Source organism: Stomoxys calcitrans, chromosome 1 (assembly GCF_963082655.1).
Source record: "Stomoxys calcitrans chromosome 1, idStoCalc2.1, whole genome shotgun sequence".
Classification (NCBI taxonomy): Eukaryota; Metazoa; Arthropoda; class Insecta; order Diptera; family Muscidae; genus Stomoxys; species Stomoxys calcitrans.
In genome coordinates this window covers 40,970,659-41,042,747 of record NC_081552.1, presented here as the reverse complement: position 1 = coordinate 41,042,747, position 72,089 = coordinate 40,970,659, and positions in this window count along the sequence as shown.

Sequence of the window (72,089 nt, the reverse complement as noted above, 5' to 3'; positions counted from 1 at the left end):
ATCGGTCCATGTTTTGATATAGCTGCCATATAAACCGATCTTGTGCCAAGTATGGTTCAAATCGGTCCATAACCTTATATAGCTGTCATATAAACCGATCTTGGGCCTTGACTTCTTGAGCCTCTAGAGTGCGCAATTCTTACCCCATTGGGATGAAATTTTGCACGAAGTGTTTTGTTATGATATCCAACAACTGTGCCAAGTATTGTTTACATCGGTCCATAACCTGCTATACCTGCCATATAAACCGATTTTGGGTCTTGACTTCTTGAGCCTCTAGAGCACGCAATTCTTATCCGATTTGAATGAAATTTTCCACTACGTGTTTTGCCACGATATCCAATAACTGTGCCAAGTATGGTTCACATCGGTCCATAGCCTGATATAGCTGTCATATAAACCGATCTCGGGACTTAAATTCTTGAAGCTTTGGAGTGCGCAATTCTTATCCGATTAGAATGAAATTTTGCACGACGTGTTTTGTTATGATATCCAACAACTGTGCCAAGTATGGGTCAAATCGGTCCATAACCTGATGTAGCTGCCATACAAACCGATCTTGGGTCTTGACTTCTTGGGCCTCTAGAGAGCGCAATTCTTATCCAATTTGCCTGAAATTTTGTACGACGGATCCTCTCATGACCATCATACGTGTTTATTATGGTCTGAATCGGTCTATAGCCCGATATAGCTCCCATATAAATCGATCTCTCTATTTTACTTTTTGAGCCCCCAGAGGGCGCAATTCTTATTCGAATTGGCTGACATTTTACACAGGTCTCCAACATATAATTTAATTGTGGTCTAAACCGGATCATATCTTGATGTCGCTCTAATAGCAAATTTTTCTTTCTTTCTTTTCTTATATAATTTTTTGCCTAAGAAGAGATGCCGGGAAAAGAACTGACAAATGCGCTCCATGGTGGAGGGTATATAAGATTCGGCCCGGCCGAACTTAGCACGCTTTTACTTGTTAAATTCTGATATACATTATCCAGGAATTTAATGGCCGCTTGGCTGCCTTAGAAGATATTTATTCCAATCTTCGTTATGACTTTACATCTAAGGCATTTCACCACTTCTTTAATGGCCGCTCGATAAACACTGCAGTGGTTGGCAACTTCTCGATATGGCCAGTTGAAGTTCTTCAGAATACACCCCAAATCCCACCTGATCGTCAAGTTTGAAACCATCCGTATAGAAGTCTATGTAACTTCTATTACCACAGACATTGTAGTTTCAATATCTTCTACCAGGAATAGTGGTGCAGTACTTTTTATCAAAAAGCGGCTCTGGCAGTGTGTAATTAACACTGCCTGGGATATAGGGCATAATATCAAGCATAACACAATGTGAGTTGGCGCTGCATGACCAAAGGGAAATCTTTCTTACCCTCACTGCAGTGGTCGCAGCAATTTGACTGGCAACAATGTCCAGTGGCATTAGATGTAGCATTAAACTCGGTGCATCAGATGGTGTCGTCTTCATGCTGTTATGCACAAATAAGCGACACCCGTTTAAAGCCCCAACTTTTTCCTACGGCCTTCTTGCAGGTTGTCTTTTTTCCCTTCCCAAAATGTTTGATTTAAAGTTCGATTTCCTGTGCAGCAAACTTCTGTCTTGCACAGATTTACGCCTAGGTCGTTGTCGCCACAGAGCTTCCTGAAGTATATCTCTAAGAGTGCTGGGAAACTTCTCCTAACCCAATTGCCGCGTCATCAGCATACGCGACCACTTTTACACCTTTTTCTTACAGACACAATTTTATATATTGTTAATGGCTATATTCCAAAGTAGAGGAGACAGTACACCTCCTTGAGGTGTTCCTCTGCTGACCCATTTTTTTAGATATACAGATCCCTGGCCTGCCGTAATGCATCTGTTAGTAGGTAAGTTATTTATAAACTTTCTAACGGTAGTGTTGATGCCTAGAAACTTCAGCCCCTTTATGATTGACGTCAATTGAAAGCACTTTTAATTTCAAGAAATGCTTCCATTGTGTATTCCTGGACAGAGAGAGAACCCTCTATGTAGGCGACTAGGTCGTGAAGGTCTATTTTAGTGGACTTACCCTTACTATATGCATGGTGTTGCCGAGACAGGCGATCTCCAGGGATCTTTGCCCCTAGATCCCGAGACATGAAGATTCCAAAAAGGAATAGGGGCCAATTTCTCGCATATCAATGAGTGCTGTCTGATTCAAGTTGTAGTTCAATGATAGGGGACTTCTTTTTATAACCGAGCCCGAACGGCTTGCCGCAGAGCGACACCTCTTTGGGGAGAAGTTTTTACATGACAACGAACCTTAAGATGTTCTCGCCAGGATTTCAACCCAGGCGTCCAGCGTCATAGGCGGACATGTTAACCTGTGCGCTACGGTGGCCTCCTAAAATAAATGCGAGGCAAATGGCATAAATGCTAGATAGGTTGCAGATCTACTCGCCATGGATAAGCCCTTCTTGGTATAAACGTTCGTACCTCTATTGGCCGGAATACCATCAAGTCCCAGTAGCCAAGAACGGAGCTTACAATTGTCATGACAATTGTAAAGTTTCCCTAGACGGAAGTCTTAGATTTGGTATCATATACTAGCTTAGAGAGAAGAGCACCAGCTTAAACTTTCTTGGGTTAGAGCTCAACCCATTTTTCATTGCCCATCTCGACAGTCTTCTCAGTGACCTTTCCATGATCTCGCTGTCGCGATCTTTTGGAACACAACGTGGAGTGCCGTCTCCAGCTAGTATCGTAATTTTCAGTATCTGTTGTATAACGATGACAACCTAATGGGCCTGTTATCCTGCGATAATCCTGCATGTAATTCGTCCATCGGGAGACATTCAGGTTAAATCCAGTGGGGTACACACGAAATTCTTCAGTTGGATAGACGTCTTCACCGACCTTCTCTTAAGGCATGCGTATCGTGTATATTTCGGACCTTCAGGTTTATCAGTCTTTCCAGTGTCTTGGTTGGTTGGTGTGGTGGTTTATTTTTCCTGCCTTAGGCATAAAAACCATCCTGACCTCTCTCCATGCGTTAGGTATGCAGGACCATGCCCGACTTGCAATAAACATCCGACTCAGCCATGACAAAGTAAATCGGACTTCTTCATTAGTGGCGGGATGATTCTATTCGATGCGGCCGAATTAAATGGCTGGAAAGTGTCAACAATCTATACGATTAGGTATGCTGGAAAGGTAGTTCCTGCAGTTATTGCGATGTCCTGATCGCCGAGGTCATCCTGTTGGCCTGGGTGCCTGCGTTCCCATCAGTAGTTCACGGGTCCTGGTTTCGCTCGGTGTAAGTTCGTCCTCCCTTATAAGCTTGGAGTTCTGAAAAAATAGGTGCTTCACTTGTTCGTCCCAACTTGTTCCCTAATACGGAGTATTTCCCTTATTTCATATAACAAAGTAACCGTGATACCGCATCGTGGTGTGCATTGGCGACGCCCACTAAGTATAAGTTCGTGACCCATGCTTTCCCACCATCTGGCCCAGTCCATCTATGTCAAGGGGTTGGCCACCAAATACGGCAGGTACACAAAGGTCAGGACCAGTAATGGTTTGCTTAGCCTCTACTGGGCGACTCCCTTTAAACTTTCATTGCCGTCACAAGAAATCAGAGTAAGGTTATATCCCTACTGGGTCAACCAGCTTCCAATGCAACTTCTCAATCGGGGGATAGATTAGTTGAAAATTTCGTAAAATTTTTAATTTGTTAAATTTTTGTTTCGTCCACGAACGTTGTTACGTCCTACCCACAGTTGCTTGACGAGGACCAAGTCAGTGCCATCTCTCCCAATTAATCTTTGAAGCTCATTTGTAGCTGTCTCTGAGTGGTGCAGGTTAATCTGGAATTGATAATGTGGAGCATATACCAGTTTATGAATCAACTTTCGAATTTCCTGATTTGATTCCACATTCGAAATTGTTTTTTTTTTTACACCCAAATAGGTCCTTTTAAGCTCCATATATAACGATACTGTTTTCTTGCATAATTCCCAGTCTTTTTGCTACTGTAACTTTTTATTTTACTCGTCTTCAGTTTCTTTTTCACTCTTGTGCGTTAGGGTGGAATTCCTCAATTATGGTGCCATGTCTATCAACTCTTAGCCAAAATCTTCTTCATAACGGTGCAAGATGTCTCCCTGTCCAAGTAAAAAATGGCTATGACCACAAGAAAAATAACATCAAATGGGATGTACACACCAATGGTTATCGTCAACGCCAGCGTCTTCATTGTCAGCTCAATCATCGGGATAGCCATCACCATCAGCAGTATCATTATCGTCATCATCGCCTTCATATCCAGCATTGAACAATCTTTCAATCTCCCGCCGTGGTATAAATGCCGGATTACTCTAATTGCCGAGACGACATGCGTCCATATCATATGATACTGCCAATATGGGCGACAATAAGTTTCATGCCAAAAAGACTTGCTACCGCTCGAGTTGCGGAACTGCAAAACGCAATGGATGCCCCTGCCCCTGCCCATAGTCTGTCTACCCAATACAAATTCGAACCTTAAAGACAGAGGAAAGCAAAAAAAAACCAAAACACAAGTCTTTTGGACTGAGCACTGGAAAATTGTTATAAGAGAAAACAACCATCTTAACGAAGGAAATTTCTAAAAAAACGAATACCTGCTCCAATGAAATGGAACGAAATCGCTGCAAACAAAAAATGCAACAACTTAACTTGACAATTAGCCGCCAATCAATACAAATCGCACATCAGTGCTCAAAACTCAAATTATACACATGAGCTTCGACGCCAAAGTAAAACGATAGAAGCTCCAGAGAGAATGCGCGCATGCGCAGTCACTACAAGAGGTCGTAAAAATAAGCATAAGAAGCCATGGGGAGTATTGACGATGGTGGCAGAACGAATGGGCCCCTAAAAAGGATCTCTATAGGTAGGCAGCAATCTATTCTGGGTTCACCCAAAAAGCCTTGAACATGGCTGCGAATATCTGGTAATTGTAAACAACAATTAACATTAAGCGCCATTTGAAACACCATAACAACAACAAAAACTTAAAAAAAACATTAATACAATTACAGTAAGTGCTGGACAATAGATAAAACAGTACACTAAAAAAAATTAAAAAAAAAACACAATTAATTATTTTTAAAAACATTCTCAAAACTATATATTCACCCCAGCAAAAAAAAAAAAAAATTGTTATCTTTATCTGGGCAACAAACTTTGTCTGGGCGACAAATTTTCTAAAGAAACTTTGTCTGGGCGACAAATTTTCTAAAGAAACTTTGTCTGGGCGACAAATTTTCTAAAGAAACTTTGTCTGGGCGACAAATTTTCTAAAGAAACTTTGTCTGGGCGACAAATTTTCTAAAGAAACTTTGTCTGGGCGACAAATTTTCTAAAGAAACTTTGTCTGGGCGACAAATTTTCTAAAGAAACTTTGTCTGGGCGACAAATTTTCTAAAGAAACTTTGTCTGGGCGACAAATTTTCTAAAGAAACTTTGTCTGGGCGACAAATTTTCTAAAGAAACTTTGTCTGGGCGACAAATTTTCTAAAGAAACTTTGTCTGGGCGACAAATTTTGTAAAGAAACTTTGTCTGGGCGACAAATTTTGTAAAGAAACTTTGTCTGGGCGACAAATTTTCTAAAGAAACTTTGTCTGGGCGACAAATTTTGTAAAGAAACTTTGTCTGGGCGACAAATTTTCTAAAGAAACTTTGTCTGGGCGACAAATTTTCTAAAGAAACTTTGTCTGGGCGACAAATTTTGTAAAGAAACTTTGTCTGGGCGACAAATTTTCTAAAGAAACTTTGTCTGGGCGACAAATTTTGTAAAGAAACTTTGTCTGGGCGACAAATTTTCTAAAGAAACTTTGTCTGGGCGACAAATTTTCTAAAGAAACTTTGTCTGGGCGACAAATTTTCTAAAGAAACTTTGTCTGGGCGACAAATTTTCTAAAGAAACTTTGTCTGGGCGACAAATTTTCTAAAGAAACTTTGTCTGGGCGACAAATTTTCTAAAGAAACTTTGTCTGGGCGACAAATTTTCTAAAGAAACTTTGTCTGGGCGACAAATTTTCTAAAGAAACTTTGTCTGGGCGACAAATTTTCTAAAGAAACTTTGTCTGGGCGACAAATTTTCTAAAGAAACTTTGTCTGGGCGACAAATTTTCTAAAGAAACTTTGTCTGGGCGACAAATTTTCTAAAGAAACTTTGTCTGGGCGACAAATTTTCTAAAGAAACTTTGTCTGGGCGACAAATTTTCTAAAGAAACTTTGTCTGGGCGACAAATTTTCTAAAGAAACTTTGTCTGGGCGACAAATTTTCTAAAGAAACTTTGTCTGGGCGACAAATTTTCTAAAGAAACTTTGTCTGGGCGACAAATTTTCTAAAGAAACTTTGTCTGGGCGACAAATTTTCTAAAGAAACTTTGTCTGGGCGACAAATTTTCTAAAGAAACTTTGTCTGGGCGACAAATTTTCTAAAGAAACTTTGTCTGGGCGACAAATTTTCTAAAGAAACTTTGTCTGGGCGACAAATTTTCTAAAGAAACTTTGTCTGGGCGACAAATTTTCTAAAGAAACTTTGTCTGGACGACAAATTTTTTAAAGAAACTTTGTCTGGGCGACAAGTTTTCTAAAGAAACTTTGTCTGGGCGACAAGTTTTCTAAAGAAACTTTGTCTGGGCGACAAATTTTCTAAAGAAACTTTGTCTGGGCGACAAATTTTCTAAAGAAACTTTGTCTGGGCGACAAATTTTCTAAAGAAACTTTGTCTGGGCGACAAATTTTCTAAAGAAACTTTGTCTGGGCGACAAGTTTTGTAAAGAAACTTTGTCTGGGCGACAAATTTTCTAAAGAAACTTTGTCTGGGCGACAAATTTTGTAAAGAAACTTTGTCTGGGCGACAAATTTTCTAAAGAAACTTTGTCTGGGCGACAAATTTTCTAAAGAAACTTTGTCTGGGCGACAAATTTTCTAAAGAAACTTTGTCTGAGCGACAAATTTTCTAAAGAAACTTTGTCTGGGCGACAAATTTTCTAAAGAAACTTTGTCTGGGCGACAAATTTTCTAAAGAAACTTTGTCTGGGCGACAAATTTTCTAAAGAAACTTTGTCTGGGCGACAAATTTTCTAAAGAAACTTTGTCTGGGCGACAAATTTTCTAAAGAAACTTTGTCTGGGCGACAAATTTTCTAAAGAAACTTTGTCTGGGCGACAAATTTTCTAAAGAAACTTTGTCTGGGCGACAAATTTTCTAAAGAAACTTTGTCTGGGCGACAAATTTTCTAAAGAAACTTTGTCTGGGCGACAAATTTTCTAAAGAAACTTTGTCTGGGCGACAAATTTTCTAAAGAAACTTTGTCTGGGCGACAAATTTTCTAAAGAAACTTTGTCTGGGCGACAAATTTTCTAAAGAAACTTTGTCTGGGCGACAAATTTTCTAAAGAAACTTTGTCTGGGCGACAAATTTTCTAAAGAAACTTTGTCTGGGCGACAAATTTTCTAAAGAAACTTTGTCTGGGCGACAAATTTTCTAAAGAAACTTTGTCTGGGCGACAAATTTTCTAAAGAAACTTTGTCTGGGCGACAAATTTTCTAAAGAAACTTTGTCTGGGCGACAAATTTTCTAAAGAAACTTTGTCTGGGCGACAAATTTTCTAAAGAAACTTTGTCTGGGCGACAAATTTTCTAAAGAAACTTTGTCTGGGCGACAAATTTTCTAAAGAAACTTTGTCTGGGCGACAAATTTTCTAAAGAAACTTTGTCTGGGCGACAAATTTTCTAAAGAAACTTTGTCTGGACGACAAATTTTTTAAAGAAACTTTGTCTGGGCGACAAGTTTTCTAAAGAAACTTTGTCTGGGCGACAAGTTTTCTAAAGAAACTTTGTCTGGGCGACAAATTTTCTAAAGAAACTTTGTCTGGGCGACAAATTTTCTAAAGAAACTTTGTCTGGGCGACAAATTTTCTAAAGAAACTTTGTCTGGGCGACAAATTTTCTAAAGAAACTTTGTCTGGGCGACAAATTTTCTAAAGAAACTTTGTCTGGGCGACAAATTTTCTAAAGAAACTTTGTCTGGGCGACAAATTTTCTAAAGAAACTTTGTCTGGGCGACAAATTTTCTAAAGAAACTTTGTCTGGGCGACAAATTTTCTAAAGAAACTTTGTCTGGGCGACAAATTTTCTAAAGAAACTTTGTCTGGACGACAAATTTTTTAAAGAAACTTTGTCTGGGCGACAAGTTTTCTAAAGAAACTTTGTCTGGGCGACAAATTTTCTAAAGAAACTTTGTCTGGGCGACAAATTTTCTAAAGAAACTTTGTCTGGGCGACAAATTTTCTAAAGAAACTTTGTCTGGGCGACAAATTTTCTAAAGAAACTTTGTCTGGGCGACAAATTTTCTAAAGAAACTTTGTCTGGGCGACAAATTTTCTAAAGAAACTTTGTCTGGGCGACAAATTTTCTAAAGAAACTTTGTCTGGGCGACAAATTTTCTAAAGAAACTTTGTCTGGGCGACAAATTTTCTAAAGAAACTTTGTCTGGGCGACAAATTTTCTAAAGAAACTTTGTCTGGGCGACAAATTTTCTAAAGAAACTTTGTCTGGGCGACAAATTTTCTAAAGAAACTTTGTCTGGGCGACAAATTTTCTAAAGAAACTTTGTCTGGGCGACAAATTTTCTAAAGAAACTTTGTCTGGGCGACAAATTTTCTAAAGAAACTTTGTCTGGGCGACAAATTTTCTAAAGAAACTTTGTCTGGGCGACAAATTTTCTAAAGAAACTTTGTCTGGGCGACAAATTTTCTAAAGAAACTTTGTCTGGGCGACAAATTTTCTAAAGAAACTTTGTCTGGGCGACAAATTTTCTAAAGAAACTTTGTCTGGGCGACAAATTTTCTAAAGAAACTTTGTCTGGGCGACAAATTTTCTAAAGAAACTTTGTCTGGGCGACAAATTTTCTAAAGAAACTTTGTCTGGGCGACAAATTTTCAAAAGAAACTTTGTCTGGGCGAAAAATTTTCCAAAGAAACTTTGTCTGGGCGAAAAATTTTCTAAAGAAACTTTGTCTGGGCGAAAAATTTTCTAAAGAAACTTTGTCTGGGCGACAAATTTTCTAAAGAAACTTAGTCTGGGCGACAAATTTTCTAAAGAAACTTTGTCTGGGCGACAAATTTTCTAAAGAAACTTTGTCTGGGCGACAAATTTTCTAAAGAAACTTTGTCTGGGCGACAAATTTTCTAAAGAAACTTTGTCTGGGCGACAAATTTTCTAAAGAAACTTTGTTTGGGCGACAAATTTTCTAAAGAAACTTTGTCTGGGCGACAAATTTTCTAAAGGAACTTTGTCTGGGCGACAAATTTTCTAAAGAAACTTTTTCTGGGCGACAAATTTTCTGAAGAAACTTTGTCTGGGCGACAAATTTTCTAAAGAAACTTTGTCTGGGCGACAAATTTTCTAAAGAAACTTTGTCTGGGCGACAAATTTTCTAAAGAAACTTTGTCTGGGCGACAAATTTTCTAAAGAAACTTTGTCTGGGCGACAAATTTTCTAAAGAAACTTTGTCTGGGCGACAAATTTTCTAAAGAAACTTTGTCTGGGCGACAAATTTTATAAAGAAACTTTGTCTGGGCGACAAATTTTATAAAGAAACTTTGTCTGGGCGACAAATTTTCTAAAGAAACTTTGTCTGGGCGACAAATTTTCTAAAGAAACTTTGTCTGGGCGACAAATTTTCTAAAGAAACTTTGTCTGGGCGACAAATTTTCTAAAGAAACTTTGTCTGGGCGACAAATTTTCTAAAGAAACTTTGTATGGGCGACAAATTTTCTAAAGAAACTTTGTCTGGGCGACAAATTTTCTAAAGAAACTTTGTCTGGGCGACAAATTTTCTAAAGAAACTTTGTCTGGGCGACAAATTTTCTAAAGAAACTTTGTCTGGGCGACAAATTTTCTAAAGAAACTTTGTCTGGGCGACAAATTTTCTAAAGAAACTTTTTCTGGGCGACAAATTTTCTAAAGAAACTTTGTCTGGGCGACAAATTTTCTAAAGAAACTTTGTCTGGGCGACAAATTTTCTAAAGAAACTTTGTCTGGGCGACAAATTTTCTAAAGAAACTTTGTCTGGGCGACAAATTTTCTAAAGAAACTTTGTCTGGGCGACAAATTTTCTAAAGAAACTTTGTCTGGGCGACAAATTTTCTAAAGAAACTTTGTCTGGGCGACAAATTTTCTAAAGAAACTTTGTCTGGGCGACAAATTTTCTAAAGAAACTTTGTCTGGGCGACAAATTTTCTAAAGAAACTTTGTCTGGGCGACAAATTTTCAAAAGAAACTTAGTCTGGGCGAAAAATTTTCCAAAGAAACTTTGTCTGGGCGAAAAATTTTCTAAAGAAACTTTGTCTGGGCGAAAAATTTTCTAAAGAAACTTTGTCTGGGCGACAAATTTTCTAAAGAAACTTTGTCTGGGCGACAAATTTTCTAAAGAAACTTTGTCTGGGCGACAAATTTTCTAAAGAAACTTTGTCTGGACGACAAATTTTCTAAAGAAACTTTGTCTGGGCGACATATTTTCTAAAGAAACTTTGTCTGGGCGACAAATTTTCTAAAGAAACTTTGTCTGGGCGACAAATTTTCTAAAGAAACTTTGTCTGGGCGACAAATTTTCAAAAGAAACTTTGTCTGGGCGACAAATTTTCTAAAGAAACTTTGTCTGGGCGACAAATTTTCTAAAGAAACTTTGTCTGGGCGACAAATTTTCTAAAGAAACTTTGTCTGGGCGACAAATTTTCTAAAGAAACTTTGTCTGGGCGACAAATTTTCTAAAGAAACTTTGTCTGGGCGACAAATTTTCTAAAGAAACTTTGTCTGGGCGACAAATTTTCTAAAGAAACTTTGTCTGGGCGACAAATTTTCTAAAGAAACTTTGTCTGGGCGACAAATTTTCTAAAGAAACTTTGTCTGGGCGACAAATTTTCTAAAGAAACTTTGTCTGGGCGACAAATTTTCTAAAGAAACTTTGTCTGGGCGACAAATTTTCTAAAGAAACTTTGTCTGGGCGACAAATTTTCTAAAGAAACTTTGTCTGGGCGACAAATTTTCTAAAGAAACTTTGTCTGGGCGACAAATTTTCTAAAGAAACTTTGTCTGGGCGACAAATTTTCTAAAGAAACTTTGTCTGGGCGACAAATTTTCTAAAGAAACTTTGTCTGGGCGACAAATTTTCTAAAGAAACTTTGTCTGGGCGACAAATTTTCTAAAGAAACTTTGTCTGGGCGACAAATTTTCTAAAGAAACTTTGTCTGGGCGACAAATTTTCTAAAGAAACTTTGTCTGGGCGACAAATTTTCTAAAGAAACTTTGTCTGGGCGACAAATTTTCTAAAGAAACTTTGTCTGGGCGACAAATTTTCTAAAGAAACTTTGTCTGGGCGACAAATTTTCTAAAGAAACTTTGTCTGGGCGACAAATTTTCTAAAGAAACTTTGTCTGAGCGACAAATTTTCTAAAGAATTTTTGTCTGAGCGACAAATTTTCAAAAGAATTTTTGTCTGGGCTACAAATATATTAAACAAGATAAGTACAAAATTTCTTTCTATGCTAAGTATTCAGACCTATTTTCTTAAGGGGAAAATTGCAGCTTTTTTACTCCTGTTGCAGAGATCAACATTTTGTGCGCACAGACCTTTTGTTTCTGCATTTATAAACGTTCAACTGACATTTAATGTCACCATGGACAAACTGAACGGTAACAAGAGTAAAGCTTCCCTCTAGATTAGAGCTTTACATTATAGCCATGTGGCTACTAGCAACTCTCGCTGTGGCCTTAGCTAACTGTGAGGTTGTATCACAATTTACCTTGAAGCTTGAATAGAACAGAATGGATAAAAGTCTTCCCAAATCAACGTAGAAATGTGAATTGTCGCACAACTGCCAGCTGAGTCGCCAGCATGACCGCTGCGGCAAAACTAAAGTGCCAAAGAAGACAAAAGATGACAGCATTAGGTTGCCAATATCAACGACGTTACTGAGACGACTAGCGACAAAATGAAAACAACAACAAAAATACAAATTGTAAATGGTACCAATGGCATTAGGAGGGGTGGTATAAAAATAGAGGTGAAGATGAAAAATATTAAAATTTAATTAACGGTAGCATGGTACAACAAATTTTCCAAGATTGGCTGGGCCAAATCTTAGGTGCCCATGTATTCCGGCAGACACTACACAACTTAAATCTCTCTCTCTCTCTCTTTCTCTCTCACTCTGTTACCCATTGTCAGTTACTTGGTTTTCGACATTGTATCACATGTTAGCAGGAAGAGTCATATCCTAAAATTCGTGATCCACGGGGTGCTAAAGCACACTGAGAATGCAAATAATCCCGGGAGCATATGATTACCTTAATTAAAATATTTCATAGCAGTTAAAATTATAGAAATTCTCATCTTGGCGTTTAAACTTATAAGATCTAAAACTTAATAATACCACAATAATTTTGTTTTATTTAAAAAAAAAATTTTAAAATCAATACTTTCTCAACATTGCATAACCAACCTTCCTCCCTGTTCCAAATCCCCTAATGACAAGAGAAGAAATAGTCCGAGTTAAAACTATAGTTAAAGCCCAGGGAATTGTGGCTTCTTCAATTGAAGAAAATCTAGCAGACGCAAAGGCAAAACAAACATCGAAGCAGAAGAAAGACCATGTCGAAAAAAATGGATCAAAGCACATTTTGCCGCAACGGCAACAAAATAAAACGGACAAAAGCAGTGTTTAACTGACGCTGCACCCAATTTGCCGCTGCTCAAACATTTAGAACATATTGGCGTCAGTTACATTTGACTTTGAGTTGTCTATCGTTGTTGCAAGCAAGACAAAAAAACAACAACAACAACTACAAAAACATTGAAGCGGCAATAACAATTGTGACAACAATAACAATTGCTGCAAAAGAAGCAACAACACAACCAACAATCATCAACATTAACTTGGCTTTAAGATCTCGTCGATCTTAAGCCATGGCCCGCCACACAAAGTTAAGAATCATTTCTATAAAACCCAAACAAAAGTGTCCACCGAACTAGTCACTGGTGGATCTCTCACAGTTGCGACATTTGTAGCGATTATCTTGCGCTTACGCTATGCTCAAAAGTATATTCGAAATTGTATCCCTTTTTATACCCACCACCGTAGGAAGGGGGTATATTCATTTAGTCATTCCGTTTGCAACACATCGAAATATCCATTTCCGACCCTATAAAGTATATATATTCTTGATCAGCGTAAAAATCTAAGACGATCTAGACATGTCCGTCAGTCTGTCCGTCTGCCTGTTGAAATCACGCTACAGTCTTTAAAAATAGAGATATTGAGCTGAAATTTTGCACAGAATATTTTTTTGTCCATAAGCAGGTTAAGTTCGAAGATGGGCTATATCGGACTATATCCTGATATAGCCTCCATATAGACCGATCCGCCGATTTAGGGTCTAAGGCCCATAAAACCACATTTATAGTTCGATTTTGCTGAAATTTGGGACAGTGAGTTGTTTTAGGCCCTTTGACATGCTTCTTTAATTTGGTCCAGATCGGTTCAGATTTGGATATAGCTGCCATATAGACCGATCCGCCGATTTAGGGTCTAAGTCCCATAAAAGGTACATTTATTATCCGATTTCGCTGAAATTTGGGACAGTGAGTTGTTTTAGGCCCTTTGAAATGTTTCTTTAATTTGGTCCAGATCGGTTCAGATTTGGATATAGCTGCCATATAGACCGATCCGCCGATTTAGGGTCAAAGGCCCATAAAAGCCACATTTATGGTCCGATTTCGCTGAAATTTGGGACAGTGAGTTGTCTTAGGCCCTTTGACATGTTTCTTTAATTTGGTCCAGATCGGTTCAGATTTGGATATAGCTGCCATATAGACTGATCCTCCGGTTTAGGGTCTTAGGCCCACAAAAGCCACATTTATTATCCGATTTTGATGAAATTCGGGGCAGTGAAGTGTGTAAGGCTCATCGACATCCTTCGTTAATTTGGCTCAGATCGGTCCAGATTTGGATATAGCTGCCATATAGACCGATCCTCCGATTTATGGTGTAAGGCCCATAATAGCCACATCATTATCCGATTTTGCTGAAATTTGGGACAGTGAGATGTGTTAGGCCCTTTGACATATTTCTTCAATTTGGTCCAGATCGGTTCAAATTTGGACATAGCTGCCATATAGACCGATTTCTTGATTTATGGTTTTGGGCCCATAAAATGCTCATTTATTGCCCGATGTCCCCGAAATGTGGAACAGTGAGTTAAGTTAAGCCCCTTGACATACTTCTGCAATATCGCACAAATCGGTCCAGATTTGGATATAGCTGCCATATAGACCGATATCTAGGTTTTAGGTTTTGGGGCCATAAAAGACGCATTTATTGTCCGATATCGCTGAAATTTTAGACAGTGAGTTTGGTTAGGCTCTTCGACGTCCTTCTTCAATTTTGCCCAGTTCGGTCCAGATTTGAATATAGCTGCCATATAGACCGATCTCTGGATTTAAGGTTTAGGGCCCATAAAATAGGCATTTATTGTCCGATTTCGCCGAAATTTGGGACAGTGCATTGTGTTAGGCTTTTCGACATGTTTATGCAACTTGGCCCAAATCGGTCCAGATTTGGATATAGCTGCCATGTAGACCGATATCTCGATTTAAAGTCTTGGCCCCACAAAAGGCGCATTTATAATCCGATTTCACTGAAATTTGACACAGTGACTTATGTTCGGCTTTTCGACATCCGTGTCGTATATAGTTCAGATCGGTATGAGGTATATGAGTATAAGATATGATATTTTCACCGAATTTTGGTGAATGGTGGTTTACATATATACCCGAACTTAACGCCTTTTTACTTGTTTTACCTACCACCGTAGGAAGGGGGTATATTCATTTAGTCATTCCGTTTGCAACACATCGAAATATCAATTTCCGAACCTACAAAGTATATATATTTTGGATCGTCGTAAAATTCTAAGACGATTTAACGATGGCCGTGTGTCTGTCCGTCTGTTGTAATCACTCTACAGCCTTCAAAAATAGAGATATTGAGCTGAAATTTGGCACAGTTACGTATTTTTGATGCACGCTGGTAAAATTCTTGAAGGGACCAAATCGGACCATATTTGCATATAGGTGCCATATAGACGGATTTTCCGATAAAGGATCTAATGCCCATAAAAATTTTATTTTCATCCGATTTTTCTAAAATTTGAAACAGTGAGTATTTTAAGGCTTCCCGACAACTGATGTATTTATGGTTCAGATCGGATTATATTTAGATATAGCTACCATATAGACAGATCTCCCGATAAAGGGTCTGAAGACCCATAAAAGCTTTAAAGCTAAAACTTCCAACAGTGGGTTGTTTTAAGCCTCCCGACGTCTGACCTAAATATGGATTAGATCGGTCCATATTTAGATATAGAGGTCATTTAGTCTACAATAGATAGATAGATCTCCCGATAAAGGGTCTGAAGGCCATAAAAGCTTTATTTTTTATCCGATTTCGCTAAAATTTGAAACAGTGAGTTATTTTTTGCCTCCTGAACCTGACCTAAATAAGGTTCAGATCGGACTATATTTAGACATAGAGGCCATATAGACCAATCTGCCGATAAGGGGTCTGAAGGCAATAAAGCTTTATTTATTACCCGATTTCCCTGAAATTTGAAACAGTGAGTTTTTCTAAGCCTCACGATATCCGACCTTAATATGGTTCAGATCGGTTTATAATTGAATACATCTGCCAAAGAGACCAATATTTTGTTTTACAAAATTTAATAGTGACATAATGGGTTGCCCAAAAAGTAATTGCGGATTTTTCATGTAGTCGGCGTTGACAAATTTTTTCACAGCTTGTGACTCTGTAATTGCACTCTTTCTTCTGTCAGTTATCAGCTGTTACTTTTAGCTTGCTTTAGAAAAATAGGTGTAAAAAAAGTATATTTGATTAAAGTTCATTCTAAGTTTTATTAAAAATGCATTTACTTTCTTTTAAAAAATCCGCAATTACTTTTTGGGCAACCCAATATATATTAAACCACTCAATGTCCGTGCCGTTTTTGGGTGCTTAAGTTATCAAATTTTCCCCGGATTGTTACGAAATGGGATTTACATATATATACCCGAGGTGGTGGGTATCCAAAGTTCGGCCCGGCCGAACTTAATGCCTTTTTACTTTATGTTTATGTTGAGCCATCTTTAGCGCTGGTGGTGGCGGTTGACATTGCCATTGCCAAAAACACGGTCAAAATCGTAAAATAAGAGAAAAAAAATTCGCCCCAGAACATTCAAGTCTATTTAGTGCAATAGTCAGAGATTGTTCAGGCAACAACAACAACAACCGAAAAGACTACAATGATCACTTAACAAACTTTTGATGTCGCTTTTATTGTTATTGTAACTTCAAACCATTCTAAAAGCCATCTTCGACGTCATCATTGTCGTCGTCTATGATTATTGTTGTTGCTGCTGCTGCTGCTGATGTTTGCAAATGCAACATTGGCCCCTTGATGTTGTTGATATAACATATGCTTCGTCTGCTGTTTCTTCTGTTTGAGTAGATCCGCTTGAAGCTTCTGTGCCTTGCCAAGTCCCACGGGTACATTTTGTTGTTTTACAATATAAAGTGTAGACTGATGTTTTACGAAAGCTGCCATCAATGACAGTGGGATTGAAGACTTAAGGAAAGTTTGGGGTGAATATATTCAAAACAACATAAAGTCAGCCGTTTGCTCATAAGGACAAGATTCTGACTAAATCGATCAGCATTGCATCAAGGCTAGAAAACAAAATTCAAAGACAATGCAGTAACCTTGGGGAGGCAGTGGAATATCAGTTTTAAACTGTTAAAAATAGTTGCTACAATAGAAACAGCAGATCACTCTCGAAACCCGTAAGAAGGGATGACAGCACCTCAGTCACTTTTGGCGATGTAACCGTGACTGACCTGAAGAGATGCGCCAGGTTGTTCAAACGCCAATTTATAGAGCATCTCGAGAGTGACAAGGCTATGAGAATAGCCATTCGTCGTATCCGTGGTCTTTGAGCCGATGGACAACCATTACAATTTACCAAGGACGAAGTTACGAATATCATCCGTTGCGCCAAATCATCCAAGGCGTTGGGCCCCGACAGAATTTGTACGCTGATACAAAAGAATCCGGATCTACCTAGAGTCCAATACCTTACAATTGTCCCCAACCTGTCTTTGAACACTCCTGAAGTACCCGATGTCTGGGCAGAGTGATCCCGCTACTGAAACTTGTAAAGGACCTGATCAAGCGGGAGTCGTACAGACCGATCTCCCTTATATTATCGGTAGCACAGCATAGCACAACAATTGCTTTGTATGCCATCACCGCACACATTAGCCGTGGCTTCAATCAGTCCAGGCTATGTGATTTGACTGTCGTCGTGGCACTGGGCCTATCGAAAGCATTTGACACGGTTTTGACGACATTGCCAACACGTTGCTCCAGCTAGTCCTGAAACGCAGGGTCGCGAATTATCTTTGTGGAATTTAGATAAAAGAAATCGAAACACCGTAGAGTGAAACAGGTAGTTCCCCAAGGCGGGGTGATATCTCCGGCACTGTTGATCTCTACCTATCCTCCTTTCCACCCCCTCTAGATGGCATAGACAAATACTTTCTGGGCAGTTATCGCAGGGACCATTCAAATCATCACCATGTGAATAGGTTTCCACCGCCCAGAAGCCTTAAGGACTAAGGGTTGGACGGTACAAGATAGAACCTGCAGATAAAGCATATGCCGCTCCAGACAACGTCCATGTTGACACGGTAACAGATGTGGTGAATAGCTACCGGGTGAATGTGGTCCTTGAAGGACGAACGCCAACCATTGTACCTAAAGAAATAGACCTCCCCGCCAAACCAGAGCAGTTCTGGCCCAATTGCGATGCTGCAGATGCAGCCGCCATAACTCCTACAGAGCAGGGATTGATGCCAACGTGCGGGATATGTGTCTCGACTCGGAGGCCACCGTGGCGGAGAACGACTTGATTTTAATCTCGGCATGAATGTCAAAAAAATTTTCAGCGGTGGTTATCCCCTTACTTATGCGGGCTGCATTTGTGAGATATCCTTCTATTCCAAGTGGTGCCGTTCAGACTCGGCATAAAAAAGGTGTCCCCTTATCATTGAGCTTAAACATTAATCGGACTACTCTTGTTGACATGAGAGAAGTATTCCTTGTTCTTAAATGGAATATTTAATGCAAATTTAGCTGTTACTAGCCCTGTCAGACCTAGACCTACATACCTATGGCCGCACCAAACTTTAGTCGCAGAGTTCCTGGATCTGGATAGCCAATAGAACCAAGCAGATGAAACATAGAACACAATGCGCTGCAACAAAAACAACATCGGTTTATTATACCATACACCACTACTGTGGTACAGGGAATAATAAATTAGTGCATTTCTTTGTAAGACCCAGATTAGTATACCGATCGACTCTGAATCACTTTCTGATTTGATTTAGCTATGTCCGTCTGACTGTCCGTCTATCTGTCCACGTTAAATTGTGAATATATCTATATATATATATATATATCTATAGCTATATCTAAATATAGTCCGATCTGAACCTTATTTAGGTCGGGTATCAGGAGGCAAAAAATAGCTCACTGTTTCAAATTTTAGCGAAATTGGCTAAAAAAATAAATATTTTATGGCCTTCAGACCCTTTATACGGAGATCGGCCTATCTGACAGCTATATTTAAATATGGACCGATCTAATCCATATTTAGGTCAGATGTCGGGAGGCATAAAATAACCCACTGTTGCAAATTTCAGCGAAATCGGATAAAAAATAAAGCTTTTATGGCCTTCAGACCCTCTATCGGGAGTTCGGTTGGCTTCAGACCCCTTATCGGCAGATCGGTCTATATGGCATCTATGTCTAAATATAGTCCGATCTGAACCTTATTTAGGTCGGGTATCGGGAGGCAAAAAATAACTCTCTGTTTCAAATTTTAGCGAAATCGGTTAAAAAAATAAATCTTTTATGGGATTCAGACCCTTTATAGGGAGATGGGCCTAACTGACAGCTATATCTAAATATGAACCGATCTAATCCATATTTAAGTCAGATGTCGGGAGGCATAAAATAACCCACTGTTGCAAATTTCAGCGAATTCGGATAAAAAATAAAACTTTTATGGCCTTCAGACCCCTTATCGAGAGATCGGTCTATATGACAGCTGTATCTAAATATGGACCGATCTAATCCATATTTAGGTCAGATGTCGGGAGGCTTAAAATAACCCACTGTTGCAAATTTCAACGAAAGCGGTTATTAAATAAAGCTTTTATGGTCTTCAGACCCTTTACTGGGAGATCGGTCTATATGCTAGCTATATCTAAATATAGTCCGATCTGAATCATATTTACGTCAGATGTCGGGGGGCATAAAATAACCCATTATTGCAAATTTCAGCGAAATCGGGTAATAAATATAGCTTTTATGGTCTTCAGACCCTCTATCGGGAGATCGGTCTATATGCTAGCTATATCTAAGTATAGTCCGATCTGAATCATATTTACGTCAGATGTCGGGGGGCTTAAAATAACCCCCTGTTGGAAGTTTTAGCGAAATCGGGTAATAAATAAAGCTTTTATGCGCTTCAGACCCTTTATCGGGAGATCGGTCTATATGGAAGCTATATCTAAATATAGTCCGTTCTGAACCATATTTATGTCAGATATCGGGAGGCATAAAATAACCCACTGTTGCAAATTTCAACGAAAGCGGTTATTAAATAAAGCTTTTATGGTCTTCAGACCCTTTACTGGGAGATCGGTCTATATGCTAGCTATATCTAAATATAGTCCGATCTGAATCATATTTACGTCAGATGTCGGGGGGCATAAAATAACCCACTATTGCAAGTTTCAGCGAAATCGGGTAATAAATATAGCTTTTATGGTCTTCAGACCCTCTATCGGGAGATCGGTCTATATGCTAGCTATATCTAAATATAGTCCGATCTGAATCATATTTACGTCAGATGTCGGGGGGCTTAAAATAACCCCCTGTTGGAAGTTTTAGCGAAATCGGGTAATAAATAAAGCTTTCATGGGTCTTCAGACCCTTTATCGGGAGATCGGCCTATATGGAAGCTATATCTAAATATAGTCTGATCTGAGCCTTAAACTACTTACTGTTTCAAATTTCAGCAAAATCGGATGAAAAATAAAGTTTAGACCCTTTATCGGAAAATTGGTTTATATAGCAGCTATATCCAAATATGGTCCGATTTCGCCCGTTCAAGAACTTAACTAGCGTGCATCAAAAGACGTATCTGTGCCAAATTTCAGCTCAATATCTCAATTTTTGAAGGCTGTAGAGTGATTACAACAGACGGATTTGGACTAATATTGCAATAATTTGGTCATTTGCTAACCGATTCTCTCGAAATCTGGCTCGATGGATTTTCCTATAACTCTCAACATTACTGGTGTATTTCATAGAAATCGATTCAGGTTTGGATAAAAATCCCATATATATAAATCGCCAGATTTTCACTTCCAGAGCCACTGCAAGCGGATTTATTAACAATCTTCACAAAATTTTGCACAATGCTTTCCCCGACAACTAAGGTGTTTGGTCGAAATCGGTTCAGATTTAGATATGGCTCCCATATATATGTTCGTCCGATTTTGTGTTGTATTGCAATAATTGGGTCATTTGTTAGCCGATTCTTTCGAAATTTGACAGGAATGATTTTCTTATGGCTCTTGACATTACCAATAAATTTCTTTTAAATCGGTTCAGATTCAGGTAAAGCTCTAATATATATATATATATATTTCACCCAATTTTCACTTCTAGCTCCACCGCAAGAACATTTGTTCACCAACATATTGCACAATGCTTTTTCCAACGACTACCACAATACCTAAGGAGTCCGAGTTCAGCAATGGGTTCATATATCAACCGATAGTCACGAAAATGGGAAAATGGACGCTATATATATATATATCTCTTATGAGATTACACATTTTTGTTAAATTTTATCAAAATTGGTTCAGATTTCTATTTGGCTTCCATTTTCCACATTAGCTTCAGATTTCTATTTAGCGTCCATATACCGCCCCGTTTGCACACATAGAGCCGTAGTTAGTACAATCTGAAAACCTCTACCGAAGTCCACCAAATCCGGTTCAGAATAAGATTTATGAGGATGAGGGTATACTAATCTAGACATTCCGTTTGTAACACCTCGAAATAGTTGTCCAAGAACCCTCTCGATGCTCTGAGTCGATGTAGTCATGTCCGTCCGTATGTCGCAAACACGATAGCGGTCGAAGGCGTAAAGCTAGCCGTTTGAAATTATGCACTGACATTTAATATTGATGTAGGTCGTTTGGGGCTATATCCAAATCTGAACCCACATGACCCATTTGCAATCCCCAAACGACCTTCATCAATATTAGGTATCTGTGCAAATTTTTAAGCGGTTTGCTTTACGTGTTCGACCGCTATCGTGATTTCGACAGACGGACGGACATAGCTAGATCGACTCGGAATATCGAGACGATCAATATTTCGAGGTGTAACAAGCGGAAAAACTTGATTAGTTTACCCCAATCCTATGGTGGTGGGTAAAAAAATTAGATTTATAGACGCTGCTATTTGAACGGCTATTTTGCGTTTTTAACTATGGTTCACGGTTGTCTTGTCTCAAGGTAAATTTCCAAAACTTTAATGATATTTTGAGCTTTTGTTTAGATTTATGTCTTCAAAAAGAAGCAAAGTATAAAATAAACAAGTAAAAGCGTGCTAAGTTCGGCCGGGCCGAATCTTATATACCCTCCACCATGGATCGCATTTGTCGAGTTCTTTTCCCGGCATCTCTTCTTAGGCAAAAAAGGATATAAGAAAAGAGTTGTTCTGCTATTAAAACGATATCAAGATATGGTCCGGTTCGGACCATTGGGGCTCACAAAGTAAAATGGAGAGAACGATTTATATGGGATCTGTTTCGGGCAATAGACCGATTCAGACCATAATAAACACGTTTGTTGATGGTCATGAGAGGATCCATCGTACAAAATTTCAGGCATATCGGATAATAATTGCGACCTCTAGGGGTCAAGAAGTCAAGATCCCAGATCGGTTTATATGGCAGCTATATCAGGTTATGAACCGATTTGAACCTCATTTGACACAGTTGTTGAAAGTAAAAATAAAATACGTCATGCAAAATTTTAGCCAAACCGGATAGGAATCGCGCCCTCTAGAAGCTCAAGAAGTCAAATCCCCAGATCTGTTTATATGACAGCTATATCAGGTTATGGGCCGATTTCAACCATACTTGGCACAGTTGTTGGATATCATAACGAAATACTTCAAATTGGATAAGAATTGTGCCCTCTACAGGCTCAAGAAGTCAAGACCCAAGATCGGTTTATATGGCAGCTATATCAGGTTATGGACCGATTTGAACCATACTTGGCACAGTTGTTGGGTATCATAACAAAACACGTCGGGCGAAATTCCATTCTAATCGGATAAGAATTGCGCCCTCTAGAGGCTCAAGAAGTCAAGACCCAAGATCGGATTATATGGCAGCTATATCAGGTTATGGGCCGATTTGAACCATACTTGGCACAGGTGATGTACATCATAACAAAACACGTCGTGCAAAATTTCATTCTGATCGGACAAGAATTGCGCACGCTAGAGGCTCAAGAAGTCAAGACCCAAGATCGGATTATATGGCAGCTATATCAGGTTATGGACCGATTTCAACCATACTTGGTACAGTTGTTGGACATCATAGCAAAACACGTCGTACAAAATTTCATTCCAATCGGATAAGAATTGTGCACTTTAGAGGCTCAAGAAGTCAAGACCCATGATCGGTTTATATGGCAGCTATATCAAAACATGGACCGATATGGCCCATTTACAATACCAACCGACCTACACTAATAAGAAGTATATGTGCAAAATTTCAAGCGGCTAGCTTTACTCCTTCGGAAGTTAGCGTGCTTTCGACAGACAGACGGACGGACGGACGGACAGACGGACGGACATGGCTAGATCGACATAAAATGTCGCGACGATCAAGAATATATATACTTTATGGGGTCTCAGACGAATATTTCGAGTAGTTACAAACAGAATGACGAAATTAGTATACCCCCCATCTTATGGTGGAGGGTATAAAAATCCTTAATATTAAGGACAATATTTTTATCCAAAGAGAATGTTTCCTTAAAATGTTGGAAATTTGATTATTTTTATATTAAGTTTGCTAATCTTTGCCAATTCACGAGGCATGAATTTGGCTGTGGACTTACAGCTGGTCGAAGACTGAAACACCTTGTCTCCACTTTACTCTGGTGGATGAGAGGCTAGCCACAATCCGCAAAAAAACTCCATTTTTTTAAATATCAGCTATATTTGTGTCCATACCGCTACGGAAGACAAGGAAGATCATACCAAGGATATTTCTACGAGCGCCTATAATGTCCGCTAGCAGTACCAGATTTCAATATAAAACAATTAAAAGCGTACTAAGTTCGGTCGTTTCGAATGTAATATTCCCTCCACCGTGGATCGAATTTTTCAAGTTCTTTGAATGACAATTTTAGTATATATATATTGGGTTGCCCAAAAAGTAATTGCGGATTTGTCATATAGTCGGCGTTGACAAATTTTTTCACAGCTTGTGACTCTGTAATTGGATTCTTTCTTCTGACAGTTATCAGCTGTTACTTTTAGCTTGCTTTAGAAAAAAAGTGTAAAACAAGTAAAAAGGCGTTAAGTTCGGCCGGGCCGAACTTTGGATACCCACCACCTCGGGTATATATGTAAACCATCTTTCATCAAAATTCAGTGAAAATTATATACCTTATACTCATATACCTCATACCGATCTGAACTATATACGACACGGATGTCGAAAAGCCGAACATAAGTCAATATGTCAAATTTCAGTGAAATCGGATTATAAATGGGCCTTTTACGGGGCCAAGACTTTAAATCGAGATATCGGTCTACATGGCAGCTATATCCAAATCTGGACCGATTTGGGCCAAGTTGCATATACATGTCGGAAAGCCTAACACAATGCACTGTCCCAAATTTCGGCGAAATCGGACAATAAATGCCTCTTTTATGGAACCTAAACCTTAAATCGAGAGATCGGTCTATATGGCAGCTATATGCAAATCTGTATCGATTTGGGCAAAATTGAAGAAGGACGTCGAAGAGCCTAACCAAACTCACTGTGCCAAATTTCAGCGACATCGGACAATAAATGCGCATTTTATGGGCCCAAAACAATAAATCAAGAAATCGGTCTATATGGCAGCTATATCCAAATCTGAACCGATCTGAGCCAAATTGAAGAAATATCTCAAAGGGCCTAACACAACTCACTGTCCCGAATTTCAGCAAAATCAGATAATGAATGTTGCTTTTATGGGCCTTACACCATAAATCGGAGGATCGATCTATATGGCAGCTATATCCAAATCTGGACCGATCTGAGCCAATTTAACGAAGGATGTCGATGGACCTTACATAATTCACTGTCCCGAATTTCATAAAAATCGGATAATAAATGTGGCTTTTGTGGGCCTAAGAGCCTTAACCGGAGGATCGGTCTATATGGCAGCTATATCCAAATCTGAAGCAATCTGGGCCAAATTGACAAAGGATGTCGAAGAGCCTAACACAACTTACTGTCCCAAATTTCAGCAAAACAGAATAATAAATGTGGCTTTTATGGGCCTTAGACCCTAAATCGGAGGATCGGTCTATATGGCAGCTATGTCCAAATCTGAACCGTTCTGAGCCAAATGGACGAAGGATGTCAAAGGGCCTAACACAACTCACTGTCCCAAATTTCAGCAAAATCAGATAATGAATGTGGCTTTTATGGGCCTTACACCATAAATCGGAGGATCGATCTATATGGCAGCTATATCCAAATCTAGACCGATCTGAGCCAATTTAACGAAGGATGTCGATGGCCCTTACATAATTCACTGTCCCGAATTTCATCAAAATCGGATAATAAATGTAGCTTTTGTGGGCCTAACAGCCTTAACCGGAGGATCGGTCTATATGGCAGCTATATCCAAATCTGAAGCAATCTGGGCCAAATTGACAAAGGATGTCGAAGGGCCTAACACAACTTACTGTCCCAAATTTCAGCGAAACCGAATAATAAATGTAGCTTTTATGGGCCTTAGACCCTAAATCGGAGGATCGGTCTATTTGGCAGCTATATCCAAATCTGGACCGATCTGAGCCAAATTAACGAAGAATGTCGAAGGGCCTAAACCCAACTCATTGTCCCAAATGTCAGCAAAATCGGATAATAAATGTGGCTTTTATGGGCCTAAGACCCTAAATCGGCCGATCGGTCTATATGGGGGCTATATCAAGATATAGTCCAAAATAGCCCATCTTCGAAATTTACCTGCTTATGGACAAAAAAAGAACCTGTGCAAAGTTTCAGCTCAATATCTTTATTTTTAAAGACTGTAGCGTGATTTCAACAGACAGACGGACGGACATGCCTAGATGGTCTTAGACTTTTACGCTGATCAAGAATATATATACTTTATAGGGTCAGAAATGGATATTTCGATGTGTTGCAAACGGAATGACAAAATGAATATAACCCCATCCTTCGGTGGTGGGTATAAAAACGTGCTAAGTTCGGCCGGGCGAACCTTGGGCAGCCAACACCATGGATTCCGCTAAAAATGCACCCCTGCTAATATACCCTTCACCACCACTGTGGTGCAGGATATTATAAGTTTAAGCATTTGCTTGTAACGCTAAGAAGGAAAAGAGCTAGACCCATTGATATGTATACCGATCGTCTTAGAATCATTTCCTGATTCATTTTAGCTATGTTCGTCTCTTCGTCTGTCTGTCCATGTATTATTGTGATCGCATTTGTTACCCGTTGTCATGAAATTTTGCACCTATCGCTTCTTTGGCACAAGGACGGATGCTATTTTTATACCCTCCACCATAAGATGGGGGGTATACTAATTTCGTCATTCTGTTTGTAACTGTTCGAAATATTCGTCTGAGACCCCATAAAGTATATATATTCTTGATCGTCGCGACATTTTATGTCGATCTAGCCATGTCCGTCCGTCTGTCCGTCCGTCCGTCCGTCTGTCTGTCGAAAGCACGCTAACTTCCGAAGGAGTAAAGCTAGCCACTTGAAATTTTGCACAAATACTTCTTATTAGTGTAGGTCAGTTGGTATTGTAAATGGGCCATATCGGCCCATGTTTTGATATAGCTGCCATATAAACCGATCTAGGGTCTTGATTTCTTGAGCCTCTAGAGGGCGCAATTCTTATCCGATTGAAATGAAATTTTGCACGACGTGTTTTGTTATTATATCCAACAAAATTGCCAAGTATGGTTCATATCGGTACATAACCTGATATAGCTGCCATGTAAACCGATCTTGGGTCTTGACTTCTTGAGCTTCTAGAGGGCGCAATTCTTATCCGAATGGGATGAAATTTCGCACGACGTGTTTTGTTATGATATCCAACAACTGTGCCAAGTATGGTTCAAATCGGTTTATAACCTGATATAGCTGTCATATAAACAGATCTGTGGATTTGATTTCTTGAGCTTCTAGAGGGCGCAATTCAACAACTGTGAAAAATAAGGTTCAAATCGGTTCATAACCTGATATAGCTGCCATATAACCGATCTGGTATCTTGACTTCTTGACCCCTAGAGGTCGAAATTATTATCCGATATGCCTGAAATTTTGTACGATGGATCCTCTCATGACCATCAACAAACGTATTTATTAAAGACTGAATCGGTCTATAGCCCGATACAGATCCCATATAAATCGTTCTCTCTATTTTACTTCGTGAGCCCCAATGGGCGCAATTTTTATACGAATTGGCTGAAATTTTACACAGGTCTCCAACATATAATTTAATTTTGGTCCCAACCGGACCATATCTTGATATCGTTTTAATAGCAGAGCAACTCTTTTCTTATATCCTTTTTTGCCTAAGAAGAGATGCCGGGAAAAGAACTCGACAAATGCGATCCATGGTGGAGGGTATATAAGATTCGGCCCGCCCGAACTTAGCACGCTTTTACTTGTTAGTTTTTGGAGCTCACAACAAGCCAATTACTGGCATAGGTATATGTCTATAGTGGATGGGACGGATCAATATCTGCACCCTCTTTTCAATCTAACGTAACCTAACCTAAGTTTTTTACAGATAGGAAGGGTAAACTCCCTTAATTGGTTTCAATTTAAAATAGGTCGACATGTTATACCTAACGCCTCTATTTCTATGTCATACTAAGCAACAAAGCAAGCCAATAGTTTTGTGAAACCAATAAGTTTTTCTAATGTAACAAAAGATTGTTAAGCGATGTCTAAACATTAGTCCAATGGCCCCTTCTTATAATACCCACCAACATAGGATGGTGGTATACTAATCTACTCATAGGAAGGGGGTATACTAATCTAGCTGTTCTGAGTCTAGCTGTTCTGAGAGCAGTCGAACGCGTATAGCTAGCCACTTTAAATTTTGCACAGATATATAATATTGATGTAGATCGTTGGGGATAGCAAATGGCCCATATCGGTTTAGATTTAGATATAGCTTCCATATAAAGCGATCTTCTGATTTCCCTTCTTGAGACCTTACAAACCGAAACTTTTGTCCGAACTGGCTAAAATTTTGCAGATAGTGGTCCGTTATGACTTCCAATAACTGTGCCAAGTACAGTCGAAATCGGTTTATAACTTGATATAGCTCTCATAATAACGGATCTCCCGACTTGACTTCTTAAGACCCTGGTAGCCACACTTTTTGTCCGATTTGGGTAAAATTTTTCTACTAAGATTTTCAACGTCTATGCTAAGTACGGTTCGATTCGATATATAATCTGATATTGCTCCCATACAATCCGATTTCCCGGTAAGACTTTTTTGGTCAGATTTGGCTGAAATTTTGCGTGTGCTACTATTTAATAACTTCCAACAGCTCTGCATAGTACGGTCAAAATCGGTCTATAACCTGATATAGCTCCCATATAAGCCGACCTCCAGATTTGCCTTCTTGAGAAGAAGCCGCAACAACAACAAGTAAAAGCGTGCTAAGTTCGGCCGGGCCGAATCTTATATACCCTCCACCATGGATCGCATTTGTCGAGTTCTTTTCCCGGCATCTCTTCTTAGGCAAAAAAGGATATAAGAAAAGAGTTGCTCTGCTATTAAAACGATATCAAGATATGGTCCGGTTCGGACCACAATTAAATTATATGTTGGAGGCCTGTGTAAAATTTCAGCCAATTCGTATAAGAATTGCGCCCATTGGGGCTCACGAAGTAAAATAGAGAGAACGATTTATATGAGATCTGTATCGGGCTATAGACCGATTCAGAACATAATAAACACGTTTGTTGATGGTCATGAGAGGATCCATCGTACAAAATTTCAGGCATATCGGATAATAATTGCGACCTCTAGGGGTCAAGAAGTCAAGATCCCAGATCGGTTTATATGGCAGCTATATCAGGTTATGAACTGATTTGAACCTTATTTGACACAGTTGTTGAAAGTAAAAATAAAATAAGTCATGCAAAATTTCAGCCAAATCGGATAGGAATTGCGCCCTCTAGAAGCTCAAGAAATCAAATCCCCAGATCTGTTTATATGACAGCTATATCAGTTTATGAACCGATTTGAACCATACTTGGCACAGTTGTTGGATATCATAACGAAATACTTCGTGCAAAAATTCATTCAAATCGGATAAGAATTGTGCCCTCTAGAGGGTCAAGAAATCAAGACCCAAGATCGGTTTATATGGTAGCTATATCAGGTTATGGACCGATTTGAACCATACTTGGCACTGTTGTTGGATATAATAAGAAAACACTTCGTGCAAAATTTCATTCCAATCGGATAAGAATTGCGCACTCTAGAGGCTCAAGAAGTCAAGACCCAAGATCGGTTTATATGGCAGCTATATCAGGTTATGGACCGATTTGAACCATACTTGGCACAGTTGTTGGATGTCATAACAAAACACGTTGTGCAAAATTTCATTCTGATCGGATAAGAATTGCGCACGCTAGAGGCTCAAGAAGTCAAGACCCAAGATCGGTTTATATGGCAGCTATATCAGGTTAAAGACCGATTTGAACCATACTTGGCACAGTTGTTGGATATCATAACAAAACACGTTGTGCAAAATTTCATTCTGATCGGATAAGAATTGCGCACTCTAGAGGCTCAAGTAGTCAAGACCCAAGATCGGTTTATATGGCAGCTATATCAGGTTATAGACCGATTTGAACCATACTTGGCACAGTTGTTGGATATCATAACAAAACACGTCATGCAAAATTTCATTCCAATCGGATAAGAATTGCGCACTCTACAGGCTCAAGAAGTCAAGACCCAAGATCGGTTTATATGGCAGCTATATCAAAACATGGACCGATACGGCCCATTTACAATACCAACCGACCTACACTAATAAGAAGTATTTGTGCAAAATTTCAAGCGGCTAGCTCTACTCCTTCGGAAGTTAGCGTGCTTTCGACAGACAGACGGACGGACGGACGGACGGACGGACGGACGGACGGACGGACGGACGGACGGACGGACAGACGGACGGACATGGCTAGATCGACATAAAATGTCACGACGATCAAGAATATATATACTTTATGGGGTCTCAGACGAATATTTCGAGTAGTTACAAACAGAATGACGAAATTAGTATACCCCCCATCTTATGGTGGAGGGTATAAAAATTTGGATGTGGTGTTCTGTAATGACTTAAAATATTTGTACCAAATACGATCCAAATCTCATATATAGAAATCAATTTGTGTTTGTTTGTTTGTTTGTTTGTTTGTTTGTTTGTTTGTTTGTTTGTTTGTTTGTTTGTTTGTTTGTTTGTTTGTTTGTTTGTTTGTTTGTTTGTTTGTTTGTTTGTTTGTTTGTTTGTTTGTTTGTTTGTTTGTTTGTTTGTTTGTTTGTTTGTTTGTTTGTTTGTTTGTTTGTTTGTTTGTTTGTTTGTTTGTTTGTTTGTTTGTTTGTTTGTTTGTTTGTTTGTTTGTTTGTTTGTTTGTTTGTTTGTTTGTTTGTTTGTTTGTTTGTTTGTTTGTTTGTTTGTTTGTTTGTTTGTTTGTTTGTTTGTTTGTTTGTTTGTTTGTTTGTTTGTTTGTTTGTTTGTTTGTTTGTTTGTTTGTTTGTTTGTTTGTTTGTTTGTTTGTTTGTTTGTTTGTTTGTTTGTTTGTTTGTTTGTTTGTTTGTTTGTTTGTTTGTTTGTTTGTTTGTTTGTTTGTTTGTTTGTTTGTTTGTTTGTTTGTTTGTTTGTTTGTTTGTTTGTTTGTTTGTTTGTTTGTTTGTTTGTTTGTTTGTTTGTTTGTTTGTTTGTTTGTTTGTTTGTTTGTTTGTTTGTTTGTTTGTTTGTTTGTTTGTTTGTTTGTTTGTTTGTTTGTTTGTTTGTTTGTTTGTTTGTTTGTTTGTTTGTTTGTTTGTTTGTTTGTTTGTTTGTTTGTTTGTTTGTTTGTTTGTTTGTTTGTTTGTTTGTTTGTTTGTTTGTTTGTTTGTTTGTTTGTTTGTTTGTTTGTTTGTTTGTTTGTTTGTTTGTTTGTTTGTTTGTTTGTTTGTTTGTTTGTTTGTTTGTTTGTTTGTTTGTTTGTTTGTTTGTTTGTTTGTTTGTTTGTTTGTTTGTTTGTTTGTTTGTTTGTTTGTTTGTTTGTTTGTTTGTTTGTTTGTTTGTTTGTTTGTTTGTTTGTTTGTTTGTTTGTTTGCTTGTTTGTTTGTTTGTTTGTTTGTTTGTTTGTTTGTTTGTTTGTTTGTTTGTTTGTTTGTTTGTTTGTTTGTTTGTTTGTTTTATTTATTACCCGATTTCGAAATTTTAAACAGTGTGTCAATTTAAGCCTCCCGACATCTAACCTCAATATGGTTCAGATCAGACTTTATTTAGATATAGCTGCCATATAGACCGATATCCCACTTGAGGGTCTGAAGCCCATAAAAGCTTTATTTATAACCCAATTTCGCTGTAATTGGAAAAAGGGGGTCATTTCAAGCCTCCCGACATCTGATCTAAATATGAGTCGGACTATATTTAGATATAACTGCGATATTGACCGACCTGCCGATATAGGGTCTGAAGCTCATAAAAGCTTTATTAGTTACCCGATTTTGTTGAAATTTTAAATACAAAATTCAACAGTGACTTATATTTATTAGTCCACTCAATATCCGTGGCAAATTTGGGTGCGTAAGTTATCCAATTTTTACCGGATTGTGCCGAAAGGGGTTTTCATACATTCCCGAGGTGGTGGGTATCCAAAGTTCGGCCCGGCCGAACTTAACGCCTTTTTACTTGTTTTTATACCCACCACCGAAGGATGGGGGTATATTCATTTTGTCATTCCGTTTGCAACACATCGAAATATCCATTTCCGACCCTATAAAGTATATATATTCTTGATCAGCGTAAAAATCTAAGACGATCTAGCCATGTCCGTCCGTCTGTCCGTCTGTCCGTCTGTCTGTTGAAATCACGCTACAGTCTTTAAAAATAGAGATATTGAGCTGAAATTTTGCACAGATTCTTTTTTTGTCCATAAGCAGGTTAAGTTCGAAGATGGGCTATATCGGACTATATCTTGATATAGCCCCCATATAGACCGATCCGCCGATATAGGGTCTTAGGCCCATAAAAGCCACATTTATTATCCGATTTTGTTGAAATTTGGGACAGTGAGTTGTGTTAGGCCCTTCGACATCCTTTGTCAATTTGGCTCAGATCGGTCCAGATTTGGATATAGCGGCCATATAGACCGATCCTCCGGTTAAGGGTCTTAGGCCCATAAAAGCCACATTTATGGTCCGATTTCGCTGAAATTAAAGAAAATGAGTTGTCTTAGACCCTTCGACTTCCTCCGTTCATTTGGCCTAGATCGGTTCAGATTTGGATATAGCTGCCATATAGACCGATCCTCCGGTTAAGGGTCTAAGGCCCATAAAAAGCCACATTTATGGTCCGATTTCGCTGAAATTTGGTACAGTGAGTTGTCTTAGGCCCATCGACATCCTTCGTCAATTTGGCTCAGATCGGTTCAGATTTGGATATAGCTGCCATATAGACCGATCCTCCGGTTTAGGGTCTTAGGCCCACAAAAGCCACATTTATTATCCGATTTTTATGAAATTCGGGGCAGTGAATTGTGTAAGGCCCATCGACATCCTTCGTTAATTTGGCTCAGATCGGTCCAGATTTGGATATAGCTGCCATATAGATCGATCCTCCGATTTATGGTGTAAGGCCCATAATAGCCACATTCATTATCCGATTTTGCTGAAATTTGGGACAGTGAGATGTGTTAGGCCCTTTGACTAATTTCTTCAATTTGGTCAAGATAGGTTCAAATTTGGATATAGCTGCCATATAGGCCGATTTCTTGATTTATGGTTTGGGCCCATAAAATGCTCATTTATTACCCGATGTCCCCGAAATTTGGAACAGTGAGGTAAGTTAAGCCCCTTGACATACTTCTGCAATATCGCACAGATCGGTCCAGATTTGGATATAGCTGTCATATAGACCGATATCTAGGTTTTATGTTTTGGGGCCATAAAAGACGCATTTATTGTCCGATGTCGCTGAAATTTGAGACAGTGAGTTTGGTTAGGCTCTTCGACGTCCTTCTTCAATTTTGCCCTGATCGGTACAGATTTGAATATAGCTGCCATATTGACCGATCTCTGGATTTAAGGTTTAGGGCCCATAAAAGAGACATTTATTATCCGATTTCGCCGAAATTTGGGACAGTGCTTAGTGTTAGGCTCTTCGACATGTTTATGCAACTTGGCCCAAATCGGTCCAGATTTGGATATAGCTGCCATGTAGACCGATATCTCGATTTAAAGTCTTGGCCCCATAAAAGGCGCATATATAATCCGATTTCACTGAAATTTGATACAGTGACCTATGTTTGGCTTTTCGACATCCGTGTCGTATATAGTTCAGATCGGTATGAGGTATATGAGTATAAGGTATGAAACTTTCACCGAATTTTGATGAAAGGTTGTTTATATGTATACCCGAGGTGGTGGGTATCCAAAGTTCGGCCCGGCCGAATTTAACGCCTTTTTACTTGTTTTTTTTTTAATTTTTTTTTAGTTGTGGTGCACGTTTATATTTAAACTTGTTTCTGGACTTTATTTGTTTGTTTTATTTCGCTGAAATTTGGCACAGTGTCTTATGTTAGGTTTTTCGACATATGGATAGAATCGGTCTATATTTGGATATAGCTACCAAAAAGACCACTATTTGGTTCTACAAAATTGAACAATGACTTGTACCTATAAAACCACTCAATATCCTTGCTTAGTTTGCTATGGGGCCATAAATTGCTTGTATTTCACCGGATTATAACGAAAGGTGGTTTGCCCGAGTTGGTAGGTATCCAAAGTTCGGCCGGGCCGAACTTAACGCCTTTTTACATGATTTTCTCTTGGTTGAGTCATCTTCAAAATAGCTGCTCATGATTTCAAAATCACTGTGCTCTCTATTAGCTGCCACAGAAAAAGACAGACTCTGACGCCGACAGCAATTTGCTCTGTAATGTTGAATTTGTTGCAAAAGTAATTAAAACAAATCTGCCTACCTACCAAGTGGCCTCCAAAAACGAGAGATAAACGAAAATAAACCAAATTCCCTCAACAAGACAGCATGGACTTTAGAGGCCAGTTTCAAGGTTTTTTTTGTCTACACAATAATGACCAAGAGCAAGACCTAGCCTGGAAACATATGAGTATGTAAGCCAATGGGGATAACCACTAAAGTTTGTCACAATGGCTGTCTTGTAAGTGGTTTGGTTTAGTTCGGTTGGGTTTGTTTTGTTCATCCGCCAGCTAAATCCGGAGGGGATTACCATAGAAGTTGACTACGATACAGATCCCAGTGAATACCTTGAAAGTAGTCTAAAGAGATCGTGTAAAAATGGCCAAGTGGTCTATAGGGGTCTACAAAGAACCCTCCCTAGGCCTCTCTTGCTGGTAGCGACTTTGCAATGTAGACCTGCTGCTGCTAAAGCTATTGTTGCTGTTGTTTTTTGCTTGCAAAATTGAAAAAGCTTGTTATTGTTGCATACAAATGACATAACACTCTTCCAATGACGCATGTCATCGCTACTGATGGTTAGCTTGCCGTTTGTTCGAGTTCTTTCTTTACACCGCAGAGTTTGTTGTTGTGGTTGATGATGTTGCTGTTGTTTCTTTAAATGTCACTCAATCTATGCGATTTGATCGCCGCAGCAATGCGATTACGATTCCGATGCATTTTATTATCGTTTTAGATAGTCATCGTTGGCTGTTGTTATTGTTGTTGTTGTGTTCATTTAATCGATCGTTTGCGATTGGCAATTTGATCGCTTTGTTTCACACATTGCACTCAGGTGAAACCCTTGCGTCTGTCGCCAACCTGCCAGAAGTTCCATCACTTAACCTCTCTTACTCCTCAACTTTCATAGGCAATGCTGGGTAGCTGGGTAGCTGGGTTTCTTTATACAACTGCCGCCTTATAGCCATTGTTGTTATTAGTTTGTTGCTGTTGTCCCTCTCCCATGTTGCTTCAATCGATCTGTTTTGATTTTTAGCATCGACCGACGCTAATGGCGACAAAATGTTGTAAAAAGCGTTCAATGTTCGTTGTTTTGTTACGATTTGCCGGTTGCACATGCGCATAGCGACTATTGCTGCCATTGCTCTGATGTTACTGTTGATGTCAGTGCCAGTACCAGTGCCAGTGCCATGTTGCTCTGTGGTGTTTTGTCCAAGGTGGTCTATTAATTGTTGCTCAGTGTCTTGTTTGTTTGTCATTGTAAGTCGCTATGTGTGTGTGTGTGTGTGTGTGTGTGTGTGTGTGTGTACATTGGTGCTTAGTTGGCGACACATTGTGTGAAAATGTTTAAAGATTTGTCATTGATAATGGTCGGATTAAATAAGATTGATGTTGTTGATCGTAAACTGGGGAAACACAAAAGACATCTGTATGTGAAGTGATTTTATTTGCAGATCGTTTTTTCCTGTCTCACCGCTTTTGTTACATTAGCCCGTTTGTTGGCTGACTGGCCACAATGCAATGAAAATAAGTTTAACAACCGTTTAGCGATCTTTTGCAGGTGATTAATTTGTTTGCACTTTGTCTAGGTAATGGTGAGAAAATCAGTTTCGTTTCAATTGCATTGATTTCAATTTGAGAACAAAATCGGTTTCCGGTTTGAGCAAAAACAAGGCAAATTGGCATTATATTAAGTTAAGAGTATTAAGTTGGCGTTGTGGCATATTGTTTATATTGTAAGTAATTGCTTGGTGTAGGATTAAAGAAAAGTAAATTAATATGGCCCATATTAAAATTTCTAGTTTTTGTTTCTAATATTTTAGAAAAGGAGTTAAAATTAATTGGGCTTAAATTGAAGAAAATGTATTGTAAATCACGCGCTTACAGTATTGCACACAATCTGTGGGGTGAGAAATTCCCAGCAGAATTGAAGGTACCAGATAAGACCAAAAACAAGTAAAAACGGCCATGCCGAACTTTGGAGACCCACCACCGTATATATGTTAAACATTATCTTTTATTATAATTCCCCTACCATATCCATAGTTAGATCTAAATAGGGGTTGATCTGCATCATATTTCATTCAGGGTCCCCAGAACTCTTATACAAGTCACAGTATCAGAGAAATCAAGCAATAAATCCGCTTTTTATGGGACTAACACCTTAAATTGAAAGATCGGTCTATATGGCAGCTATATATAAATGAAATCTGATCCGAACCATTTTTAAGTCGGATATCAAATGTCTTACGACAACTCATAGATTCAAATTTCAGCAAAAAAAGCTGCATTTATTAGCTTTTATGGGTTTCAGACCCTGAATCGCCAGATCGGTCTATATGGCAGCTATATCTTAATACAGCCCGATCTGAAACATATTTAGGTCGGATGCCAAGAGGCTTAAGACAACTCACTGCTTAAAATTTCAGCGAAATCAGGTAATAACTAAAAGTTTTGTGAACTTCAGTCCCTTTATCGTCAGATCGATCTATATGGCAGCTATATCTAAATACAATATAAACCGATCTGAAGCATATTTGAGTCGGATGTTAGGAGGCTTAAAAATCTTAAATTTCAGAAAAATGTAAAAAAATTTTGAACTACTAAACAATAATTGAGGCATTTGCAGAATATTAATAAAAAACAAGTAAAAAGGCGGCCGGGCCGAACTTTGGATACCCACCAGCTCGGGTATATATGTAAACCATCTTTTATCAAAATTCGGTGAAAATTTCATACCTTATACTCATATACCTCATACCGATCTGAACTATATACGACACGGATGTCGAAAAGCCGAACATAAGTCACTGTGTCAAATTTCAGTGAAATCGGATTATAAATGCGCCTTTCATGGGGCCAAAACTTTAAATTGAGATATCGGTCTACATGGAAGCTTTATCCAAATCTGGACCGATTTGGGCCAAGTTGCATAAACATGTCGAAAAGCCTAACACAATGCACTGTCCCAAATTTCGGCGAAATCGGACAATAAATGCCTCTTTTATTGGCCCTAAACCTTAAATCGAGAGATCGGTCTATATGGCAGCTATATGCAAATCTGGACCGATCTGGGCAAAATTGAAGAAGGACGTCGAAGAGCCTAACCAAACTCACTGTGTCAAATTTCAGCGACATCGGACAATAAATGCGTCTTTTATGGCCCCAAAACCTAAAACCTAGATATCGGTCTATATGGCAGCTATATCCAAATCTGAACCGATCTGTGCGATATTGCAGAAGTATGTCAAGGGGCTTAACTTAACTCACTGTTCCAAATTTCGGCGACATCGGACAATAAATGGGCATTTTATGAGCCCAAAACCATAAATCAAGAAATCGGTCTATATGGCAGCTATATCCAAATCTGAACCTATCTGGACCAAATTAGTGAAATATGTCAAAGGGCCTAACACAACTAACTGTCCCAAATTTCAGCAAAATCGGATAATGAATGTGGCTTTTATGGGCCTTACACCATAAATCGGAGGATCGATCTATATGGCAGCTATATCCAAATCTGGACCGATCTGAGCCAAATTAACGAAGGATGTCGATGGGCCTTACATAATTCACCGTCCCGAATTTCATCAAAATCGGATAATAAATGTGGCTTTTATGGGCGTAAGACCATAAATCGGAGGATCGGTCTATATGGCAGCTATATCCAAATTTAGACCGATCTCAGTCAAATTGACGAAGGATGTCGAAGGGCTCAAAGAAAATCACTGTCCCAAATTTCAGCAAAATCGGATAATAAATGTGGCTTTTATGGGCCTAAGAACCTAAATCGGCGGATCGGTCTATATGGGGGCTATATCAAGATATAGTCCAATATAGCCCATCTTCGAACTTAAACTGCTTATGAACAAAAAAAGAATCTGTACAAAATTTCAGCTCAATATCTCAATTTTTAAAGACTGTAGCGTGATTTCAACAGACAGACGGACGGACATGTCTAGATCGTCTTAGATTTTTACGCTGATCAAGAATATATATACTTTATAGGGTCGGAAATGGATATTTCGATGTGTTGCAAACGGAATGACAAAATGAATATACCCCCATCCTTCGGTGGTGGGTATAAAAATCAATTTGTGTTTGTTTGTCAGTTTGTTTGTATGTTTGTGTGTTCCTTATAGACTCAGAAACGGCTAAACCGATTTTCTTGAAATTTTCATAGGTGGTGCGTAATGATCCCGTGGTGAAAATAGGGTACTACATTTTTTGATATCTGAAGGGGGAGCGGACCCTCCCCCTTACCCTAATTTTCAGAAACGCCAGATCTCGGAGATGGGTGGTGCGATTAAAGCGAAATTTTGTGTGCTCTCATATAGTACCGTAAAAATAAGAATTTGGTATCCAAATTTCGGATGGCGTACCTAGGGGGGCTAGCCCACCCTAAAACCTACCAAACATATATTTTGACCAATCATGACAATATGGGACTCAAAGAAAGGTATTTAGAATAATAAAACGTTTCTGATATCCAATTGTCGGACTAAGTGCTAGGGGTACCACCCCAACCCCCAAAACACCCATAAATCGGGCATATTTACCGACCATGGCAATATGGGACTCGAATGAAAGGTATTTACAAGTAGAATTCGAATCTGATATCCAAATCTGGGACCACGTTTCTGGGGGTCCACCCCTTCCCCAAAACAACCACCAAACAGGACTTATTTACTGACCATGGGAATATGGGGCTTAAATTAAAGGGCTTTCAGTGTAGAATTCGAATCTGATATCCAAATATGGGACCAAGTGTTTGGGGGCCGCCTCTCACCAAAAACCTCCCCCAAAGGGGACACATTTACGACCATAGCCACATGGGGCTCAAATGAAAGGTATTTGGGAGTAAAGCACAAATCTGATATCAATATTCGGGAAAATTGTCTATGGAAATATATGGCTCAAATTAAAGATATTTGGGAGTAGACCACGTATCTGATATCAACATTAGGAGCCAACTGTCTAGGGGACGTCCCACCGGCATAACAACCCCCAAATAGGACGTATTTCCTCCCCAAGACAATTTGGGTCTTAAAGAGAGTGGAACTAAATATTTATAGTTTTTAGGGCCAATACCCCAAACCGGACATATTTGCTGACTTGCAATAAGGAGTTTAAATGAAATTAGAAAACGAATTTGATATCCAATTTTGGAGCCAATGGCAAATATGGGGTGGATATGGGATGATATATAGATTTATGAGAATAGAGCACGTTGCTGATATATTTTCAGGGCTTAGTGTTTAGGCGACCACCCCAATCCCCAAACTGGGGGTCTACCCCTTTCCCAAAATACCCCACAAACAGCAATTTTTTACAGACCATCGCAATATGGGGCTCAATGAAATTTATTTGGGAGTAGAATACGAACTTGATATCCAAATGTAGGACCATGTAGGGAAACAAATTTTCGACCATGCCAATATGTGGCTCAAATGAAAGGTATTTGAGATTAGAAAACGAATTTGTTAACCTATTTTGGGGCCATGTGTTTGGGGGACGCCTCATCATTTAAACTCCTCTTAAGCCAATAGCAATATGGGGTTTAAATAAATGGTATTTGAGAGAAGAGCACGATGCTGATATTTTTTCAGGGCCAAGTATCTGGGGGACCACCTCTCTAGCCAACCACTGCAGTGTGTATCAAGCGGAGATCCTTGCAATTAGGGAAGTGGTGGAATGGCTAAGATATAATGCCATTGCGACGATTGGTATAAATATATTCTTAGACAGCCAGGCAGCCATTAAATCCCTGGAGAATGCATTTCTGCACACAAAAACTGCTCTTGACTGTCGCAAATCTCTCAACTACAATAGATGACTGAACAGTTCAAAAAATTCACCTATTCTGGGCGCCGAGCCAAAGAGATATCCCAGGGAATTGTAAAGGGGATGAGCTTGCGAGACAAGGGATTACCTCATACATTCCAAGGAAACTGGAAGCTGTGGGTATGCCACTATCGACATGAATGCGAAGTTTTCAGGGCCAGGTCCGAAGGACAACGAATGATAGATAGTCACAAAGAGGGGACTGTTAGTATGTGACCTATCTAGACTTGAAGAGGTCTACCGCTTTGTTGTCACTGGGTAGAACAGACGTCTCGGTCGATGTGTCCGTCATGATAGGCCACTGTCTTATCAAAAAACATGCTGACAGACTGAAGGTTGCCACTAACGACTTTTGCAGAAGATGTGAGGACATTGATGAACAAGAGCCTATAGAACAACTTATGTGTGTGTGTGTGTGTGTGTCCAGCACTAGCAGTCGGAGGGAGTTCCACTTTGGGTCTCATTTCTTTGAGGACCTCTCAGATTTAGCGAATGTGTATTGACAGAATGTTCTACTGCATAAAATCAGCGAGTTTTTCTGCTTTAAAATCTATTAACTAGAAAATATCGCGAAAAGCAAATGTAATAGCTTCCTTAAGACTAAATTTCAGTGAAAATTGCTCTAAAGAACGAGAAAAAAAAACAAACAACATTTTCCAATGACAAAATTAGAAAAAAAAAAATATTAAGGCAAAATTAAAAAAAAATTAAAACGAACTTTCAATAAAATTGTAATTAACAGAAAATTTCAATAAATTTTTCCAAACATACACATTCAATAAATTCAATAAAATAAAAAATAAATTAACTAAAGAACAAAATTTCAATGGAAGTATTTTTAAAACTTGTCCAGGCGGCCCCTCGATATTATTGTTTTAAACACAAAATTGTAATGAAAAAGTTATAAAGAAAACATTTCAATGAAACGTTTTTATACGCATATTGTCATTCCGTTTGCAACACATCGAAATATTCATTTCCGACCCTATAAAGTATATATATTTTTGATCAGCATAAAAATCTAAGACGATCAAGCTATGTCCGTCCGACTGTCTCTAAAAATCATGCTACAGTTTCTAACAAATAATAGTGTGCTAAGTTCTGTCTGGCCGAATCTTATATACACTCCACCATTGATCGCATGTGTCGAGTTCTTCCCCGTATCTCTTTTTGGACAAAAAAAATATATCAGAAAAGAATTGTTATGCTAATTTAATTGAGCGTTGGAGACCATAGTAGAAGTCTATGTGTAAAATTTCAGCGAAATCGAATAAGAATTGGGCCTTTTAGGGGCTCAAAAAGTAAAATTGGGAGATCGGATAATAATTACGCCCACTTGAGGCTCAAGAAGTCAGGATCCCAGATCGGTTTATATGGCAGCTATATCAGGTTATGGACCGATTTGAACCATATTTGGCACAGTTGTTGGAAGTCATAACCAAACAGATCATGCAAAATTTCGGCCAAATCGAATAGGAATTGCGCCCTCTAATGGGCTAAGAGGTCAAGACCCCAGATCGGTTTATATGACAGCAATGTCAGGTTATGAACCGATTTGAACCATAATTGGCACTGTTGTTAGAAACTATAACAAAACATTTCATGGAAAATTTCAGCCAAATCGGATAAGAATTGCATCCTCTAGTGGCTCAAGAAGTCAAGATCCCAGATCGGTTTATATGGCAGCTATATCAAAACATGAACCTATTTGGCCCATTTACAATCCCAACCGACCTACACTTATAAGAAGTATTTGTGAAAAATTTCAAGCGGGCTTTACTCCTTCCAAAGGTAGTGTGCTTTCGACAGACAGACGGACGGAAAGATCGGTCCAGATTTGGATATAGCTGTCATGTAGACAGATTTCTCGATTTAAGGTATTGCGCCCATAAAAGGCGCATTTATTGTCCGATGTCGCTGAAATTTGCGACAGTGAGTTGTGTTAGGCCCTTCGACATCCTTCGTTAATTTGGCCTTGATCGGATCAGGTTTGGATATAGCTGCCATGTAGACCGATCCCTCGATTTAGGGTTTTGGGTCCATAAAAGGCGCATTTATTGTCCAATGTCGCCGAAGTTTGGGACAGTGAGTTAAGTAAAGCTCCTTGACATACTTCTGCAATATGGCACAGATCGGTCCAGATTTGGCTATAGCTGCAATTTTTACCGGATTTTGATGAAAGGTGGTTTACATATATTCCCGAGGTGGTGGGTATCCAAAGTTCGGCCCGGCCGAACTTAACGCCTTTTTACTTGTTTAACTTTCAATAATTGTGCCAAGTATGGTTTAAATCGGTGTATAACCTAGTATAGCTGCAATAGAAACCGATGTCCCAATTTGACTAGCTGAGCCTCTTGAGGGCGCAATTTTTACTCAATTTGCCAGAAATTTTGGACGTGATATTTTTCTATCAATTTTAAAAGCCGTGACAAGTGCGGTTCATATCGGTCATTAACTTGATACAGCTCTGGTAGATTTAAACAAGTAAAAGCGTGCTAAGTTCGGCCGGGCCGAATCTTATATACCCTCCACCATGGAGCGCATTTGTCAGTTCTTTTCCCGGCATCTCTTCTTAGGCAAAAAATGATATAAGAAAAGAAAGAAAGAAAAAACCTGCTATTAGAGCGATATCAAGATATGATCCGGTTTAGACCACAATAATATTATATGTTGGAGACCTGTGTAAAATGTCAGCCAATTCGAATAAGAATTGCGCCCTTTGGGGGCTCAAAAAGTAAAATAGAGAGATCGATTTATATGGGAGCTGTATCGGGCTATAGACCGATTCAGACCATAATAAACACGTATGTTGATGGTCATGAGAGGATCCGTCGTACAAAATTTCAGGCAAATCATCAGAATTTCGCTCTCTAGAGGCCCAAGAAGTCAAGACCCAAGATAGGTTTATATGGCAGCTACATCAGGTTATGGACCGATTTGAACCATACTTGGCACATTTGTTGGATATCATAACAAAACACGTGGTGCAAAATTTCATTCTTATCGGATAAGAATTGGGCACTCTAGAGCCTCAAGAAGTCAAGACCCAAGATCGGTTTATATGACAGCTATACCAGGTAATGGCCCGAATTGAACCATACTTAGCACAGTTGTTAGAAGTGATACTAAAACACTATGTGCAAAATTTCATTCTAGTCGGATGAGAATTGCGCCCTCTAGAGGCTCAAGAAGTCAAGACCCAAGATCGGTTTATATGACAGCTATATCAGGTTATGGACCGATTTAAACCACACTTGGCACAGTTATTGGATATCATAACAAAACACGTAGTGCAAAATTTCATTCCAATCGGATAAGAATTGCGCACTCTAGAGGCTAAAGAAATCAAGACCCAAGATCGGTTTATATTGCAGCTATATCAGGTTATTAACCGATGTGAACCATACTTGGCACAGTTATTGGATATCGTAGCAAAACACGTCGTGCAAAATTTCATTCCAATCGGATAAGAATTGCGCACTCTAGAGGCTCAAGAAGTCAAGACCCAAGATCGGTTTATATGGCAGCTATATAAGGTTATGGACCGATTTGAACCATACTTGGCACCGTTGTTGGATATCATAACAAAACACGTCGTGCAAAATTTCATCCCAATCGGATAAGAATTGCGCCCTCTAGAGGTTCAAGAGGTCAAGACCCAAGATCGGTTTATATGGCAGCTATATCAGGTTATTAACCGATTTGAACCATACTCGGCACAGTTGTTGGATATAATAACGAAACACGTCGTGCAAAATTTCATTACAATCGGATAAGAATTGCGCTCTCTAGATTCTCAAGAAGTCAAGACCCAAGATCGGTTTATATGGCAGCTATATCAAAACATATACCGATATGGCCCATTTACAATACCAACCGACCTACACTAATAAGAAGTATTTGTGCAAAATTTCAAGCGGCTAGCTTTACTCCTTCGGAAGTTAGCGTACCTTCGACAGACAGACGGACGGACGGACGGACAGACGGACGGACATTGCTAGATCGACATAAAATGTCGCGACGATCAAGAATATATATACTTTATGGGGTCTCAGACGAATATTTCGAGTAGTTACAAACAGAATGACGAAATTAGTATACCCCCATCCTATGGTGGAGGGTATAAAAAGGACCATGATTTGCGGATCTGCACCTGGAATGTCGGCTCTCTTTATGGAGAAGGTGCAGTATACGCGCTGACGGATGTATTAGAGAAGTACAAGGCAGACATAACCGCCTTACAGGAAGTGCGATGGACTGGGAATGGCGTCACTACAACGCCAATCGGTGACGAACTATACTATAGCTGCCATAACACGAGGCATGAATTTGGCTGCGGATTTGTGGTTAGTCGAAGACTGAAACACCTAGTCTCCAGCTTTACTCCGGTAGATAAGAGGCTAGCCACAATCCGCATAAAAGCCAAATTCTTCAACATTAGTCTTATTTGTGCCCATGCCCCGGCGGAAGACAAAGACGAGCAGACCAAGGATATTTTCTACGAGCGCCTAGAGAGAGAATATGACCGCTGCCCCGCCCATGATTTTAAAATCGTTCTGGGAGATTTTAATGCGAAAATAGGGAAGGAAGACATTTTTGGTCCAACAGTCTGAAAGTTTAGCCTCCGCGAGATAACGTCCAGTAATGGGTTGAGGCTGATAGATTTCGCCGCGGCAAAAAACATGGTAGTTAGTAGCACCAGATTCCAACATAAAAATATTGACAAAGCAATATGGCTATCACTACCTTGTTGCAGCAAAGGTTCGCACCCGTTTGAACATGGCGAGGAAAGTACGATCTGACACTGCACGGAAGCTGGACATTGAAAAGCTGCAAACTCAACAAATGGCAGCGGCATACTCCACTCGACTGACCGAACTGCTTCATGAAAGCACTCCTTGTCCCGATGATATAATGGCGCAGTGGCAAACTATTGCCCACTCCATGGAAAATGCCGCGAAATCCGTACTTGGGTACCGAAAGCCTCCTCCAAAAAACCCATGGTACGACCAAGAGTGTCGAGATGCTACTGAAGCCAAGAATGCGGCATATAGAGCAACCCTGCAATCAGTAGCAACGCGCCAGATGAAGGAGAGGTATCGGGAGAAAAGGAGAGAGATGAAACGTCTATTCCGCAGAAAGAAAAAGGAAATGGAAAGACGTGAGTGCGAGCGAATTGAGATGTACAGGAGTCAGAATGAAGTCCGGAAATTCTACCAAAGAATTAAACACCAAACCGATGGCTTTGGTGCAGGCACATCCACCTGCAGAGACAAAGAAGGAAATCTGGTAACTGACACAGACAACTTACTGAGGATATGGAAAGAACATTTTACCCAACTGCTAGTGTCCGATGTTGGCGGCGAAGAGGATACCGCAGAACCAATCCCTGATGATGGTATAGAATGTTAACCTCCCAGTCAGAATTAGGTGCAAGTAGCAGTAACTCGACTAAAGAACAACAAGGCAGCAGGAGCCGATGGGTTACCCGCTGAACTATTTAAGACCGGAGGCGACACGCTGATAAGGCGTATGCATCAGCTTATCTGCGCAATCTGGCTAGAAGAACGCATACCCAATGATTGGAACCTTAGCATACTATGTCCCGTACACAAGAAAGGAGACAAGACGGAATGTGCCAACTACAGAGGAATATATCTCCTCCCCATCGCATACAAGATACTCTCAAGCGTACTGTGTGAAAGATTAAAACCTAAAGTCAATGAGATAATTGGGCCCTATCAATGCGTCTTTAGACCAGGTAAATCCACCCTAGACCAGATATTCAAGCTGCGCCAAATCCCAGAAAAGACCCGAGAAGGTCAAATCAACACCTACCACCTCTTTGTTGACTACAAAGCCGCCTTCGATACTCCTTTACGTTCAAAGGTATTTCAAGCCATGTCTGAGTTTGGTATCCTTGCAAAATTAATAAGACTCTGCAGGATGACACTTGCTGATACGCGTTCCTCAGTAAGAATAGGAAAGAATCTCTCCGAACCATTTAATACCAAACGAGGTTTCAGACAAGGAGACTGCCTATCGTGTGATCTCTTTAATATCCTGCTGGATAAGAATATACCAGATGCAGAAGTGAATAGATATGGCACACTAATCACATGTGCTCTCTACATGCTACTTGCTTATGCCGACGATATCGATATCATAGGTCGGTCACCGGAAGTAGTAATTGCAGCCTTTGAAAGAATCGAAAGAGAGTCAGTGAAAATGGGTCTGGCAGTAAATGGAGATAAGACGAAATGGATGGTCTCCACTCCCAAAAAGCCTTGTACAACCGAGCAGATAAAGAACATGGAGAAAGTTGGGAATCACAACTTTGAGATGGTCAGTAAATTTATCTACCTCGGCACCGCCGTAACCGAAACGAATGACACCAGTTTTGAGATAAAGCGAAGAATAATACTGGCAAACAGATGCTACTTTGGACTAAGTAAGCAGTTTAGAAACAAGCCCATCTCTCGACACACGAAGACTACACTTTACAAGACACTGATACTACCCGTGCTGTTATATGGTTCTGAAGCATGGGTACTTGTGAAAGCAGATGAGGCAGTGCTTGGAGTATTTGAGAGAAAGATTCTTCGTAAAATATATGGACCAGTTTGCGTTAACAGAGAATATAGGCGACGTATGAACCACGACCTGTATGAGCTGTATGACGACGATAGCATAGTTACACGCATCAAAATACAACGGCTGCGTTGGCTAGGTCATGTTGTCAGAATGGATGAAGAAGCTCCAGCAAAGAAGTCTTTTGAAGGCAAACACGGTGGTACACGCAAACCGGGAAGACCTAAAGCCCGATGGAAAGATCAAGTTGTGGGAGACACCTCGAAACTTGGTGTCAAAGATTTTAGAATGAGCGCAGAAGATCGAGGCGCTTGGAACGCTATTCTACGTTCGGCTAGTGGAAGAAATATTCTGTCATAGCCAATTAAAGTAAAGTAAAGTAAGTTCTGCCGGGCCGAATCTTATATACCCTCCATCATTGATCGCATGTGTCGAATTCTTTCCCGGTATCTCTTTTTAGACAAACAAAGGATAACATGAAAAGAATTGTTATGCTAATTGAGCGTTGGAGACCATAGTAGAAGTCTATGTGTAAAATTTCAGCGAAATCGAATAAGAACTGGGGCTCAAAAAGTAAAGATGGGAGATCGGATACTAATTATGCCCACTTGAGGCTCTAGAAGTCAGGATCCCAGATCGATTTATATGGCAGCTATATCAGGTTATGGACCGATTTGAACCATATTTGGCACAGTTGTTGGAAGTCACAACCGAACAGATCATGCAAAATTTCGGCCAAATCGAATAGGAATTGCGCCCTCTAACGGGCTAAGAAGTCAAGACCCCAGATCAGTTTATATGACAGCAATGTCAGGTTATGAACAGATTTGAACCATAATTGGCACAATTGTTAGAAACTATAACAAAACATTTAATGGAAAATATCAGCCAAATCGGATAAGAATTGCTTCCTCTAGTGGCTCAAGAAGTCAAGATCCCAGATCGGTTTATATGGCAGCTATATCAAAACATGAACCGATTTGGCCAACTTACAATCCCAACCGACCTACACTTATAAGAAGTATTTGTGAAAAATTTCAAGCGGGCTTTACTCCTTCCAAAGGTAGTGTGCTTTCGACAGACAGACGGACGGACGGACGGAAAGATCGGTCCAGATTTGGATATAGCTGTCATATAGACAGATTTCTCGATTTAAGGTATTGCGCCCATAAAAGGCGCATTTATTGTCCGATGTCGCTGAAATTTAGGACAGTGAGTTGTGTTAGGCCCTTCGACATCCTTCGTTAATTTGACTCAGATCGGTCCAGATTTGGTTATAGCTGCCATATACACCGATTCTCCGATTTAGGGTCTTAGGCCCATAAAAGCCACATTCATTGTCCGATTTCACTGAAATTTGGGATAGTGAGTTGTGTTAGGCCCTTCGCCATCCTTCGTCAATTTGGCCTTGATCGGATCAGGTTTGGATATAGCTGCCATGTAGACCGATCCCTCGATTTAGGGTTTTGGGTCCATAAAAGGCGCATTTATTGTCCAATGTCGCCGAAGTTTGGGACAGTGAGTTAAGTAAAGCCCCTTGAGATACTTCTGCAATATGGCACAAATCGGTCCAGATTTGGCTATAGCTGCAATTTTTACCGGATTTTGATGAAAGGTGGTTTACATATATTCCCGAGGTGGTGGGTATCCAAAGTTCGGCCCGGCCGAACTTAACGCCTTTTTACTTGTTTAACTTTCAATAAGTCTAAATCGGTGTATAACCTAGTATAGCTGCAATAGAAACCGATGTCCCAATTTGACTACCTGAGCCTCTTGAGGGCGCAATTTTTACTCAATTTGCCAGAAATTTTAGAAGTGATATTTTTCTATCAATTTTAAAAGCCGTGAAAAGTGCGGTTCATTTCGGTCATTAACTTGATACAGCTCTGGTAGATTTAAAAAATACATGCATTGTCCAATGCGATCGTTGATGGAAGGTATATAAGATTCGGCCTGGCCGAATTTAATGCGTTTTTACTTGTTTTATTTGATAACCTACTCACACACAATTTCTCACAATAATGAAGATAGCTTTCTTTAGTTATCCTTTGCTACCATAATGCTCTCCTATAAATTGTATTTTAAATAATGTTGTCCATCATGCCATATATTGAATAAATCATCATCCGCCAACATAGAATTTCAATATCTTCAATGTCTTGTCCATCTTCCATGAATGCCGGGAAGCCATTAGATATCAGACTATGACTATGGATGGCACCTATTAGATGCCATTTGACAATGGTCAACAAGTTCATCAATGACGGTACCAAAATTGCTTTCATAAACGACCGACATCTTTGGCCAACCACAACGGGAGATAACATCAAAGTGATAGTCATGTGAGCAAAGACCTTTTTTTCAATACAAAATCACATGACAATTGAATACGTTGACCATTATGCCTTTAAAGAATGAACCAAATTAGATCGTTAAATGACCAATGATAAAGAGACCAAATATGCCATAACAGAAGATCATAGGATTTTTATACCCACCACCGAAGGATGGGGGCATATTCATTTTGTCATTCCGTTTGCAATACATCGAAATATCCATTTCCGACCCTATAAAGTATATATATTCTTGATCAGCGTAAAAATCTGAGACGATCTAGACATGTCCGTCCGTCTGTCTGTTGAAATCACGCTACAGTCTTTAAATATAGAGATATTGAGCTGAAATTTTGCACAGATTCTCTTTTTGTCCATAAGTTCGAAAATGGGCTATATCGGACTATATCTAGATATAGCCCCCAAATAGACCGATCGGCCGATTTAGGGTCTTAGGCCCATAAAAGCCACATTTTTTATCCGATTTTGTTGAAATTTGGGGCAGTGAGTTGTGTTAGGCCCTTCGATATTTTTCGTCAATTTGGCTTAGATCGGTCCAGATTTGGATATAGTTGCCATATAGACCGATCGGCCGATTTAGGGTCTTAGGCCCATAAAAGTCTCATTTATTATCCGATTTTGCTGGAATTTAAGACAGTGAGTTGTGTTAGGCCCTTTGACATCTTTCCTCAATTTGGTCTAGATCGGTCCAAATTTGGATATAGCTGCCATATAGACCGATCCTCCGATTTAGGGTCTTAGGCCCATAAAAGCCTCATTTATTATCCGATTTTGTTGAAATTTGGGTCAGTGAGTTGTGTTGAACCCTTCGACATCTTTTGTCATTTTAGCCCAGATCGGTCCAGATTTGGATATAGCTGCCATATAGACCAATCCTCAGATTTAATGTCTTAGGTCCATAAAAGCCGCATTTATTATCCGATTTGTTGAAATTTGGATCAGTGAGTTGCCTTTGGCCATTTGACATCTTTCTTCAATTTGGCCCTGATCGGTTCAGATTTGGATATAGCTGTCATATAGACCGATATCTCGATTTAAGGTTTTGGGACCATAAAAAGCGCATTAATTTTCCGATGTCGCCGAAATTTGGGACAGTGGGGTGTGTTGGGCTCTTCGATGTTGGTCTTCAATTTGGCTCAAATCGAACCAGATTTGGATATAGCTGCCATATAGACCGATCTCTCGATTGAACAATGACTTGTACTTATAAGCATTTGGTCTAAATCGGACGATATGTCTATATAGCTGCTATGGGGCATAAGGTATGCATTTTTCACTGGGTTTTGACGAAAGGTTGTTCACATATATACCCGAGGTGGTGGGTATCCAAAGTTCGGCCCGGCCGAACTTAACGCCTTTTTACTTGTTTCAGAATGGCATATGCTATGGTCGCCAACATCCAAGCCAAATCGGTCCGAATCGGTTCTTAACCTGATATAGCTTGATTAGCATAGCAATTTTTATCCAATATTCTTTGTTTGCCCATAAAGGGATACCGGGAAAAGAACTTAATATATGCGATCCATGGTGGAGTGTATATAAGATTCGGCCCGGGCGAACTTAGCACGCTCATACTTATTATACCTTACACCACCAATGTGATACAGGGTATTATAAGTTTGTGCATTTGTTTGGAACGCTATGAAGGAGAAGAGCTAGACCCATTGATAAGTATACCGATCGACTCAGAATCACTTTCTGATCCATTGTAGCCATTACCGTCTATGTATTCTTGTAATCAAGTTACAGGTCGTATATGTTGTCCAATCTTCACGAAATTTTGCAAATGTAACTTTTTTGTCTCAAGGACGAACGCTATCGTAAAATTGGTAAAAATCGGTTCAGATTTAGATATAGCTCCCATATATATGTATCGCCCGATTTGCACTTTAATCGCTGTAGTCACAACAATTTTCAACCGATCTGCACAAAATTTGCCATGGATTGTTTTGTTTCTAATATCGGTTTAGATTTGGATATAGCTCCCATATATTTTTATCGCCGGATTTGCACTTATGTGGCCCTGTTGACAACAATTTTCAAACTATGTTCGAAAAAAGTCGGTTCAGATTAAGATGTAGCCGTCATATACTTATATCTATTGCCCGAATTTATAATTTAAGGATAGGTGTAGGGTATTATACAGACTGTGCCGCTCGAGTTTTGCCTCTCCTTACTGGTTTTTTAAATATTTTTGTGTTTAAACTCTTTGTTTGTTATTGATATCTTCAATTGATATGGAATTTTGCACGTTTTTGTTTAGTTTTCTCTCAGTAAAAGGCCTTTGCCATTGTGTTTTGACACATGAGCCGGAATTACTTATGTAGAGGATTTTTCATCTTTTATATGATTTGAAAAATTGTTTTATTTAAAATTATCTACATCACTCTCAGGTTACGAGAGAGAAAAAGCCAAAGTCACTAAAGAGGCACAGCATTCATAGCCCTCATCACCAGATGCCTTCTCCTCCTCCGCCCAAGGAAACCCTCATTATTATAAAATTTTCAGACTGGCAGGTTGGCCATCAGCCAACCACCTTTGTGCCATTTATATTCGCAGTGATTTAACCAAAAAAAAAAAAAAAAAAAACACACTTTGGAAATCTCCAACATCTTCTGAGCTCTACTCCCAGCTAATGGGGTTCCATTAAATACAAAAAACCAATTTGCATATCGCCTAAATAATGTTGATAACCACGATTGTGGATGGCAGATAAAACGCTCCCGAGCAGGTGAAGAGCTTGGAACGTGTTGCGTTGTTATGTGTGAGAGCTTGTGTGTAGCTTGGCATGGGGTATGATGCTGGGTCAATGCCTATAGCTATGGCGGTATTGTCGTCCGTCTGTGCGTCATGCGGCTGGTGTAGATGAATTTTTTTTTTTTTTGTAAAGCATTGCTTTTGCCCCATCGGTCATATGTAAAATGTAGATTTATATGCTACCAAAGGTGCGAAAATGATAACAATCTACAACAGCCAAGTGAAGGAGATATTAACCATGATCTACACTGAATATTGAAACTTTTCTAGTGTCTTGCGTATGGTAAAGGCTTTTGAGACCAAGCTGGATATCGAAGCCAGTATTGCCGTGTTTTATAAATTTTGCCTTTACAGTATTCTTCTTCTATCTATCTATATATATATAAAAATTAACTTGTGTTTGTTTGTATGTTTGTTTGTTTGTTTGTGGGTTTGTACATATGTTTGTTCCGTATACACTCCCAAACGGCTGAACCGATTTCATTCAAATTTTCACAGATTGTAGGGAATGATCCGGAAGGAGCAATAGGCTATATAATTTATTGATATCGGTAGGGGGCGGACCCTCCCCCTTACCATAAAAGTACCACCCCAAAATAAAAGTGATCCGATCGGGACAATATGGTATTTAAATGAAAGGTATTCAGGAGTAGACTACGAATTTCATATTAATAATTGGAGTAGATTTCGAAAATGGTCGAGAAGAAGGAAAGGCATTTTAGTTTGTCGATATTGGAAGTGGGTGGACCCTCCCCCGTTACCCCAAAAACACCACTTAAAAAAAGTGGACCGATAGAGACAATATGGGTACCAAATGAAATGTATTGGGGAGTATAAATTGGGCACGAGTAAATTGTGATCAAGTACGCGAGGATTCGTCCATCCCCAAAAACTTCCCCAAACAAACATATTGGACGTAAATGTCAATATGGGACTCTAATGAAATGTATTCGGGACTAGACTACGAATATAACAAAAACAAGTAACAAAAACAAGTAAGTTCGGCCGGGCCGAATCTTATATACCCTCCACCATGGATTGCGTTTGTCGAGTTCTTTTCCCGGCATCTTTTCTTTGGCAAAAAAAGGATATAAGAAAAGATTTGCTCTTTTATTAGAGCGATATCAAGAAATGGTCCGGTTTGGACCACAATTAAATTATATGTTGGAGACCTGTGTAAAATGTCAGCCAATTCGAATAAGAATTGCGCTCTTTGTGGGCTCAAGAAGCAAAAAAGAGAGATCGATTTATATGGGAGCTGTATCGGGCTATATACCGATTCAGACTATAATAAACACGTATGTTGATGGTCATGAGAGAATCCGTCGTATAAAATTTCATTCATATCGGATAATAATTGCGCCCTCTAGAGGCTCAAGAAGTCAAGACCCAAGATCGGTTTATATAGCAGCTATATCAGGTTATGAACCGATTTTAACCATACTTGGCACAGATGTTGGATATCATAACAAAACACGTCGTGCAAAATTTCATCCCAATCGGATAAGAATTGCGCACTCTAGAGGCTCAAGAAATCAAGACCCAAGATCGGTTTATATGACAGCTATTTCAGGTTATGAACCGATTTTAACCATACTTGGCGCAGATGTTGGATATCATAACAAAACACGTCGTGCAAAATTTCATCCCAATCGGATAAGAATTGCGCACTCTAGAGGCTCAAGAAGTCAAGACCCAAGATCGGTTTATATGGCAGCTATATCAAAACATGGACCGATATGGCCCATTTACAATACCAACCCACACACACTAACAAGAAGTATTTTTGCAAAATTTCAAGCGGCTAGCTTTACTCCTTCGGAAGTTAGCGTGCTTTCGACAGACAGACGGACGGACATGGCTAGATCGACATAAAATTTCACGACGATCAAGAATATATATACTTTATGGGGTCTCAGACGAATATTTCGAGTAGTTACAATCAGAATGACGAAATTAGTATACCCCCATCTTATGGTGGAGGGTATAAAAAGGCGTTAAGTTGGGCCGGGCTGAACTTTGGATACCCACCACCCCGGGTATCAAAATCCGGTTAAAATTGCATACCTTATATCCCATAGCAATATATACCGAAATATGATCCGATTTGGACCAAATACTAATAAGTACAAGTTGTTGTTCAATTATGTATAACAAAATATTGGTCTTTTTAGTAGTTATATCTAAAAGTAAACCGATCTGACTCATATACAATATGGATGTCGAAAACGTAAGTCAATGTGTCAAATTTCAGTGATATCGGATTATAAATGAGCTTTTTATGGAGCTAAGACTTCAAATCGAGATATCGGTCTATATGGCAGCTATATGCAAATCTTGATCGATCTCGACCAATTTGCAGAAATATGTGGAGGGGCTTAACTCAACTCTCTGTCCCAAATTTCGGCAACATCGGATAATAAATGCTCCAGTTATGGGCCCAAAACATTAAATTAAATTAAATAAACATGAAATTGAAGAAGAATGTCGAAGGGCCTAACAGAACTCACTGTCTCAAATTGCGGCGACATCGGACAATAAATGCGTTTTTTATGGCCCCAAAACCTAAAACCGAGAGATCGGTATATATGGCAGCTATATCCAAATATGTATCGATCTGTGGCATAATACAGAAGTATGTCCAGGGGTTTAACTTAACTCACTGTCCCAAATTTCGGCGACATCAGATAATAAATGTGGGCTTTATGGGCCTAAGACCCTAAATCGGAGGATCGGTCTATATGGCAGCTGTATCCAAATCTGAACCGATCTGGGCCAAATTGATGAAGGATGTCGAAGGGCCTAACACAACTCACTGTCCCAAATTTCAGCAAAATCGGATAACAAATGTGGCTTTTATGGGCTTAAGACCCTACATTGGAGGATCGGTCTATATTGCAGCTATATCCAAATTTGGACGGATCTGGGCCAAATTGAAGAAGGATGTTGAGAGGCCTAACACAACTCACTGTCCCAAATTTCAGCAAACTCGGATAATAAATGTGGCTTTTATGGGCTTAAGACCATAAATTGGAGGATCGGTCTATATGGCAGCTATATCCAAATCTGAACGGATCTGAGCCAAATTGACGAAGGATGTCGAAGGGCCCAACGCAACTCACTGCCCAAATTCCAGCAAAATCGGATAATAAATGTGGCTTTCATGGGCCTAAAACCCTAAATCGGCGGATCGGTCTATATGGGGGCTATATAGAGATATAGTCCGATATAGCCCATCTTCGAACTTAACCTGCTTATGGACAAAAAAAGAGTCTATGCAAAATTTCAGCTCAATATCTCTTTTTTTAAAGACTGTAGCGTGATTTCAACAGACAGACGGACGGACATGTATAGATCGTCTTAGATTTTTACGCTGATCAAGAATATATATACTTTATAGGGTCGGAAATGGATATTTCAATGTATTGCAAACGGAATGACAAAATGAATATACCCCCATCCTTCGGTGGTGGGTATAAAAAGGCTAAATTATGACTATTCAACAGGTAGCCTTATAGTCAGTTATAAACAACTAACACATGATGATCAATGTTATAGGCGCTGTAACAGATGAGAGAAATGTCAAATTCTCAGTCATGTATATGCGTTTGCGCAAGAATCAGGGGCAACATGGAACGGAGAACTTTTAAGTTATTGGGTTGCCCAAAAAGTAATTGCGGATTTTTTAAAAGAAAGTAAATGCATTTTTAATAAAACTTAGAATGAACTTTAAGCAAATATACTTTTTTACACTTTTTTTTCTACAGCAAGCTAAAAGTAACAGCTGATATCTGAAAGAAGAAAGAATGCAATTACAGAGTCACAAGCTGTGAAAAAAATTGTCAACGCCGACTATATGAAAAATCCGCAATTACTTTTTGGGCAACCCAATATTTTATAAACATTTTGGGTATAAAAGTCTAAACCTTTCTTTTATATATGGCAGCGCTAACATTTAGAAAAGCGTCATCTGTTGGCCAATGGATCAATTAAATGGAGATGCCACCACGAACAGAGAGGGCAGAGTGGTAAAAATTGATCATGCAGTTTTTATCTTTGTTATGGTAACCTATCGGTCCTTAAGGAAAAATTGTATATAGGAATTTCGTTGCGGTTGATTGCTGTTTTATTTTTTAAATTTCCCACAGATTTCCCCATAGATAAAAATTTATTTTGTAGAGTGTGAATATTTGTGCTTAACTGTTAAAGGGGAAGGCTCATCGAATATATACAGAATCAGAGCTATTAGAGATTGGGTTACGTTATAGAGGTGGGATTTTTCTACGTTTTGAAAGCGAAGGAGCAGTGGAGCGGGTTTGATTGAAAATTTAGCTCAAAGTTAAGACGCCTCCTTTTTATAGTCGAGCCCAAGTGGCATGCCGAAAGCACACATTTTTTTCGTTTTGTCACTCGATTCGTTCGCCAAGTCATTGAAAACAGCTGATTTTATAAAGATAAATAGCTGTTTTCAATAACTTGGCGAACGAATCGAGTGACAGCAAGTAAAAGCGTGCAAAGTATGTGGAAGGTCGTAGGAGAAGTCGTTAAAATAATGTTTAGCCAAACCGCATAAGAATTGCGCCCTCTAGAGGCTCAAACAGTCAAATTAGAAGATCGGTTTATATGGGAGCTATATCAAGTTTTAAATCGGTTTGAAACATACTTATCACAAAAGTTGGGAGACATAACAAAATATCTTATACAACATTTAAGACAAATCGGATAAGAATTGAGGCGTTTAGGGGCTCAAGAGGTCAAGATACAAGATCGGTTTGTATGGCAGCTATATCAAAACATAGACCAATATGACCCATTTACTATCCAAACTGACCTACACTAATAGGAAGTATTTGTGCAAAATTTCATTCTCCTAGCTTTATCCCTTCGAAAGTTAGTGTGTTTTTGACAGATGGACGGACCGACATGGCTAAATCGACTTAGAATGTCAAGACGATCAAAAATATACTTCAAATGAATATTTCGATGTTTTACAAACGGAATGACGAAATTAGTACAAAAAGAAACAAGTAAAAAGGCGTTAAGTTCGGCCGGGCCGAACTTTGGCTACCCACCACCTTGGGTATATGTAAACCACCTTTCATCAAAATTCGGTGAAAATTTCATACCTTATACTCATATACCTCCTACCGATCTGAACTATATACGACACGGATGTCGAAAAGTCGAACATAGGTCACTGTGTCAAATTTCAGTGAAATCGGATTATAAATGCGCCTTTTATGGGGCCAAGACTTTAAATCGAGATATCGGTCTACATGGCAGCTATATCCAAATCTGGACCGACTTGGGCCAAGTTGCATAAACATGTCGAAGAGCCTAACACTAAGCACTGTCCCAAATTTCGGCGAAATCGGACAATAAATGCCTCTTTTATGGGCCGAAAACCTTAAATCCAGAGATCGGTCTATATGGCAGCTATATTCAAATCTGGACTGATCTGGGCAAAATTGAAGAAGGACGTCGAAGAGCCTTACCAAACTCACTTCGGACAATAAATGCGTCTTTTATGGCCCCAAAAACCTAAATCCTAGATATCGGTCTATATCGCAGCTATATCCAAATCTGGACCGATATGTGCGATATTGCAGAAGTAAGTCAAGGGGCTTAACTTAACTCACTGTTCCAAATTTCGGGGACATCGGGCAATAAATGAGCATTTTATGGGCCCAAAACCATAAATCAAGAAATCGGTCTACGTGGCAGCTATATCCAAATTTGAACCGATCTGGACCAAATTGAAGAAATATGTCAAAGGACCTAACACATCTCACTGTCCCAAATTTCAGCAAAATCGGATAATGAATGTGGCTATTATGGGCCTTATACCATAAATCGGAGGATCGATCTATATGGCAGCTATATTCAAATCTGGACCGATCTGAGCCAAATTGACGAAGAATGTCATATGGCCTAACACAACTCACTGTCCGAAATTTCAGCGAAATCGGATAATAAATGTGGCTTTTATGGGCCTAAGACCCTAAATCGGCGGATCGGTCTATATGGGGGCTATATCCAAATCTGAACCGATCTGGACCGAATTGAAGAAATATGTCAAAGGTCCTAACATAACTCACTGTCCCAAATTTCAGCAAAATCGGATAGTAAATGTGGCTTTTATGGGTCTAAGACCCTAAATCTGAGGATCGGTCTATATGGCAGCTATATCCAAATCTGAACCAAATTAAAGAAACATGTCAAAGGGCCTAAGACAACTCACTGTCCCAAATTTCAGCGAAATCGGACCATAAATGTGGCTTTTATGGGCCTTATACCCTAAATCGGAGGATCGGTATATATGGCAGCTATATCCAAATCTGGACCGATCTGAGCCAAATTGACAAAGGATGTCGAAGGGCCTAACACAACTCACCGTCCCAAATTTCAACAAAATCGGATAATAAATGTGGCTTTTATGGGCCTAAGACCCTAAATCGGCGGATCGGTCTATATGGGGGCTATATCAAGATATAGTCCGATATAGCCCATCTTCGAACTTAACCTGCTTATGGACAAAAAAAGAATCTGTGCAAAATTTCAGCTCAATATCTCTATTTTTAAAGACTGTAGCGTGATTTCAACAGACAGACGGAGAGAAGGACGGACATGTCTAGATCGTCTTAGATTTTTACGCTGATTAAGAATATATATACTTTATAGGGTCGGAAATGGATATTTCGATGTGTTGCAAACGGAATGACAAAATGAATATACCCCCATCCTTCGGTGATGGGTATAAAAAACTAATTTAGTGGTCTAGGCCGTCAGTTTTTGTACTGAATTCTTAAATGGATATGATAATGATAATGATTATTGTCGCAACTATTAGTGAAGGAATATCCAGTGCTCAAAATTTTTTCTGATATTTTTGGCATGGGTAAGCCTCATAGGCTTACCCATGCGCAACGGTGACATTAGATAGGCCGACAAAAGTAGAAATTCGATTAAATTCAAAAATAGACAAAAAAAAATAGTTATTCCGTTTGTAAAACCTCGAAGTATATATTTTCTTGTTCGTCTCGTCAATCTAGCCATGTCCGTCCGTCCGTCCTTCAGTCCTTCCGACCGTCCGTCTGTCGCTAAAAAATTTGCGTAGATACTTTATATCGATGTAGATCGATGGGGGTTGCAAATGGGTCAGATCGGTTCAGATTTAGATATAGCTCTCATATAAACTCTATCTCTAGATTTGACTTCTTGAGCCACTGGAAGGCGCAATTTTTGTCCGATTTGAATAAAAATTTGAATGTAGTGTTCCGTTAAGACCTCCAATAACTGTGTCAACTACGGTCGGAATCGAACTATGACCTGATATAGCTCCCATATAAACCGATCTCACGATTTGACTTCTTGAGCCCCTAGAAGCCGCAATTTTTGTTTGTTTTGGTTGAAATTTTGCTAGTTGTGTTCCGTTATGACTTCAAATAACTGTGTCAACTACGGTCCCAATCAGTCTACAACCTGATATAGCTCCCATATAAACTGATCTCCCTGTTTGATTTCTTGATTCCCTAGAACCAGCCATTTTTGTCCGATTTGGCTGAAGTTTTGCTAGAAGTGTTCTTTTATAACCTCCAACAACATTGCTTAGTACGGTCGGAATCGGTCTATAACCTGATATAGCTCCCATATAAACCGATCTCCCGATTTGACTTCTTGAGCCTTTACAATCCGCAATTTTTGTTCGATTTGGTTGATATTTTGCATGTGGCTTTCATGTATACTGGTCTCTCAATCATCCTTGATCGGTTACTAGAGGTATGTAGAATAAAATAAAATTATGCCCTTCACCTAAATTTATTTTGTATAAATTTTTAGCAGAATTCATTGTGGTGGGTTTCCAAGATTCGGTCCGACCCAACTTAACATGCTTTTACTTGTTTTTCTTTAGAAATAATAATTTTGGCGGGCTCGTCCCCCACCCTCTGTAGGAAGCAAGTGTGCGTCTTTGTGAAAACCTATCTTTATCTTCTTACTGATCAGGAGGATTTGAGACATCTTGATTTGGCAAATTTTATAAAAATGTTCAACTGGCTGTCTTATTTCTTTTCTCAATGGCAACACTAGTCATCACCACGGATATCGCCTCCAAATGATATCAGGGAGCTGTGGTGTCCAGTTGTCTACTGGGTTTATGTTGTTGATTTGTTTTATTTCTTTTTGGATATGGTATCATGCGGTGTACAGGTGAATTAATTTGTTTTTTGGTAATTTATTTCACCTCTACTCAGGTGTTAAAGAGGCTTGGATGGTGCCGCATCCAACTAAGCCAATAGAAGAAATTAAGAAATTCTTAACTAAAAGTTAAGAAAAATTTTATTTGGGCTTAGGAAAATCCAAATCTTATCCCACCTTATCTAGAGTGCTATTAACATAGTCCTAAACTCTATTTCCTTAGCTGTTTGTTATTATGCCCGGTCGCATCTGTCGAATCTAAATCATCGAGTGACATTAGAAAGTATCAAATGCCGCCATTGTTGCTTTCATTTTAATGCCAGCCAAACAAAACGTTTTTTCCAAGGCTTCTAAGTAAAATGTCACATAACAGAAGATGGGTGATCACAATGTAGACACACAAAATAGCTTTAAAAAAAAAACAAGTAAAAGCGTGCTAAGTTCGACCGGGCCGAATCTTATATACCCTCCACCATGGATCGCATTTGTCGACTTCTTTTCCCGGCATCTCTTCATAGGCAAAAAAGGATATAAGAAAAGAGTTGCTCTGCTATTAAAACGATATCAAGATATGGTCCGGTTCGGACCACAAATAAATTATATCTTGGAGACCTGTGTAAAATTTCAGCCAATTCGTATAAGAATTGCGCCCATTGGGGCTCACGAAATAAAATAGAGAGAACGATTTATATGGGATCTGTATCGGGCTATAGACCGATTCAGACCATAATAAACACGTTTGTTGATGGTCATGAGGGGATCCGTCGTACAAAATTTCAGGCAAATCGGATAATAATTGCGACTTCTAGGGGTCAAGAAGTCAAGATCCCAGATCGGTTTATATGGCAGCTATATCAGGTTATGAACCGATTTGAACCTTATTTGACACAGTTGTTGAAAGTAAAAATAAAATACGTCATGCAAAATTTCAGCCAAATCGGATAGGAATTGCGCCCTCTAGAAGCTCAAGAAGTCAAATCCCCAGATCTGTTTATATGAGAGCTATATCAGGTTATGGACCGATTTCAACCATACTTGGCACAGTTGTTGGATATTATAACGAAATACTTGGTGCAAAAATTCATTCAAATCGGATAAGAATTGTGCTCTCTAGAGGCTCAAGAAGTCAAGACCCCAGATCGGTTTATATGGCAGCAATATCAGGTTATGGACCGATTTGAACCATACTTGGCACAGTTGTTGGGTATCATAACAAAACACGTCGTGCGAAATTCCATTCCATTCGGATAAGAATTGCGCCCTCTAGAGGCTCAAGAAGTCAAAACCCAAGATCGGTTTATATGGCAGCTATATCAGGTTATGAACCGATTTGAACCATACTTGGCACACTTGTTGGATATCGTAACAAAACACGTCGTGCAAAATTTCATTCCAATCGGATAAGAATTGCGCACTCTAGAGGCTCAAGAAGTCAAGACCCAAGATCGATTTATATGGCAGCTATATCAGGTTATGGACCGATTTGAACCATACTTGGCACAGTTGTTGGATATCATAACAAAACACGTCGTGCAAAATTTCATTCTGATCGGATAAGAATTGCGCACGCTAGAGGCTCAAGAAGTCAAGACCCAAGATCGGTTTATATGGCAGCTATATCAGGGGTTATGAACCGATTTGAACCATACTTGGCACACTTGTTGGATATCGTAACAAAACACGTCGTGCAAAATTTCATTCCAATCGGATAAGAATTGCGCACTCTAGAGGCTCAAGAAGTCAAGACCCAAGATCGATTTATATGGCAGCTATATCAGGTTATGGACCGATTTGAACCATACTTGGCACAGTTGTTGGATATCATAACAAAACACGTCGTGCAAAATTTCATTCTGATCGGATAAGAATTGCGCACGCTAGAGGCTCAAGAAGTCAAGACCCAAGATCGGTTTATATGGCAGCTATATCAGGTTATGGACCGATTTGAACTATACTTGGCACAATTGTTGGATATCATACCAAAACACGTCGTGCAAAATTTCATTCCAATCGGATAAGAATTGCGCACTCTAGAGGCTCAAGAAGTCAAGACCCAAGATCGGTTTATATGGCAGCTATATCAAAACATGGACCGATATGGCCCATTTACAATACCAACCGACCTACACTAATAAGAAGTATTTGTGCAAAATTTCAAGAGGCTAGCTTTACTCCTTCGGAAGTTAGCGTGCTTTCGACAGACAGACGGACGGACGGACGGACGGACAGACGGACGGACATGGCTAGATCGACATAAAATTTCACGACGATCAAGAATATATATACTTTATGGGGTCTCAGACGAATATTTCGAGTAGTTACAAACAGAATGACGAAATTAGTATACCCCCCATCTTATGGTGGAGGGTATAAAAAAAAAAAAAAAACAAGCCACAACGGAAAACATCATCATAAATAACAGCATCGGGCGACATATGCACAAAACACGCACTCACTCATTCATATGCCGCACACAATCGCAAAAAGGAGGAAACTTTAAAGATTTGACGCTTTACAGCAATTTGATTGCAACATGTGCTGCATATTCAAAAAGTCAATTGGCCAATAATACCATTGGCACAACAAACATCAAAAGCGGAGACGAGCTGCCATTTGGTTGCGACAAAAATGAAACGATATCGCTTCAACGCTACATAAACAAAGCCCAAATGATGAGCAGACTTATTGCAACGCAACGACGCATAAACGATGGTGATGCGTTTGCACCATCGTCGATCGTCATCTTCACATTGTGTTGGCACAAAACAGTAGCCTTTAAAAGCCCATCGAAATATACCCACAACGAGTGACAGTGGCATCACCATCATCGATCATCATAGCCTACCAAAATGGCTGTATGATTCTGTGTGTGATGCTTTATTCTATATTTGTATTGTATAAACTATGAAAAGATGAGCGCGTGCAGTATTGCTGAAAACCTATTTTTCGAAAGAGGCCTCTTTTTGATGAAAACCGAAACAAGTAAGAGCGTGCTAAGTTCGGCCGGGCCGAATCTTATATACCCTCCACCATTGATCGCATTTGTCGAGTTCTATGCGCGGTATCTCTTTTTAGACAAACATAGAATATTGAATAAGAACTGTTATCCTATTGGAGCTATATCATGAATGCAGATTGACATTGTAGAAGTCATTGTGTAATATTTCAGTTCATTCGGATAAGGATTGCGCCTTGTAGGGGGCTCAAGAAGCAAAATCGGGAGATAGGTTTATATGGGAGCTGTATCAAGCTATTGATCGATTCAGACCATACTAGACACGTATGTTGAGAGAAGCCCTTGTACAAAATTTCAGCCAAATCGGATGAGAATTGGGCCCTCTAGAGGCTCAAGAAGTCAAGACCCCAGATCGGTTCATATGGCAGCTATATCAGGTTCTATATCGATTTACGCCATACTTAGCACAGTTATTGGAGGTCATAACAAAACACCTCAATCAAAATTTCAGTCAAATCGGATGAGAATTGCGCCATCACTTGGCTCAAGACGTCAAGATCCAAGATCGGTTTATATGCCAGCTATACCAGATTATGAACCGATTTGAATCATACTTAGCACAGTTGTTGAAAGTAATAACAAAACACTATGTGCAAAATTTCAGTTAAATCGGACGATAATTGAGCCCTCTAGAGGCTCAAGAAGTCAAGACCCAAGATCGGTTTATATGGCAGCTATATCAGGTTATGGACCGTTTCGAACCATACTTGGCACAATTGTTGGTTATCATAACAAAACACGTCGTGCAAAATTTCATTCAAATCGGATAAGAATTGCGCACTCTAGAGGCTCAAGAAGTCAAGACCCAAGATCGGTTCATATGACAGATATATAAGGTTATTTACCGATTTGAACCATACTTGGCACAGTTGTTGGATATCGTAACGAAACACTATGTGCAAAATTTCAGTCAAATCGGATAAGAATTGCGCACTCTAGAGGCTCAAGAAGCCAAGATCCAAGATCGGTTTATATGGCAGCTATATCAGGTTATGAACCGATTTAAACCATATTTGGCATAGTTGTTGGATATAATAACAAAACACGTCTTGCAAAATTTCATTCCAATTGGATAAGAATTGCGCACTCTAGAGGCTCAAGAAGCCAAGATCCAAGATCGGTTTATATGGCAGCTATATCAAAACATGGACCGATATGGCCCATTTACAATACCAACCGACCTACACTTATAAGAAGTATTTGTGCAAAATTTCAAGCGGCTAGCTCTACTCCTTCGGAAGTTAGCGTGCTTTCGACAGACAGACGGACGGACGGACATGGCTAAATCGACATAAAATGTCGCGACGATCAAGAATGTATATACTTTATGGGGTCTCAGACGAATATTTCGAGTAGTTACAAACAGAATGACGAAATAAGTATACCCCCATCCTATGGTGGAGGGTATAAAAATAACAAACAAAAGCGGGCTAAGTTTGGCCGGGCCACCATGGCTTCAGCTAAAAATGTAATTAACAGAGTTTGTATTTGAATTATTTTGGTCTCAAGAAGTCATTTTGGGATATCTTCATTTAGGAGGGCCTATATCATCATATTGACCGATTCCGATAGAACTTGGCTCTGATGTTGCAAGTCATAAGACAGGGTTTTGGGCCTAATTTCAGCCAAATCAGGTGAATATTGGGGCTTCTTTGGGCTGAAGAAATCAAATCCGGGGATCGGTTTATATGGTGGTTATATCTGTTTATAGACCGATTCGGATTATACTTTGGATGGATATTGGAAGTCATAACTCTAGTCTTTGTTCCAAATTCATAACGTCTTAGAGACCATAACATTGGGATATAACGATGTTATTATTGATGGGGACTTTAATTCCAATATTCTTGTAGATTCTAAATTGAGGGACAATATGTTGTCCTAGAAACCCTACTCATTTTTCGTCAACTGTTAATACCCTTTTGGATATGTTCTTTGTGAATAATACTACTAATATTTCGCTCTATGAGCAAATATCTGCCCCGTGTTTCTCAAGACATGATTTGATTTATCTGGCTTACAATTTCACTGTGTCAAAGACAGTGAAGAAGTTTTCGTACTGCGACTTCAAAAATGTTGACTATTCTGCCTTAGATAAAAGGATTCAGGAAGTCTATTGGAATGGTATATATGTATGATCTTATATCTGTCGATAAGAAATTAAGCTTTTTTCAAGATAACATTGGACGTATCTATGATGCAACAGTCGGACTAAGATAAAGAAATCGGATACTAAGCCTTGGTTTAATTCCACTATTAGGAAACGATTTAAAATGCCTGAACTTCATGAGGAATTCAGCACGGCAATAAACTTAAGTTAAAGAACTCCAAATATTATTCGGCTTTAGTGACGAAAGGCAATTGGAGGGTTATAAACGATATCGGAATTGGAAAATCCAAGGCAATTTCAAATTACCATGGTGATATAAATGAACTGAATGAAACTTTTGTTAATATTCCGACCTTAGATATAGTCTCGACTTTTTACCTAGACACTAATAGGCTCCCGAAATGCACAAATGTTGATTGCAGTTTTGAGTTTAGTTGTGTATCGCACAACGAAGTTTTATTGTACATAGTCTTAGATCAGTCAAGTCAAATGGTCTTGGTCTTGATAACATTGGCCCAAGAGTCATTAGAATATTAGTTCAATTCTTATCTCCAGTCCATATCAATAAATCTAATAACGATTTCCGTCCGATTTCTATATTATGTTACCTCTCGAAAGTTGATTTTGCATAAACAAATGTCCGAATATCTTCATCATGAAACTTTGTTGACCGATAGACAATCCGGGTTTCGCGCCCATTATAGTTGCGTAAGTGCATTTGTTGAAGTTTCTGAATCAATTAGAAGTGCAATTGATGATGGCAAAAAGGCTTTCGACTCGGTTGATCATCATAACTTATATATGACAATTTTTGTCTTTCACTCTCTTATTTTATCTGAGCCCTAAACGGTCATGTCAGGAAATAAGCCCTGTTTGGGGGTGCTAGTACCGCCTTTCAGATATTTCGCGCCAATGTGGATATTATATTGGCGCTCTTCTCCCAAATGCCTTTCATTGGAGCCTTATATTGCAATGGTCCATAAATATGTCCTGCATGGGGGTGAGACGGATCCCCATATATCAGATTCATGCTCTGGTCTCAAATACCTTTCATTTGAGTCCCATATTGTCATTATTAGTCAATATTTCATTTGGCTGGTGGCTTTGGAGGTCGGACGGCCTTTAGATATCCCACCCTAAATATGGATATAATGTATGCATTAAAGTTTTTCTAAACAAACTAAATTTCGCTGAAATCCCCCCACCCATCTCCGAGATCTGGCGTTTTTGAAAATAGGGTATGGGGAGGGTCCGCCCATTAAAGTTTGGATGTTAGATCTACTTCATTCTCTTGGATTTGGTGGTGGATTGGAGCAGCCAAACTCTTTTTGCACGAAAGTGGATATCAGATTCATACTCCATTCCCAAAAACCACATCGGAGCTACATATTGCTATAGTCGGTATATATGTGTGGTTTACGTTTCTACTATCAAATACCTATTATTTACCGCCATAGTAGGCAATCATGACCCTGAAGTAATATCAGCATTGTGCTAGAGCACAATTTTGTATGAGCCCCATAATGTCAATCATTTTGAAGAAGGCTATCAAGATATTCAGGGCTACGAGTCTCGTTCAGATTCACCCTAATTCATTTTTATACCCACCACCGAAGGATGGGGGTATATTCATTTTGTCATTCCGTTTGCAATACATCGAAATATCCATTTCCGACCCTATAAAGTATATATATTCTTGATCAGCGTAAAAATCTAAGACGATCTAGACATGTCCGTCCGTCTGTCCGTCAGTCTGTTGAAATAACGCTACAGTCTTTAAAAATAGAGATATTGAGCTGAAATTTTGCACAGATTCTTTTTTTTGTCCATAAGCAGGTTAAGGTCGAAGATGGGCTATATCGGACTATATCTTAATATAGCCCCCATATAGACCGATCCTCCGATTTAGGGTCTTAGGCCCATAAAAGCCACATTTATTATCCGATTTTGTTGAAATTTGGGACAGTGAGTTGTGATAAGCCCTTCGACATCCTTCGTCAATTTGGCCCAGATCAGTTCAGATTTGGATATAGCTGCCATATAGACCGATCCCCTGATTTAGGGTTTTAGGCCCATAGAAGCCACATTAATAATGCGGTTTCGCTGAAATTTGGGACAGTGAGTTGTGTTAGGTCCTTCGACATCCTTTGTCAATTTGGCTCAGATCGGTCCAGATTTGGATATAGCTGCCATAGAGACCGATACTCCGATTTAGGGTCTAAGGCCCATAAAAGCCACATTTATTGCCCGATTTTGTTGAAATTTGGGACAGTGAGTAGAGTTAGGCCCTTCGACATCCTTTGTCAATTTGGCCCACATCGGTTCAGATTTGGATATAGCTGCCTTATAGACCGATTTCCAGATTTAAGGTTTTGGGCCCATAAAATGCTCATTTATTGCCCGATTTTGTTGAAATTTGGGACAGTGAGTAGAGTTAGGCCCTTCGACATCCCTTGTCAATTTGGCTCATATCGGTCCAGATTTGGATATAGCTGCCATATAGACCGATTTCCTGATTTAAGGTTTTGGGCCCATAAAATGGTCATTTATTGTCCGATGTCGCTGAAATTCGGGACAGTGAGCTAAATTAACCCCCTAGACATACTTTTGCAATATCGCACAGATCGGTCCAGATTTGGATATAGCTGCCATATAGACCGATGTCTAGGTTTTAGGTTTTGGGGCCATAAAAGACGCATTTATTGTCTGATGTCGCTGAAATTTGGGACAGTGAGTTTAGTTAGGCTCTTCGGCGTCCTTCAATTTTGCCCAGATCGGTCTAGATTTGCATATAGCTGCCATATAGACCGATCTCTCGATTTAAGGTGTTGGGCCCATAAAAGAGGCATTTATTGTCTGATGTCGCTGAAATTTGAGACAATGAGTTTAGTTAGGCTCTTCGGCGTGCTTCTTCAATTTTGCCCAGATCGGTCTAGATTTGAATATAGCTGCCATATAGACCGATCTTTCGATTTAAGGTGTTGGGCCCATGAAAGAGGCATTTATTGTCCGATTTCGCTCAAGTTTGGGACAGTGCTTTAAGTTAGGCTCTTCGACATTTTTATGCAACTTGGCCCAAATCGGTTCAGATGTGGATATAGCTGCCATGTAAACCGATATCTCGATTTAAAGTCTTGGCCCCATAAAATTCGCATTTATAATCCGATATCGTTGAAATTTGACAAAGTCTTATGTAAGGCTTTTCGACATCCGTGTCGTATATGGTTCAGATCGGTTTATTTTTAGATATATCTACTGTACTTATTAGTATTTGGTCCAAATCGGAACATATTTTAATATAAATGAAATGGGACATAAGTTGTGAATTTTTCACCGAATTTTGATGAAAGGCGGTTTATATATATACCCGAGGTAGTGGGTATCCAAAGTTCGGCCCGGCCGAACTTAATGCCTTTTTGCTTGTTTTATTTTAGTCTTTTATTGTCGCGATCTTCTGTCCTGCGGAATGGTAGGACGTGACCTAGATACTTGAATCCTTATACCAACATTAGATTCGAAATATAATATCATAGACCTTTCTTTTAATTGACATATTATCCCGTTGATTATTGAAGGGTATTTAGTGGGTTGGCCGGTCCCAGACCTAATTGGGAATACCAGATTCGTAGTCAACTCCCAAAGACCTTTCATTCGATACCCATTTTATGACGTTGGACATTTATGCCCGTTTTGGGGTTTTTTAGGATTCTTTTTTGGATCTTTAGCCCGTAAAAGCCGCTATTTTCGTCTGATTTAGTTAAAATACTACACATTCATTCTGACTTCCAACAACTGTGCCAAGTACGGTACATAAAACCATACAATTATGCCCTTCAACTAAACTTACTTTGCATATGCCCTCCACCATAGATCGCATTTGTCGAGTTCTGAGCAAATTCTGCTCAGAAGCAACACAGCGATTTAAAAATGTTGAAGTCATCAGCATACATTAAGATTGAAGAATTTTTAATAACACAAGGTAAATCATTTATAAACAGATTAAAAATAATTGGACCCAGATGACTGCCCTCTGTGAAACACCGGATTTCACAATAATTGACCTAGAAAATGGATCGCCCATGTGTACATTCTGAACACTTCCAGGTAAGTAAGAATTAACCCAATTTAATAACACAGGATAAAATCCAATTTTACCGAGCTTAAACAAAAGTAGGCCATGATTGACTTTATCGAATGCCTTATTAAATTCAGTATATATAGAATCAGTCTGTTTCCTTTGCCTCAATCCATTATTGACAAGAGTTACTAACTGTAAACCATTTGTAACAGTTGATCGAGCTTTACGAAACCCGTGTTGTGCATCTGAATAAATTGAAGAAACATGATGGGAGATGTTATCAGTCAAATCTTTTCAAGAAGTTTTGGTAAAGTACTTAACTTTGCAATGCCTCTATAATTTGATACATCGAACCTACTTCCACATTTATATAGGCAAATAATATAGGATTTTTTCCATAGTACGAGGCCTTATTTTATAGATCTATTGAAAATCTTGGTTGAAGGAAACTTAAGGTGATCATCGCAAAATTTAAGAACATTAGCGGGTACCCCATTAGGAAATGTTTTAAAAGAGCATTTTAGAGATTTCAAGTTCTTAGAAACGGTATCAATAGTTATTCAAGGCATACTTATTAATGAGGTTTGAAGAATCTCGTACGGTTATTCAAAGTTGATATCATACATTTTAACAGAATATGTCGAGGAAAAATAAAAGTTTGCAAACATGTTACAAATTTCTTTATTTCCTTCGGTGATTAGTGAACCATCTTTAAGGGTGTTAGAAGGAGTGCAATATCTTCGCTTCGAATTAAAAAAAAATTATAAAATTTTTTTGGATTTCATTTTACTCGTTGCTTCATGGAGCATAAATAATTACGGTAGGCAATATTATTTTCGGTATTAGATTCTGACCGAGAAATTGAATACATGGAAGAATCCATATAAGAACCAGACATTTTATATTCCTTAAATAACTGGTTTGTATACCCTCCACCATAGGATGGGGGTATACTAATTTCATCATTCTGTTTGTAATTCCTCGAAATATTCGTCATAACATTCTAAGTCGATCCAGCCATGTCCGTCTTTCAAAACACGCTAACTTTCGAAGAAGTAAAACTAGCCGCTTTAAATTTTGCCCATGAACATTCCACTAAGGAACAGGGGTAAACTTCTCACATATCAATGAGTACAGTTCGATTCAAGTTTTTAAGCTCAATGATAAGGGGTCTCCTTTTTATAGCCGAGTCCAAACGGCGTGCCGCAGTGCGACACCTCTTTGGAGAGAAGTTTTACATGGCATAGTACCTCACAAATGTTGCCAGCATTAGGAGGGGAAAACCACTGCTGAAATTTTTTTTTGATGGTCACGCCAGGATTCGAACCCAGGCGCTCAGCGTCATAGGCGGACATGCTAACCTCTGCGCTAAGGTCGCATCTTTTTTTGTACAAATACTTCTTATTAGTGTAGGTCGGTTGGGATTGTAAATGGGCTTTATCCATGTTTTGATATTGCTGCCATATAAACCGATCTTGGATTTCGACTTCGTGAGCCACTAGAGGGCACAATTCTTATCCGATTTCGATGAAATTTTACATGAGGTGTTTTGTTATGACTTCTAACAACTGTGTCAAATATGGTTCAAATCGGTTCATAACTATATACTGGCAGATATAGCTGTCATTTAAACCATTCTAGGATCTTGACTTCTTGGGCCTCCAGAGGGCGTAATTATTATCAGATTTAGCTGAAATTTTGTACAACGGGTTCCATGACACTCAAAATACGTGTCAAATATGGTCCGAATCAGTCTATAGCCTGATACAGCTCCCATGCAAACCGATATCTCTATTTTACTTCTTGAGCTCCTAAAGGGCGCAATTCTTACTGACTTCTACTATGGTCTCCAACATTCAGTTCATTTAGGGTCCGAATCGGAACATAATTTGATATAGCTCCAATATTAAATCAATTCTTCTCTTTTATCCTTTGTTTGCCTTAACAGAGCTATCGGAAAAAGAACTCGACAAATGCAATCAATGGTGGGGGGTATATAAGATTCGGCCGTACTTAGCACGCTTTTACTTGTTTCTATTCTTAAATTTGGCAAGTTTTGGAGTATTCCAAGGAGGTCCAGACAAAGTCCGTTTTGAGATTTTGGGAACAGAACTAGAAAAACATGTAAATATTGGGTTGCCCAAAAAGTAATTGCGGATTTTTCATATAGTCGGCGTTGACAAATTTTTTCACAGCTTGTGACTCTGTAATTGCATTTTTATACCCTCCACCATAAGATGGGGGGTATACTAATTTCGTCATTCTGTTTGTAACTACTCGAAATATTCGTCTGAGACCCCATAAAGTATATATATTCTTGATCGCCGTGAAATTTTATGTCGATCTAGCCATGTCCGTCCGTCTGTCCGTCCGTCCGTCCGTCCGTCCGTCCGTCTGTCGAAAGCACGCTAACTTCCGAAGGAGTAAAGCTAGCCGCTTGAAATTTTGCACAAATACTTATTATTAGTGTAGGTCGGTTGGTATTGTAAATGGGCCATATCGGTTCTTGTTTTGATATAGCTGCCATATAAACCGATCTTGGGTCTTGACTTCTTGAGCCTCTAGAGTGCGCAATTCTTACCCGATTAGAATGCAATTTTGCACGACGTGTTTTGTTATTATATCCAACAACTGTGCCAAGTATGGTTTAAATCGGTCTATAACCTGATATAGCTGCCATATAAACCGATCTTGGGTCTTGACTTCTTGAGCCTCTAGAGTGCGCAATTCTTATCCGATTAGAATGAAATTCTGCACGACGTGTTTTGTTATTATATCCAACAACTGTGCCAAGTATGGTTCAAATCGGTCCATAACCTGATATAGCTGCCATATAAACCGATCTTGGGTCTTGACTTCTTGAGCCTCTAGAGTGCGCAATTCTTATCCAATTGGAACGAAATTTTGCACGACATGTTTTGTTACGATATCCAACAACTATGCCAAGTATGGTTCAAATCGGTTCATAACCTGATATAGCTGCCATATAAACCGATCTTGGGTCTTGACTTCTTGAGCCTCTAGAGGGCGCAATTCTTATCCAATTTGAATGAATTTTGGCACGTAGTATTTTGTTATGATATCCAACAACTGTGCTAAATATGGTTCAAATCGGTTCATAACCTGATATAGCTGTCATATAAACAGATCTGGGGACTTGACTTCTTGAACTTCTAGAGGGCTCAATTTCTATCCGATTTGGCTGAAATTTCGCAAGACGTTTTTTATTGTTACTTTCAACAACTATATAAAATAAAGTACAAGTCGGTTCATAACCTGATATAGCTGCCATATAAACCGATCTGGGATCTTGACTTCTTGAGCCTCTAGATGTCGCAATTATTATCCGATTTGCATGAAATTTTGTACGATGGATTCTCTCATGACCATTAACAAACGTGTTTATTATGGTCTGAATCGGTCTATAGCCCGATACAGATCCCATATAAAT